Consider the following 72,089-nt stretch of genomic DNA (forward strand, 5'->3'; position numbering starts at 1 on the left):
GCATTCAACCAAGTGTGAGGCCCTTCTGAGCACAGGACATTGTATGACTGTTAAGGTCATTTGTTCATGAAGCCATCCTTGCAAAGAGCGGGAGTTGAGAGTTGCTGGCTCCTGGCCAGAATCCAGCCACATGGCTCTCTACTGGTGAGGAAGGAGGTTTCTAGTGTTTTTCAATTGCCACTGAGTTGTTTGCTACTCAGTTTTCTGGTAAGATTATCTCTTTGGAGCTTATGTTTTCTTGGCCTGGGCCCCTTTATTTTGGTGTATTTGTTCTGATATGTTCCTACTCCAAATTTCTACAGGAGGAAAAGGAACTAAAAAAGTCCCTTTTGTACCAAGCACTTGCTTGTGTATTATCTCTTATATCATCACATCCTTTAGTTGTTGTTCAATGTCCGACTCTTTGTGACTCCATGAACGGCAGCACACCAGGCTCTTCTTTACTTCACTGCCTCCTGGAGTTGGCTCAAATTCAAGTCCATTAAATCCATGATGGTATCTAACCATCTCGTCCTCTGCTGCCCACTTCTTTTGCCTTCAATCTTTCCCAGCATCAGGGTCTTTTCCAATGCGTCAGCTCTTCACACCAGGTGGCCAAAGTATTGGAGCTTCAGCATCAGTCCATCCAATGAATATTCAGGGTTGATTTCCTTTAGAAGTGTCTGGTTTGATCTCCCTGCAGTCCAAGGGACTCTCAAGAGTCTTCTCCAACACTACAGTTCAAAAGCATCAATTCTTCAGTGCTCAGCCTTCCTTATGGTCCAGCTCTCACAGTGTACATGACTACTGGAAAATCCATAGCTTTGACTACACGCACCTTTGTCGGCAAAGTCGGCCAAGTGATATCTCTGCTTTTCAATACGCTGTCTAGGTTTGTCATAGCTTTCCTTCCAAGAAGCAAGTGTCTTTTAATTTCATGGCTGCAGTCACCATCTGAAGTGATTTTGGAGCTCAAGAAAATAAAATCAGTCACTGCTTCCACTTTTCCCCCTTTTGTTTGCCATGAAGTGATGGGACTGGATGCCATGATCACATTTTAGAGGAAAAGTGTTTTACGACCCTGTTTTATAGCTGAACACATCAAGATTCAGAGGTGATGGGAGGTGTGGTTGGGGTTTCAGCCTTAGCTACTTTATTTCCAAAATTTGAACTCTTTCTTTCCTATCAGACTAAATCTTTTTCCTCTCTTGGTTACCCCTTCCTACCCTGTAAAACTCCAATAACACTCTTAGTTTCCATGAGCCAGTCCCCTCCCTCCCAAGTGAAGTAGGATCATTACATCTTGTTCAGCCTTCTCTGTCCACAGCAGGGGATGTTTTAGCAATTACTTTACACTCTGTTTAATCCCATAGGAGTCATTACTGTTGGAGGGTAACAATAAAACAGGCTCATTGGAATTTCCTGAAGGTAAGGCTCTCCTCTAAACAGTTTCATTGTGCTAAACCATAATGGCAGAGGCTGTCCCTCTCCATGACAACTTTGACTGGCAGGGAAATCCAGACTGCAGGCTGGGGCCAAACGGTCTCTTCTTTTGTCACAGGGGTTGGGCCATGTTCTGGGCACCATTCTAGTATGAGAGCCAAAGCTGATAAATGCCCTTGATAATCACCTTCCCACAAATTTCCAATCTATCCCTTTGCGTTTCATAAATATTTCTTGAGTGCCCACTCTAACTGCTGTGCTGCCTTAGGGCTAGAGAGTCAAGACGAATTCTCTGCCTTTACAACGTTCACTATATAGTAAGAGAGAAAGACAAGTTAATACATATAGTACAGTACAACAGTAAAAGTGTGTTGAGGAAGAGGGGCAGATTACTTTTCTGTAGGGAATCCAAGAAAGCTTTCCAGAAAAAGGGATACTCAGATTGGATTTTGAGAGATTAGTAACAGTTTCCAAGTAAGATAAGAGAGGGTAGAGGGTTTCCTAAGCAGAGGGAACAGCATGTACACAGGCATGAAATAGCATATATGTGTAATAGTTAGCTATCACTGTGTAACAAATCACCGCAAAACTCAGTGGTTTCAAATGATAATCATTTCTCATGAGTTTGCCAGTATACTGGAAGATTTAGCCTGGATTTAGAACTGGCTCCATTTCACGTTTCTCTCACTCTCCTTCTGGTACTAAACCTCCAGCATGTTGATCATAGCACCAGAAGAGGTGCAAAAGAACAAGTGGAAACATGTACTCTGTCAATTCTGCTACATTCAGTTGACCAAAGCAGATCACATGACTGAGCTCAGAGTTAAGGGATAGTGAATGAAGCCCTACCCATGATGGGTGAGCATAGTAAACTTAAAGGGCTGAGGGTATAGAGAGAGGGACAGATGAAAATTTGGGGCCATTAATGCAATTTACCAAGGAGGAGTTTCTCAACAATGACAGTATTGACATTTTAGGCTGGATTAATATTTCCTGTGGGCAACTGTCCTGTGTACAGTAGGATGTTTAGCAGCATCCCAGTTTCTACCTGTAGATGCTTAGAATAGCTCGCTTTGCTTGTGACAATCAAAAATGTCATCAGAGTTTCTGAATGTACAGGTGTGTATGTGTGTATGTGTGTGTGTGTATGGCAAAATTGCCCCCATTTGAGAACCACTGTTCAGAAGATTCAAAATATTCTAAAATTGTTGGAGTGTGAGATGTAAAGTAAGGAAATAAGGGGACAGGGAAAGAGGAGTGAAACGGGCTAAAGATGCAGTTGCAGAGGTAGGTAGTGGCTGATTTTGGGGGGATCCTGTGTGCTAAAATTAGGAACTTAGGTTTTATCAAAGGACATCAGATTTGGGTTTTGGGAAGTTGACTCTAGTATGTGGTGACCCCCATCAGTTGACTCCATCATTATCTTTGTCAGTCAGTCTTGGCCAGTCTTGGGGCAGGGCTCTTTTTGGGGTACAGATACTTAGTAGGGGCTTCCCAGGGGGCACAGTGCTAAAGAATCTGCCTGCCAATACAGGAGACTCAGGAGGCAGAAGTTTGATCCCTGAGTCGGGAAAATCCCCTGGAGGAGGAAATGGCAACCCGCTCCAGTATTCTTGCCTGAGAAATCCCATGGACAGAGGAGCCTGGTGGGCTATGGTCCATAGGATCACAAAGAGTTAGACACGACCGAGTGACTGAGCACAGCACAGCACATGCTTAGCACTGGCAGCTCTCTTGGCCCCTGAGGGGTGTCAAGAGGGAAAGCATTCATAGGAAGGCTCACAGCTCTGTGTGCTTCACGTGGCACAGAGCAGTGGTTTATCTCCACAATCGCATAAAGGTTAATGACAGCCTTTTTCTGAAACATTTTGCTCCTGGGTCTCAAGGAATACATTGTTCCAATAATTTCTTTGATTTTTCTCATCAGGGGATGATGCAGCTGAGTAATAGCATTCATATAAATACTTTTTGCCTTTCAGAGAACATACACCCTTCTGAATTACACACTGCAATTTAGAAATTACACTCACATGTGGAATAATATGGTTTGGTATACTTATTAGGGAGGCTGGCATCCGTCCTTCAGCTGTTAAAGATCCCTGGGTATTTCTATTATGGTGTAAATTAGCTAGTATTTTTCTGAGTTCATTATTGCTGTTTTTACATCCATTATTTATTTATAAGGTATTACAGGTACACCCAGGTTCATGGCCTTACAAGACAAATGCCTTCTGGTTAACTTGGCATTGAAGGGCTTAGCCCAGCAGCACAATTTCTGTGGGATCAAAATTCTTTCAAGTTGATTTGATGGTGATGGTTCATAGCACAAACACATAGAGAGTGTGTCTTCTTTCTTTTTGAATTTTTGTTAAAAGGGGCAGAATCCTGTGAGAAGGTAATGCTTCCCAAATGGTATAGATGACTGGTTTCATTTTATAGTGAAGTGAAAGTCGCTCAGTCGTGTCCGACTCTTTGCGGCCCCATGGACTATACAGTCCATGGAATTCTCCAGGTTAGAACACTGGAGTGGGTAGCCTTTCCCTTTTCCAGGGCATCTTCCCAACCCAGGGATCAAACCCAGGTCTCCAACCCAGGTCTCCCACATTGCAGGCAGATTCTTTACCAGCTGAGCCATCAGGGAAGCCTAAGAATACTGGAGTGGGTAGTCTATCCCTTCTCCAGCAGATCTTTGCAACCCAGGAATTGAACTGGGGTCTCTTGCATTGCAGGCAGATTCTTTACCAACTAAGCTATCAGGGAAGCCCTACATTTTATAGTGGGGGCTTCGTAATGCCTTGTAGGACTGTACTGTTTCTGTGTGAAATGATTAGTTCTTGGGAGGTATGAGATTTGGGTTGTGTAGTGTTTCTAAGCCTTCCAGGGCATTGTTTCCCAAACTTGTTGGATCCCATGAAATACCTGACAGACTTGTTCAGCATTCTGATAATAGGGTTCCATCTTAGGATAGAGAGCCCTGGGAATCTGAACATTCACGAAGTCCTGCAGGTACCTCTTCCGACTTTGTCTGCTATTATATCATTTTTTTTTTGTGGCCATGCCTCACTCAGTTCTCCAACCGAGAATTGAACCCATGGCCCCTGCAGTGAAAGTGCAGTTTTAACCACTGGACTGCCAAGGAAGTCCCAAATTTGCCTAGAACCATGCTTGAAGTATAGTAGGTGCTCAATAAATTTTAGTTTAATGAAAGAAGTCTTAATATAGCATGCTTCTGAGAGCTTCTTGTCTATTGCCTTGTTTTCTTCTGCTCTTCCTCAGATGCTGTAAGCATCAGATTGAGCATACTTCCTCCCCTGGGGTTTTTCTTAAGGAAGAAATGTGCATTTTAACTGAGCTAATATGCATTTGTTCAGCTAGGGACTCAGGAGGGTCAACGTTTCCATATATGAGGGGAAAATATTGGACTAGCAATACAGGGTTTCCAAAAACAAAGCAAACCCCAAACAAAGGTTTTCTTCTTTTCTCTTTCATACGCTTGATCTAGAAAGATCTCCTAGGACCTACCCTATTTCTGTTTTTTATCTAATTACTCTGCATGGAAACTGCTCTCAGGGGAAGAAGAGGAACAGACTCTCAGGATCCAGCCAGTAACTTTGGGCAAAACACCTTATTTCACCTCATCTGTGAAATGGAGATGGTACCTACTCCACAGGGTTGTGATGAGAATAAAGGCAAAGGGTTTGAAAGCCGTTAGTAAAGTGTAAAATGTACACAAAGTATGTGTATACTTATTAAAAAATTAATATCATTGCTCTTAGGAGATAGTGTATGATAATAGAGCTCAGGTTTTAGTATCAGACCGTATTCAAATCTGGCTATGCCACCCACTTCCAAGCTCTGAGATGCTCTGAGCCTTGGCTTCCTGTATGGGCAGTTTAAAAGATGAAAAGATTGAATGAGGTAATGCAAGTGGAGAATCAGATTATAGAGGAGATACCCTCATGGGGATATAGGCAATCAGTCTGCTTCTAAGATGCTTAGACACCAGTAACTCCAGACTGCCTGGCTGGGTGTCCTTCCTGTTGTCACTGACTTCCTCATGTCTACATGAGGGGAGAGGGTGGAGGAAGTTATTGTTAATTGCAGTTTAAAGAATTGTGGTAAAATGCACATATGAAATTCACTGTTTTAACGTACTGGGAGTTCCTGGTGGTCCGGCAGTTCGGATATGGCACTTTCACTGCTGAGGGCCTGGGTTCAGTCCCTGGTCAGGGAACTGAGGTTGTGCAAGCTGTGTGGCAGAGCCAAAAACAAACAAACAAACAAAAGTGTACAATTCACTGGAATTTAGTACATTCACAGTGCTGTGCAACCAAGCACCACTATCCAGTTCTGGGACATCTTCATTACCCTTAAAGGAAACCCTGTACCCGTTAAAGCAGTCACTCCCATTCTCCACAGCCCCTGGTACCACTAATCTGCTCTATGCCTCTGTGGATTGCCTACCCTGGACATTCATACAAAAGGAATCATGTAATATGTAGTCTTTTGTGAATGGCTGCTTTCCTTTAATGTTTTCAAGGTTTATCTGTGCTGTGTATTAAACGCTCTTTACTGCTGAGGAAATCAAGGCTCTAAGGAGGTGGGTAGCTTGTCTGAGGTCATGGAGCCCAAGCTCTTTGGTTTGGCCCACTCCTCATTTTTATGCTCTTCTGACTGCTGTATAGACTGCCCTATAGAAAAAGCATCTCATCATGGCCCTACTTCAGTGATCACTGCCATTCAGCGTTCTCAGTTGAATTCAGTTCTATGTACTATGAGATAAGTCAGGCTCTGGGCTTGTCCAAACTTCTAAAAATAATCCATATTTCTGGGTCAGCAGCTGTGAGGGTGACACTGAACAATGACAATGCCTTGGGCACATTTAGCCCCAAAGCTTTCATCCTGTCCTCTATGGCGTCCTTAGTTAAAACACTATTTTCCCTAGGCTCTGATCCTGGGCCCATTTTAGACCTATGATGTATGGACCTGGGGATCTGACTGTTTAAGTGTGCCAGCTGATCGTTAGGAAAGAAGGCATGATCAGGGAATACGAATTCTTTACTGCAGATAGGGAAACCGAGACCCAGCAGAGGGCTGACCTCCCCATGGCTTTTGGATTTGGTCTGTTTGGCTTCTAATGAAGAATAGAGGTCTGAGACATCAGAGTATGAGTCTCAATATATATTTATGTTTTATTACCTACTTGGCTCTTTGAGAAATGGTTCCATCAAAGGTCTATTAATCTATGAGCTCCTGGAGGACAAGGACAGATTGTTGGAGTGCCCTCCTAGCATGTTAAAAATTAGTGACGACGATAATGATGCTGATGACAATGATGATTAGACTCAGTGCTCGGGCCTGGATCCAGTCCCTTAACTTCTCTGGATGAAGTGTCTTCCTTTGTTAAATCAGGATAATGAGACTCTCCTGCTGTTGTTTTGTGAGGCCAATTAACTACTGTCTTGGAAGGACTCAGACCTATAAACACTTTGTAATCTATTCAAATGTAAAAAGCTTGTTGATGAGGACTTTAGTTTGTGAACTTAAGCATACAAAAGCCAGAAAATGCAAATATTCAGGTCTGTCTGGTGAAGTCAGTCTGCCAACCCTATTTGCCGGTAATAGCTTTTCTAGTAATTCAAACCCTAGTAATTCAGAGTATAAAACAAGCAACTAATGGTCTGTACTACAAATAAACAAACAAAACCCTGTATGGAATTAGTATGAATTGGACTTCATCAGGAAATTTTTTCCGGTTATAAATAATGGTTTGAGAGGGGTGTGTGTGTGTGTTTATGTTACGACTGTTACTGTTTTGGAGCTTTTTCCCCCATGATATCAAGGCTAAAATAGTTATACAGCAGATCTGCTTTTGGAAATTATGTAAATTCAAAATAATTTGTAACAAAAAATCCTTTCTTAGTTTATTGGGGCTGCTAAAACAGAATACCGTAGACTGGGTGACTTGTCAACAACAGAAATTTGTTTCTCAGGATTTTGGAGGCTGGCAAGTCCCAAATCAAGGCACTGATAGAATCAGTGTCTTATGCAGGCCCACTTCCTGACTTATAGATGGCTGTCTTCTTGCTACAATCTTGCATGGTGGAGCGCATAAATGAGCTCTCTGGGTCCCCTTCATAAGGACACTAATCCCATTTATGAGGATTCTTCTCTCCTGATCTAATCACCCCCCAAAATCATCACCTCCTACTATCACACTGGAGACTAGAATGTAGTATACAAATTTTTCTTGGGAGTAAAGGGACACAAGACTTCAGTCTATAGCAATTCCCAAAACAGAAGTTCTGTTTTGTTTGTACTTAGCAATAGACCTGTGTGTGTATGTGTGTGTCTGTTAGTTGCTCAGTCATGTCTGACTCTTTGGGACCCCATGGACTGTAACCCACCAGCCTTCTCTATTCATGGGATTCTCCAGGCAAGAATACTGGAGTGGATAGCCATTCCTTCTCTAGGCAATCTTCCTGACCCAGGGATGGAACCCGGGTCTCCTGCATTGTAGGCAGATTCTTTACCATCTGAGCCATCAGGGAAGCCCGATTCTTTGGCCGCCTGATGCAAAGTGCTGACTCATTGGAGAAGATGCTGATGCTGGGAAAAATTGAAGGCAAAAGGAGAAGGGGGATACAGAGGATGAGAAGGTTGGAAGGCATCATGGATTCAGTGGACATGAGTTTGAGCAAACTCTGGGAGATAGTGAAGGACAGGGAAGCCTGGCATGCTGCAGCCTGTGGGATCACAAAGAGTTGGACCTGACTTAACTACTGATCAACAACAATAAGACACACTTACTGCATATCTGTCCCTTGTGCTAAGCTACTGATGTGCTAGTAAAGCCTAGGGGTTGAGTGTGAGGTTTGAAATCCTGTTTTTCCTACTTACCAAGTTATTTAATGGCTCTCATGCCTTAGCTTTCTCTTCTGTTAAAAAAAATAAATAACCACAACAGTGTGTTCCTCATAGAGGGATTGTGAGGATTAAATGAGTTAATACATAGAGAATTCTTACAAGCACTTACACCAGGGGTAGTCCCAAGGTCACACATGTTTGAAATATGCATCCAAGTCCCTCCAGAGCCTGTGCTCTTAAACCACTGACCTTTTCGCCCTTGAGACTACATACTTTTAAGTGCCAGCACACCAAGGCTCTGATATCATCCATCTGTTCCTTCAAACATTTCCGTGTGTGCCAAGCCAAGCAAAATGCCTGGAATAAGGTCTCGCCATAAGTAAGATGCTACCCTGGCTGTGGGGCATGCAGTGTGGGGTTTGATGGCTTCAGTAGGAAAGGGCACTGTGGCAATACCGTGTGATTGGTACCATGATGGCAGGAAGCCTAGGAGGCGGGGGGCCCTGAGAGAGGCCCGAGACCCAGACTTGAGCTGAGTCCTGAGGATGGGCCGAAGGCCAGGAGTGGAGAGAGGCCTCGTGGAGAGAGCAGGGGAAGGAGAGAGGGGAGCAGGGGACGCTGCTGAGAGCAGAGACTGGAGAGGGTACGAAGGCCGGGTTTGGAGGGCCTGGCACCCCATCCTTGGACTGTCAGCCGAAGGCAGTGTGCTTCTGTCAGATAGGCATCTAGGGTGGATTGGTGTCTGTCGCCTGGAGAGCAGAGGAAATGGGCCGAGGGGTGCCAAACAGAAGCAGGGAGACGAGCCGCCTCTGCCTCTTTGTTACAGAAACGGGGCAGCAGGGAAGATAAAGGGGTCTGAGTGGAGGGGATGGTATTGATGGTGGGGGCTGGAGAGAGGGGCTTGGATTCCAGCACCCTCTCGTGTGGCTAGAACACTCCAAGTAACGTGTGTGTGTGTGTGTGTGTGTGTGTGTGTGTGTGCTTAGTCGCTCAGTCGTGTCTGACTCTTTGTGACCCCATGGACTGTAGCCTACCAGGCTCTTCTGTCCATGGGATTCCCCAGGCAAGAATACTGGAGTGGGTTGAAAAGGCCTAGTCAGCTCCCTTTTGGTGACTTCCTCTGTCCTTATATTATATTTAGCCAGGTGTCTCAACAGAAACCTGTTTGATGTGAACTGATGAGGCATGGGGTGGGGATTGTCCGTAGGAGACTGGCAGACCCTGACAACATATCTCTGGGAACTTCATTTAACCCCAAAGCTAACATCTTTGTAGGTGCCTGGGTAACAGCAGAAGATGTACTGCTGCCCTAAAGAAGGCTATTCTTTTTTTTTGTTTGGACTGCAAGGTGTGGCATGGCCTGTGGGATCTTTGTTCCCGGACTAGGGATCGAACCCGTGTCCCCTGCAGTGGATGTGCAGAGTCTTAACCACTGGACCAGCAGGGAAGTCTCAAGAAGACTCCTCAAACAACCAGAGAGAGTTGGATAGAGTTTGGAGATCCTGAGGACACCAAGAGCTTTAATGCAGGGCATTTGAGGTCGAGGTGCCATCCCAGGCCTAGCATCACAAAAGCCAGAGGTGGTAAGGAAGATGGATGGAAGAGACTTTTACGGCCTGAGTATTGCCTTGGTGAGGGAGGCACTTCAAAGTCAAGTGGCCCTACTTGAAGGAGAGAGGCCAGCTCTCAGCCTAGCAGGCGGCTGCTTTCCAGAGTCCTGATCTGATCCATAGAGAGCACTTGCCAGTTTCCATGGCACAAATAATCCCACCATGTATGACTGCAGAGTGCTCATGTGACATGACCAAACCCAGAGTTGGGCGGAGATGTGCAGTAGCCCACCATCCACAGCATCTCTATGCTGTTGGTCTAACACACGTCAGTGACCTCAGGGGCATAAATTGTAGCAACAGCGATGGTGCTCAGTCTTGTCCAACTCTTTGCTACCCCATGGACTGTAGCCAGCCAGGCTCCTCTGTCCATGGGATTTTCCAGGCAAGAATACTGGAGTGGGTTGCTGTTTCCTCCTCCACGGGATCTTCCTGACCCAGGAATTGAACCTACATCTCTTGTATCTCCTGCATTGGCAGGCAGACTCTTTCCACTGCACAATCTGGGAACCCCATAGTAACAGTAAAATGTAGTAAAATAATTAGCATGTGATAAGTTTTAAATAGTCTTCACCTTTGTTTTTAATATAGTTTATCTACTTGTAAGTTTATATAATTTATTTTTTAATAAAGCCTGGGCAACATTCCTGTTAAGAGTTGGCTTCAGGACCCCAATAACTGTAAGGCAAGCCTTGGTCACATTTATCCATTTTTTGTTCTGTCACCTTGTGGGCTGTGTTTATATCCTGGGGTTGGGCTGGATTTGCTGCTCCAGACTTTAGCGTAATACTGTTTTCCCATAGACCTGTGTTCAGAGAGCTTCTGTGCTTCTTTTCTCTCATGTCAGGCTTTAGCCCTTCCATTCGCCTGTTTTCTGGGAGCCTGGATTTGGGCCCCACCACTGTCATCTTTCTTTTTCCTCCGGGGTCACATCTGGCAGTTCTGACTCCGGTTCCAGGGACTTCACCCCCCAGGTTCAGACAATCATCAAATCCCCATCCTCCCTGCAGTTTCTCCTCTGCAGATTCCTGGCCCCACCTGCACCTCTTCCTGCTGTCGCCTGACATCCGTCAGGCTCTGGCCGCTTCTCAGCTGTCGGCGGCAGTGTCTGCCCTGGTTGTCCTTCCTTCTGCTTCGCTCCTTCTCCACTCCGCCAGCCCACGCAGCAGAGTCCCCATCACTATTCTGATCATGTTCCCTCTCTGTTTAAGATTCTGTGGTGGGCCTGGCTCCTTATCAGATCACTTTGGGCTCCCTGTTCTTTTTTCGGCCACTGTACTTTATGCCCTACTGCCATGTGGCGGGGGTGGGGGGGGTGAGGGGAAGAACCAACACCCCCAGGCCCAAGGTCCGCTGTTCTTATTGCACCAAGGCCACCCTGATGTGTTCACTGGCACACGGCATTTTTGGTTGGTCAGACTGCTTGACAGACTCCCCGCCCCGAATCATTTTGGTAACATGTCTTCTCCTACTGATTTGACTTACCTCTTGGGGAAATTTTAAGATTGTAATCAGCAGCACAGAGGGAGAGAGAGTGAGGGAGAGAGAGAGGTGTGGAAACCACGGTTTCAGCCAAGATGAGCCCAGGCGGATTCAAGTTTGAATTGAAGGTCTCTTTTGGGACACACAAGCTGAGTCCTTGTTCTGAGAGGCAGGGGTGGGGTAACCGTCAGGACCACTGGCTGAGAGAAAAACATTGAACCAGGCCGATGGTTTGGGCATTTCTTAGCCAAACGAGTGAGGAGGATCAGCGTTGCTAATGGATGAAGTTAAACACTGTACTATGAAGTGCACATGGGTGGTGCATGGATGTCGTGCAGGAGGTGAGAAAAATTTCTCACTGAAAAAACAACCAACCAACCAAACCACTAACTGTAACTGCTTAAAAAGCTGAAGCAAAATCAGTGAGTTCTAAATTGTTTTAATTTTTCATATTTTTCCCCCTGGGTGTAGATGGTGACCAAACTAGAACAGAAAGCTAAGGAGAAATCAGTTATGTTCATGGGAGGAGCGGAGCCCTTTGAGTGAAGATGTTGAGCTGCTCGTGCCCCCCTCTTCCTCCGCCATCCCCTCCCCCCCCATCCCCCAGGGCCTCCCACCACCTGGCAGAATCCCCATCAGCTGGCTTCCAACAAATCCTTTCTCTTATTGCAGAGGAGGCTGATGTCTCAGATGGGGAACAACTTCCCTGAAGTTGAGCTGATGTAAACAGTTTTTTGGACAGAATGTTTTCCCCAAAACTTCTTTCAAAAAGTGATATATGGAGCATAAGTGTCATAATAATTTTAATTTAAAAAGAGTGAAAATACTTACTATTTACCAGGTCATCGGCATTAGGTTGGGCTTCCCTAGTGACTCAGACAGTAAAGAATCTGCCTGCAATGCAAGAGACCCGAGTTCAACCCCTGGGTCAGCAAGATCCCCTGGAGAAGGGTATGGCTAGCCACTTCAGGATTCTTGCCTGGAGAATCCCATGGACAGAGGAGCCTGATGGGCTACAGTCTGTAGGGTCACAAAGAGTCAGACACAACTGAGCGACTAACACACACACACAGGCATTAGGCGAAGTATTTTATAATGTCTCAGTTAATTATCACAAGTTTTGGGATAGAAGTAGGGTGGATAGGGGAATTCCTTGGTTGGCTAGTGGTTAGGACTCGTTGCTTCTCCTGCAGGGGGCCTGGGTTTGATCCCTGGTCGGGGAGCTAAGATCCCACATCCCACTTGCCATGTGGCACGACCAAAAAAAAAAAAAGAGTAGCGTGGATATTAAAAGTATTTAACAACTAGTCCAGCAATAACCATTTCATTACAAGGTGATGGTAGAGTTCCGAGGGATTGAGGGGCAGGCAGGGCCACTCGGGGGGCTGAGGTAACTTCTATTTATTGATTGGTATAGAAGTATGTTAATGAGTGGTGTGATTACACAGTTACATACTGTCTGATTATCAGCCCTCAGACGTAGGTACCGTGAATGCACTCATCTGAAAAATGAGGTATATTACTAAAGATTTGGTTTGACTTTGATTAATAGAAAATGCAGAATGTCAGTAGCCTAAAACAGATACTTACTTCTCACAGAGATGGTGGATATACTGAGAAAGTTTACTGAGGGCTACAGTGTTGTGGTTATGGGAGAAAGCATTACTTTGGGGACATAAAAATAGGTAGGACTTTATGTCAGTGGATGAACAGATAAATAAAATATGGTGCATACACAGAGCAGAATATTATTCAGTCTTAAAAAGCAAGGAGATTCTGACACATACTACAACATGGACATTATGCTCAGTGAAATATGCCAGATGCAAAGAGACACTACTTATCTTCACCATGAAGCCTCAAAGTTGTGGCTTTCTTGGCTTCTCTGAAGCTAGGGGTAGCCATGTAGCAAGGTCTGGCCAAAGAGTGAGCAAAACCTGCTGAGGGATTTGTGGGGGAAAGATCTTCTTTAAAAAGAGAAGCCAAAATGATGGCATGCTTTACATTCTTTTTGTGCTCTGGTGGTAGAGGTGATGTCTAGAGCTATGGAAACCATCTTGTGACCGTGCAAGAAAGAGTAAGAGAATCACTGAGATGTCATTTCTGAAGTCATTGAGATGCAGGACCAATACCAACTGCCACCTGTCTTGGGATATCTCTTTTTTTTAATTGGAGGATAATTGCTCTACAATGTTGTGTTGGTTTCTGGTGTACAAGGTGGTCAGCCCTAAGTGTACATATATCCCCACCTCTTGAGTCTTCCTCCTGCCTACGCCCCATCCGCTCCTGTAGATCATCAGAGCACTGAGCTGAGCTCCCTGTGCTATACACAAGCTTCCCGCTAACTGTCTATTTTACGCATTTATGTCAATGCTACTCTTTCAGTTCATCCCACCCTCCCCTTCTCCTAGTGTCCACAAGTCCATTTTCAACTTCTGCATCTCTATTCCTGCAAATAGGATTATCAGTACCATTTTTGTAGATTCCATATAAATGCACTAATACACAATATTTGTTTTTCTCTTTCTGACTCACTTCACCCTGTATAACAGACTCTGGGTTCATCCACCTTACTTCAACTGACTCAAATTTGTTCTTTTTTATGGCTGAGTAATATTCTATTATGTACCACAACTTTGGATTTCTTATTATATGAAAAAAAAAATAGACCCCCTAGTTAAGCTATTTAATGTAGGTGAAAGCATTCCTAGCTGATACAAATATGCCTAGGTAATTCTTAATAGGTTTTCAGGGAGTCAGTGTAGAGATACTTTCAGTCAATGTAGAAGACACCTTATTTGATCTAAAAATATTTGTTGAATGCCTATATTGTGCCAGGGTCTGTGCATCTGAGGCTTTGATGACTTTCAGAAAGTCTTCCTGACCTCCTAAGACTGAGTGAGACGTTCCCTCTCTGTGGTTATGTAGCAGCTTGTCCTGATGCCTCTCACAGCATTGACTACCTGTCTTGTCATTGACATGTATAAATGCTCTTTTTGATGGTAATTTCCTCAAGGACCAAGATACCGTGTCTGAGTCATTTCTACATCCCTGGTGCAGAGGGCAGTGTATGACACAAAAGCGCCCGATTAGTTGGGTATATTCCTGAATTTCAGGCCAATCCAGGATCTGAAAAGCACGAGAGCTTCATTTGTTATCAATTGCTTCTTGGTATATTGAGGAATATGTGTCTCTCATACACACAAACACATAAACACACATGCACACTTGCATGCACTGCACATACTTATTCCAGTGGATAGAGCTTTGGCAATGATTACTGTCATGATCTCACCTGAATCAGGCACATGGAATGGGGATGGGGAGCCAAGGCGCTTTATAAAATTAATTATGAACAGGCTCTGAGAAGCCGCTGCAGAGATGCTGGCAGCCGGGTTCTTAGCCTTTTGGCTGCAGGGATTGGACCCTGCTGGGAGGAGCAGCGTAGGTAAAAATAAGCTAATTAGGCCTGGCGTGTGGCTGTGCTTTGAGAGTGTCCCGTGTTCCCTGGGTATGTTTGCTGTCTCTGCAAACTGGAGAGAGGTCATGCCCCTGGACTGGGCAGCCCTGAGCTGTTGCCACACAGGGGAGGGGAATCACGGAGCAGGACAGGAATTTGGGTCGTTCTATTGGAACACATTGGTTGAAGGCACAGACTGGCGGCTCGAGCAAGGAGAAATCCCCCTCTCTGTGAACCGAAGCTTACTTAACAGTTTTTCCATAAGACCCAGCATTTGGGAAACAGGAGGCCCCACTGGACAGACCTCTCCTACTTATGAGTGAGTAAGTGAGTGAAAGTTGCTGAGTTGTGTCTGACTCTTTGTAACCCCATGGACTATACAATCCATGGAATTCTCTAGGCCAGAATACTGGAGTGGGTAGCCTTTCCCTTCTCCAGGGGATCTTCCCAACCCAGGGATTGAACCCAGGTCTCCCACACTGCAGGCAGATTCTTTACCAGCTGAACCATGAGGAAAGCCCAAGAATACTGGAGTGAGTAGCCTATCCTGTTTCCAGTGGATCTTCCCAACCCAGGAATTGAACCGGGGTCTCCTGTATTGCAGGCGGATTCTTCACCAACTGAGCTATCAGGGAAGCCCCAAATGTGAAGTGAAAGTGAAAGTTGCTCAGTCGTGTCCGACTCTTTGTGACCCCATGGACTATACAATCCATAGAATTCTCTAGGCCAGAATACTGGAGTGGGTAGCCTTTCCCTTCTCCAGGGAATCTTCCCAACCTAGGGATCGAACCCAGGTCTCCCATTCCTACTTATACTTAGCAGGTTTTCTCTCTAAGAAGAAAGGTCATACGGCGTAGCGATAAGAACCTGGACATGGGTGTGAGGCAGCCCAGATGGTGAACTCTGGGGTCTGCCAATAACTGCTATGTACTCAGAGGTCAGTTACTTCTCTTCTCAAATCTGAACTAGGACCCTGTCATCCCCTCAAAGGCTGTTGTGAACCTGAAAAGAGTGTAGATAAAATGCTTAGAACAGTGCCTGACATGTAGTAAGGGCTCAATTTGTGGTAGCCGTATTACCATTACCATGGTTGTTGTTCAGTCACTCAGTTTTTTCCGACCCCATGGACTGCACGCCAAGCCTCCCTGTCCTTCACCATCTCCTGGAGTTTGCTCAAACTCATGTCCATTGAGTCAGTGATGTCATCCAACCATCTCATCCTCTGTCTTCCCCCTTCTCTTCCTGCCCTCAGTCTTTCCCAGCATCAGGGTCTTTTCCAATGAGTCAGCTCTTCGCATCAGGTGGCCAAAGTATTGGAGCTTCAGCTTCAGCATCCGTTCTTCTAATGAATATTCAGGATTGATTTCCTTTAGGATTGACTGGTTTGATTATTATGGTAATCTTTGTTTATTCCAAGGAATACAAAAAGAATACAGGCTTTTTGTATACACAGAATACAGAATACTGTGTGTGTGTGTGTGTAGACAACATACGCACACGCATCCCTTTTTGAACATCCAGATTTGAAGTACCTGCAGATGGAGATTTACTCTGGATAATCTTCAGGTCTCCCCTCAGCTGTGTGTTTTAGTTACTAATCTGAGTTTACAGTCACTGAGCCAAGCACATGCCTCCTCTCAAATCTTCACAAACAACCCTATCAAACTGGTACAATCTCTTTGTTCTTGAGGACACCAAGATCTAGGGATTCTCACATTTGTCCAAGGCCCTGCAGGACTCATTTCCCGGCAAGGAGTCATTCCCCCACCCCACCCCACAGGCATCCTGCTTCCCCAAAAGATAGTACGTCTTGTTGACTAGGCAGCCTTCTTCCTTTGTAACTTCATCTGAACTGTTGACTTTGCTGGCTTGTTATGTTGCTCTCTTTCGTTGAGATCAGCTTGTTCTTTTTCCAACGCCACAGACCTATTTGCACAAAAGCACTAAGGAGCCCAAAGATTGCTGAACATTTAACATTTGCAGGCAACGTGCCACAGTAACCAAAAACACTTGAAACGCGACCCGCACTAGGGGATGGGAGAAGGAGAGGGTTGGAAGAAGAGGCCCCACAGATTTCTGGCCAGTGGAGGTGTCATTCAGGCACTTTTCATAATCAGGAGGAATCCACAGATTGGTTAGGTCAGAGAAACACTAGCCAACTCTGCTATCATTCACATCTGCCAACGGTAACTGCCTTTGACAGCAGAGTTTGCAAAACTCCAAACAAAAGAACTATTGATGGAGATCAGCCTCCGGGTAAATGTGTAAATGGCAGTAACGTGTTTGGACAGGTAGTGTCTTGGAGTTAGGGCTCAGGGTTGCAATTCAACTACTTAACTTGTGGCCCTTGAATTTCCCCTTCATAAGAAAGTATGAAATCCCCCAATGTGAGGGGCAAGGGAGAAGGAATACTTGGCTGGGGCAGAAAACACTCAGAGAAGGGCAGCTCTTTCCTTCTGATCTGACTTTTGAATCTTCGCTTGCTGGGAGTTTTGATTTAATCCAGCTACATACATTTTTCTTCCTGCTGTAAGATGTAGGGGGTACATGGACCATATTTCCTTCTTAATTGAGAACTGAGAGGTACAAATGCACTGAATGGAAATGTAATGCTTGGGGATTGAATCGAATTGGGTTGTCAAGTTACATTGAAGAAAGTGTTCTTTAGTGGGGAGCAGGTACAGAAGGCCAGAGTTCTTGGCTGGAAAGGCAAAAACACGGGGGAGTGGAAATGCCAGGTGTATGACACTGCTGAGGCTGGCAGCTGTGTAAGCCAGACAAATAAAATAGCTCGTGTGCTGGGGAGAGAAATGCTATTTAGAAATAGAGCACCATTCAGGTGACAACTCAAACCTATGAGGGAATGAAAAGAATAAAGACCAATCCTGGTATAATTTAATTTTGCATATTTTAATATAGGAAAGAAGAGTACCTTTGATTAACTCTAAGAAACACTTCCATGATTATTTCCTCTAACTAGGAAGCACTCCAGCTCTTTTCTACTTTGGAGTGAGAAGTAGTATATCCAAAATTAACTTAAAGTTAGACTTGAAACCAGTAACCAGATTTGATGAATTAGATTGTAGGGGGGATGGAGTGAGGGCAGAGGGTCAGGAGTCCTCTCTGTGAGACTTCTCAGCTCTGTGTGTGATTCATTCATAAGCTCAGGCTCTGGTTTATGAATGGGATGGGGTCATGGAGCCTCTGAGAAGAGGAGGTGCTTCCACTGTGGGAGGAAGCCTTGAGCTGAACACAATTCACAGTACACTTATCAATGAGGTAGGTCCCATGGCACCTGTATGTGTCACGCATTTTCACCACCATTGATCTGTTTTGCAATGTCACAAGAATTTCGTCGTTGGCTTCTCTTAGGTTTAGGATTTTGGAATGGGTGATGGTGACTTCACAGCTTCTTCAGCTTCTCAAGTGTGACAATGCCAGAGATTATCTTGTACAGAGATTGTACCTCCCAGCTTCCCTGCTTGGAGAGAAACAAGTGTGGAAATGGAGCAGCAGAAGGTAGGCATATGGTCTGGGGCTGGAGAGACCTTGTCATGGAGATACTTTCTCCCCAGATCAGCTTTTGGTCTTTGCACAAGGTCAGACTGGGTAAGATTTTTCTGAGTGGTATTTTAAGACATTCATCTTAAAGAGCATCCTGGAGATACAGGACAGGAGCAGTGGCCATCAGCCTGATCTGATTTCTGCACTGGGTGGAACTGTTTAACCCTATCCACACACAGATTTTGGAGCTCCAGGTTGATAGCTAAGCTCACAAATTGCAAGTTGCCTGAAGGACTGGGGATGGGTGGCAACCTATTGCTGTGTGACATTGCCCCTTGGTATAGGTGAGCGACTGAATGATTGGTCTCTCAGAAATCACCATTGCAAGAGTTTTTAAAATAATGTTGGACCGGCCAGCCATTACTTGTATGAATGAGCTCTGAGTTACCAGGGTTGATGGCTTGTCCACAAGAAACAAGTGCAGAGATGGCTCTATTTCTTTCATTTCTCCAATAAGAAAGAAAGGTTTGAAGGTCAGAATCAAAAGCTCAAGGCCCTGCTTTTAACAGGCATCCCAGTAACTGCTCTCAATTTTTAACCAAATACTTATGCCTGGCAAAGAACCAGTTCATGGGAACATGAGGCAGTGTTTGCATCAACCTGAAGGAAGGTATGGGCAGCTGGAGGACAGGCATCCTTGGTGAGGACCCCTTGTCTTATTTTTCAGTGCCTCTTCGAGGATCTAGAAGAGATCTAAGCAGATGCTTCTGGAGAAATCTCTTAGAGATAGAAGCCAGCAGAGTTGAGACTGTATACCCAGCTGGAGACCAGCTTCGTGCTAGGTAATACATTACATGCATCTCTTTCAGGCCAAGTGAATTGAGTGGTGGGAAGACACACCAGGTAGACAGGTTTGGCCTGTGGACTGAGCCAAGGTGAGGTGCTGGTCTGACTCAGAACTCTTGCTTTTGTCACGGCTGCTCTGCCTTTGTCACGGCTGAACTTCACCTTCTGATGGGCAGATAGACCCTGGACAAGGATGCATGTGGGTGACAGTAATTCCAGACTGTCAAAGGGAAGAGGAGAAACTGCAAGTGTGTTGTGATAGAGGGGAGAACGGGGGGTTGGGGTGGAGAGCACTAGGTAGGGGCCCGAAGGAAGCCTGTCAGCACAGAGTGAAACTTCACATAGATGCTCAAATAAGGGGTGGCTTCAGTTCCACTTGCCTTGGGCATGTGGAGACGGTTCTGCCCTTAATCCCCACCCACCATGGATCTTTAGCTCTGACCTTGTGAAAAACACGTGCACGCATCGGGTGTTGAGTCAGTTCCCCTGATGTTGAGAAGCCACAGTGGGTGTAGACCTGCTCCATCAAGTGGAAAGTGGGGAGAGTGACTGGATGTCAAGCAAAGCTTGAACCTGTTGGAGATTTGGGAAAAGCCCAAAGGAAGGGAGAGATGGGTCAGTGCTGCAGAGAGCGTGTTAGAATCACAGTCAGACACATTGGCTTATATTTCAGCCCCATCACTTGCTGGCCCTTTACCCTTGGGCACCTCACAGCGCTTGCCTAAGCCTCAGTGCCCTCTGCTTTAAAACAGGAATAATACCAACCTCAGAGGGCTGTCTTCATGGTTCAGGGAGAGGACACGTGCAAAGCCCTTGGCACAGCGCCTGGCCTGTGGTAGCTGCCGATTGCATGTGTCCTCCCTGGCTTCCTCCTTCCCTCCCTCCCTCTCCTTCCTTCCTTCTGCCCTCCCTCTTTCCTTCCTTCCCTCCCTCCCTTTCTTCTTTCATTCCTTCCCTCCCTCCCTCCTTCCTTCCTTCCTCCCCAGCCTGCCCAGGAAGCCCTGATGACACTCCTGTTTATCAGATGTAGTTGCTCTAAGCCCATGAGACAAGACCCACCTTCTTCCCTATGTTCTAAGTCCTGTTAGGGGGAAAAAAAAATCGTCTAAAGGTGGGAAAGCCTGGGTAATTTTGCTTGTGGTTGTCTCTGAAAGAGAAAAGGCATTCTTCTAATTCTGTTTTCTCTCCTTTAAAAACACACAGCACCACGCAGCTGGAACGAGCCCCTTCTTTGAGCTCCTCCTTTATCTTCCTCTAGCTTGGCTTTGGGCTGCCTTATTTGGGATCTCCACGGAGGGCAAGAGGAACAGCTCCTGGGGTGGGGGAGGAGGTCCTGGCAAAGCTGCTCCTGCTCTATGAGGCAGAGCTGGAGTGAGCGGTTCTTGGCCTGCCAGCTGCACAGACGAGTGTGCTTAGCTGTTTTTGGCAGCTCATTCCTGGTTTACTCGGCCCCAGCTGGGTCTCTTGATTTCAGCTAAGAAGTGCTGTTACGTCCTCATTTTGGAGGGAGGAGATACATGCATATCAGCCTTAGAGTTTTTATTGAATACCTACTACGTGCTTAGCTCCACACAAAGCAAGCTCTGGGGAGGCTCTAGATGTGTGAAAGTCTGGAATTGTGTGTAGGAGGGAAGGTGGGCAGCTGTGAGGAGGTGGGGCTTTTCTAAATTGCTGGAAGACTGACTGAACCAAACACATACTGAGCATCTATTCCATGAATGAGACGTGGCTGTGGCTCCCATGGAGCTCTTGGTTGAGTGGGAAAGAGAGAGAGAAGAAATCACAGTGCAACAGGGCAGGTTGTATAACAGAAGCACAAAGAAGGCTCCATGGGAAGACAGAGGAGGGACTGACACAGTGAGGCTGAAGGAGTCTCCTGCCTCTCCCCGGGGGTGGGGGATGAGATATCATGGAGAGAGAAGCAGGGGATACCAGGGGTGGGGTTCATAGGGGTCCAGGCAGAGGGTACATGCAGAGGCCCCCAGGCAGGGGTGAGAGCCAAGAGAAGTCCCTTGGTCAGATTTAAAAACACATACTTTGGTCCTGAAGTTCTGAAGTACCAAAGAGTAACATGAGACTTGCAGCCTCTCATTCTGTGTATATTTATCTTGTGCCCTGTATTATGCACCATATAGAACACAAAGCCCAGCCCCTTCTCTAAAGGACCATATGGGTTAGAAACACAGGAGCAGCTACAACTCAAACACTAGTGAAGTGTAGTAAGTGACAATCTAGGTAAAGGGACAGGGGCTCAAGTTAAGGAGATGAGATGTGTCACCTCAAAAACCTGCCAGCCAAGAATGGCTCAAGTAGGGCAGACAGGAAGTTCTAGAATCAGAACTCCCTATGGGGCCCCATGGAGCAGGTAGAACGCTATGGACTCTGAATTTCCAGCTTGTTATAGAAGGAGAAAGAAAGTCCTGGAAGGGAAGGACCAGGAAGGGGGAATTGCTAGCAGGCATCACACGGGGTTCAGTTTGTGAATTGATGAGAAAACAAGAACTAGGAAGAGAATGAGGTTGATGTGTTGAAGACGGTGGGAAGAACAGGATACAAGACTGAAGGCAGGAGGGCAGGGTCGGACCTTGGTGAGCTGGATATACTGGACGAATTACCTTGCTGCCTGGTTCAGTCGCTCGGTCGTATCTGACTTTGCGAACCCATGGACTGCAGCACGCCAGGCTTCCCTGTTTATCACTATCTCCCAGAGGTTGCTCAATCTCATGTCCATTGAGTCAGTGATGTCACTGAACCATCTCATCTTCTTTCATCCCCTTCTCCGGCTGCCTTCAATCTTTCCCAGCATCACAGTCTTTTCCAATGAGTCGGCTCTTCACATCAGGAGGCTAAAGTTTTGGAGCTTCAGCATCAGTCCTTCCAGTGAGTATTCAGGATTGATTTCCTTTAGGATTGGCTGGTTTTATCTTCTTTCTGTCCAAAGGAGAAGACCAGTACTTTGCTGCCTTGGTTTCCCTGATTACAACAAGGGAGTATGCCTGGGTCTCCGAGGCATGCTGCCTTTCTTCTTCCAGAGTCCACAGCAGATGTAAGAAGTTTGATCACAGCCTTTTTTCCCCTCCTTTGGGCTCAGTTATAGCGTCATTTCTCCCCAGCACCCCAGGCAGTCACTCTTCTCAGATGATGCCTATACATGCAGTGAAACCAATCGGTGAGCCCTGGACTAGATAATCCAAAAGAGCGCTTTAATAACTGACATCTTAGGGTTCTGTAACTTTACCAACAGCTGTGAACTTAGGAAGGGTCAGTATGTTCGCTGTGGAGTGCCATTCCCCCTCCCTTGTCACTATGACTGGGAAGAGGTGAAACATCCATCTGAATTTTAAACTTAGGTTCTAGCACAACACAGACCAAAAGCTTTAGGAATCTTTTGAGCTTTGAAGTCATGTTTTATGAGTTTAGCACATTCATCTGCACAGAGAGAGTCAATGAATTGTCTTTCTATTTATGAAACCTCTTGCACTCCCCACCGAAGATTGATTGAGATATAATTGACATTTAATATTGTGTGAATTTAAGGTGTACAGTGTGGTGGCTTGATACATTTATGTGCTATAAAACATTTACCACAATAGGGTCGGTTAACAACTCTGTCATCTCATATAACTATCATTTCTTCTTTGTGTTGAGAACATTTAAGATTTACTCCCTTAGCAACTTTCAAGTATGTAATACAGTATTGTAACTATAGACATGCATGCAGTACATTAGCACCCCAAACTTGTATCTGTTATCAAGTTTATACCCTGTGACAAACATCTCCCCATTTTACCCACCCCTCAGCCCCTGGCAACCACCATTCTATCCTGTTGCTATGGGTTAATTAAATTAATTAATCTTTATGTCTTTTTTTTTGGCTGGACTGCACAGCTTGCAAGATATTAGTTCCCTATCAGAGTCTACCCAGATCCCCTTCAGTGAAAGCACAGTCCTAGCCACATCCAGTAGGTTCTTAGGAATTGTTTCTCAGCAGCATCCTCCCTGTGAGGATGAGCAGGAAGGAGGAGGCACACATCACTGGGGGCATTGTTGTTAACACCTTTGGAAAGAGGTCCTCTGCCAGATGTCTCTCCCAGCTTCCCTCTGTGGCCAAGGAATCTCTTATACATTTTGGATCATGTTACCTTTAAAAATCTTCAGTGGCTCCCTGTTGCCTACAGGATGAATTCTAAATGCCTTTGCATGGCATTCAAGGTCTTTCAGTGTCTGATGCCACACTGCCATATCAACCTTGCCTCCAGCATTCCTTGTCATGGAGTCTGTGCTCCATGCCTGCACTCCACGCACCTGCTCTGCACTTCCAAGCCACTGAAAATGTCCAGTTTCAAGCCTCCTGACCTTTGCACGTGCTGTGTCCTCTGCCTTGCTTGCCTTTCTTCCACTCACCACCTGGAGAATTCTTAGTTTTAAGGACTTGCTGATGTATTGCCCCATTTAAGGTACCAGCCCTGACGCCACTTGGGCAGACACCCCCTAGAGCTGCAGTCCCCAATCTTTTTGGCACCTGGGGCCAGTTTCGTGGGTGATAATTTTCCCATGGACCTGATGGGGAGGGCGGGAAATGGTTTCAGGATGATTCAAGCGCGTTACATTTAGTGTGCTAATGATAATCTATATTTGCAGCTCCTCCCCAGAGCTAGCATCACTGCTTCAGCTCTACCTTAGGTCATTAGGCATTAGATTCTCATAAGGAGTGTGCAAACTGGATCCCTCACTTGCGTTGTTCACAGTTGTGTTTGCGCTCCTAAGAGAATCTAATGCCGCTGCTGATCTGATCAGCTCAGGCCGTAATGTAAATACCGATGAAGCTTCACTGGCTCACCCACCACTCACCTTCTGCTGTGAAGCCTGGTTCCTAATGGGCCACGGACCGTACCAGTCCATGGCCCAGGGATTGGGGACTGCCCTAGAGTGCTCCGTGCAGTCTTTAGATGACTCTGTTGGAACATTGATCACACTACGTAATAATGTTACATAAATGTCTATTTGTGAGTTCCTTGAGGGGACAAGGAACAGTTCATATTTGTTTTGTCCCTCTCACCCAGCGCTCTGCCTGGCACATAGTAGGTGCTCAACAAACACACATTAAATGGCTAACCAGAGAGACAGTTGTACTTTGTCTCTTTCCACTTACTGTTTGTGATTCAGCTGCATAATTAGGAATTGGCAGCACTTTCAATTCTTCCCTCCCCACCTGGGCTTAAACCAACACTAAACAGTTTTATTTGTTTGACTGTTGTCCTTCTAGGCCGATGAAAGTGGCAATTCAACTCTTTCTTTCTTATCAAACCCTGCATGTGTCTGAGCATTTGAAGATGGCGTGTGTGGGAGCTCTGGCTCTCTGGTGACTTCTCTCGATTTAATTAGTCTGACCTTCTGTGATAATCCCCCTCGGATGTCCCTGGCTCCCCCCTCTACTTCTGTATCATATTCAGGCTTCTGCCATCATCAGCAAAAGACCAACTGCTCAGCTCAGCCTGTAGCATAATTCACAGCTTGGCTCTCAAAAATGAACTTTTACTCTGATGGAGCTGCTCTTAGCATTAAAATTGGCCTGAGAGAACTAGGAAAGTTTATCTTGGAGCCAGCATGGGGTCCATCCCTCCAAGTCAAATATTTCTCTTCAAAACTAGAATGAGTTTTAGTGTGGCACTACCAATGGCTTCCTGAAATATTGGTATATCTTTAAACATTAACGTTTAGTTACAGTGCTGAAGGCTTTCTGGAGAGTTTTTAAGTCTTTCCCTGCCCTCCTTGGAATAACATGGGCTTTCATACCTGCTTTCCTTTCATTCAGGGCATGGGGGAATGCATTGAAATAGCTCAATATGGGACTAATCAAACAGCTATTCATTCTCAGCCCATCCTTATAGGATTTCCCAAATGAAGTACAGAGGCCACTTTAGAACAATCCAGAAAGTCAAAGTGGTACCCCTGGAGCTTCTGGTCTTGAGGAGGCTGGAATTCCTGGGAGTTTAATGCTCTCCTTTCAAACCTCTAACCCAGGCAGTCAGCTAGAAAATTGTTATTTTCTCCATTTCCTATTTTGGAATAAAAATATAGCAGTATATGAAGGGATAACTTCTTTCTCAGCAGTATTAGATAGAATGCAGCAATTTGTAGCATGAGCTTACTCAGCATTGGCTGATGCATACCCTGGGCCAGGAAACATTCTATCCTCTGGATATACAGGGATGAACAAGGCATGGCTACTGCCAATAAGAAATCTACCAGGTAGAAGAGAGGAACATACCAATGGAGAAGTATAATTGAGGCACATTAACAGGATATCTGGAACTCAGGGTAGGGAGTAGCTGGCTCTGCTGGGAAGAACTGGAGATGTTGCGTAGAGGGTGGGCTACTTGAGCTGGGTATTGTAGGGTCCATAGCACTTTAGCTCTGCTGACTCAGACAGTAAAGAATGTGCCTCCAATGCAGGAGACCTGAGTTCCATCCCTGGGTCAGGAAGATCCTTTGGAGAAGGGAAAGGCTACTCACTCCAGTGTTCTTGCCTGGAGAATTCCATGACAGGCTACAGTCCATGGGATTGCAAAGAGTTGGACACAACTGAGTGACTAACACATAGAACTTCTTCAGCTGCTTCAGATTGGAAGGGGCATTTGGACCATGCTGTGGCACCTAGGAGAGTGGGCGTGAGTTTGGGGTGGCTTGAACATAGGGAACACAGGAGTGAGACACTGGGTGCTGAGGCTGAAAGAGTCCTTGGGACCAGTCTATGCAAGTTTGTTTTCATTCAGTTCTTGGGAAATTGGATATATCCTGTTGGCACAGTGGCTATGATAAGATTTGAAGCAGAATAAAGGTATACTCAGATTAGAATTTTAAAAAAGATAATGGAGAGTGGTTTGGCAGAGGAGGAATGGAAAGCAGTTAACAGCCCTATGATGATGGGTTCAGAGAAGAATTGATGAGGGCCTCAAGGAATTCAGTGGCAGCAGAGAGAGATGAGAGGGAGTTGTCTGTAGCTGCCAATTAAAATCAGCATGCAGTGGCTCAGAGGGAGACACTGGTGACAGCAGCCATCAAACACCATGGCTGCCGAGGAGCCTGTGAGTCATCAGGGAGGGATGTGGGAAAGCTCGGTGTACGATGATTCACCCTGGTGTGGGGGAGATGTTTCAGGGTCACAGGACCACTAAGACAGTGTGGCAGGATACTTAACTGCTCCTTGAACATCCATGTGCCCACCCACATTTCCCAGTTCCCTTGCAGTTGGGTTGAGCCATGCGACTAGTTCTGGCCCATGGGCTATAAGCAGAAGTGATCTATGCTGGTTCTGGCTGATCAGTAGCTAAGCTATGTCTTAACTCTTTGAGACTCCATGCACTGCAGCACCCCAGGGTCCTCTGACCTCCACTATCTCCCAGAGTTTGCTCTAATTCATGTCCCTTGAGTTGGTGAGGCTATCTAACCATCCTATCCTCTGCCATCCCCTTCTCCTTTTGCCTTCAATCTTTCCCAGCATCAGAGTCTTTTCCAATGAGTGGGCTCCTCCCTTGCTGGTTTTAGGTTGAAGCAATTACGAGCTGGCTGTTCCCTTATCACAGTGTCCTGAAAGCCATGTCTTCCAGATGTGCAGCTATAAAATGCAAACCTTCTGGATCCATGAGTCACTGCTTAAAAGGAAACTGCTTTGGGGTGTTACCAGATCCACAGTGAACTTTGCCTGAGTAAAAATAGATTTTTATTGCTTAAGCCACAGAGATTTTAGGGCTCTTTGTTACTGTAGCATAACCTAGCCTATCCTGACAAAGATGCTTTCCTTCTCTCTAAGGCTGTTGAGGCCTTGGGAGCTGGGATGAGGTGAGTATCTATGACTGCAGGTTACTGTAGATCTTTTACCACAAACTGATGTATCAGAAAAGTGTTTGGAAGAAACCCCATGGCAGAGGTGTGCTTATCTGCCTCAGAACACTTTGGCTCCTCTTGGCTGAAGAATATGACAGTTTTCTCAAGCAGGCAGCCCCTTAGGAGGAAAAAAAAAAAAGATTATATGGTGAAATGCCAGAATCCTTCACGATGCCAGAGAGATTGACAGCAATTCTTAGCACTCCTAGAGTATGTGTCATCCTGAGAAAGCATAAATGTATTACAAGCCTCGAGGGGCAGGATGAAAGCTTCTCCATCATCAATAGTATATGCCTCTTGTCAGGCCTGAGGCAGAGAAGGAGGCCCTGGTGGGAAGGGGATTTGTCATCATGTGCTGGAGGAGGAATGGCTAAAGAACCTGAGGATGTTGGGCTGGAGAAAGAGAATTTGGTGGGAGTTACAATATTGAATCTTTGGAAATTCAAGGGCTGTTATGTGAAAGAGCAGATTTGATCCTGGTAGCCCTTCAGGGCAGAGTTAGACCAATGGATGGATATGCATGCAGATAGATTCCAGCTCAATAGGATAAACATGCTACAGCTGTTGGAAGGTGGATTATTAGGGCTGCCTCAGTGGGTAGTGAGTTCTCCACCATTGAAAGTGCTTAGTCATAGGCTGGAAAGACACCAGCCTGGCAGAGGGATTGCTGTGGTGAAAGGGAGAAGTGAACTGGGAGACAGTCCCCGAGCTGTGTGATCTTGGGCAAATCAAGTGACCTTTCGGAACGGACTTCTTCAATTATGAAAAATAAGAAGTCCTCATTCTCAGGATTATGGCAGGTATATGATGTGAAGTGTATTTACAGGCTGCTTTTGAAAAGTACCTTGATGATAATAATGTCTCCATCAACCATCACAATAATGGGCCCTCACATTTGTTGGACACTTATTCTGTGCTGGGTACCATGCTTAGCACACGCCATCTCATTTGACACTTATAATGACTACATAAGTACTATTTTTAACCCATTTTACACATGAGAAAACAGAGAAGTGACTTGGAGTGAATGTGGAGTGAGTTGACCACATTCACACAGCTAAAAAGTAGCAAAGTTGGGACTTCAATCCAGGTCTGTCTGGCTTTGGGGTCTAAACTCTTAATTATTATACTTGTTATAACTCTTCAAGATAAAAACAGAAGATGCATATGTGGTTTGTACTACCAAGGACCAGGGTCTTATTTGAAAAGTCTCATTATTGAATGGACAACTGGTCTTGATAAAACTAAATTTTCTTCTAATACTGTCATTGCGCTGCTAAGTCGCTTCAGTCATGTCCGACTCTGTGCGACCCCATAGACGGCAGCCCACCAGGCTCCCCCATCCCTGGGATTCTCCAGGCAAGAACACTGGAGTGGGTTGCCATTGCCTTCTCCAATGCATGAAAGTGAAAAGTGAAAGTGAAGTCGCTCAGTCGTGTCGGACTCTTTGAGACCCCATGGACTGCAGCCTACCAGGCTCCTCTGTCCATGGGATTTTCCAGGCAAGAGTACTGGAGTGGGGTGCCATCGCCTTCTCCAAATACTGTCATTGTGTGCATACTATTCAGTTGTGTTATGGCTGATGTTTTATAAGATATGTTACAGTTTTCTACTGCTACACGATAAACTACCTGAAAACTTAGTGACTTAAAAGACAAGGATTATTTTATTATCATCTCTCATACTGCTGGAGGTTGGCTGGGCTCAGGTAGGTGGTTTTTGCTCAGGGTCTTCCCTGTGGACTCAGCTGGGGCTGTAGTCATCTCAAAGGCTCCTTCATGACATGTCTGTGTCCTGGAACACCCACATGTGACCTCTGCATGTGGCCTGGGCTTCCCCCCAGCATGGGGACTCAGTTTCAAGAGTTAGATTATTGGGACTCACCTGGCGGTCCAGTGGTTAAAACTTTGCCTTCCGTTGTAGGAGGTGGTGGTTTGATCCCTGGTCAAGGAGCTAAGATCCTTTTTGGCCAAAAAACCAAAGCATAAATCACAGGCATTACTGTAACAAATTTAATAAAGACTTTTAAAGTGGTCCACATAAAAAAAATCTTTAAAAAAATTAGCATGTTAAGAGAGCTATGTCTTTTGACCTAGACTTGGAAGTTGTAATACATTATTTATTTCATAGTCACAAGTCCTCCCAGATTCAAGAGGAGAAACCACAGACCCCCACATCTCAGTGAGAGGAGCATTGAAGTCCTACTGTAAGAAGTGTGTGAGAGATAAGCATTATTGTCAAGGCAATTTTTAGACAAAACAATTTGCCACAGGCTGATGGGAGGCATTAATTCAAAAGCATCCTCTTGAGAGAGTAGTAAATAAAGAGAAAGACAGAACTGAGAATTTCCACTTTGTTTTCATTTTAAAGAAAACTATCTCAGTTGGTATTTTCTATAATTTTTCTTAACTCAGATATTAGTCAACCCCTCATATAATTTTTTATCAGCTTAAACTTTGGCCTTTAACCAAGCCAGTGGTGTATATCTACCCTTCACGGAATAAATTGTTATGTATTTGTATATAAAAATGGTCATCCGTAGCTTATAACTTCAACGTTTATAGTTATATCTTTTCCTGCTAGAAAGATTTTGCTAGAAATTATTTTATGAGAGTTTGTTGACTAATTAAAATATTTATTTGGCTGCACCAGGTCTTAGTTGCAGACATGGGATCTTCAGTCTTTGTGCGGCATGTGGGATCTTTAATTGCAGCATGCAGGATCTAGCTCCCTGACCAGGGATTGAACCCAGGGCCCTGCATTGGGAGCATGGAGACTTAGCCACTGGACCAACCAGGGAAGTCCTTGTTGTCTGATTTCTTTTTTTTTTTTTTTTTTAAAGTTTCCTTATTTTGATATTGAAGAATGGGAGGAAGGATGTGATGATACCAGTCATGATAATATTTGGTGGAAAGGAGAAATGTGAAGAAAAAGACTAAGGACTGTGGCAAGTTCACACGCTATTTGGAAAACCAGCAGTGTCTCCTTTGAATGGTGTGCAAGCAGCGAAAGAGCCCTGGATTCCCTTTGAAGTGTATTCTGAGGAAAATATGTTTAGGGGCCAAAGATTTAGCATCGCCTTTGGTTCACGCTCTTGATGGAAAGAATTCCTGTCACAGGAACCAAGATGAGGACTTGGGGAATCATGTCGTCTGCAGTTGAAGTTTGATGACGGGGCTTTTAAGTCTCTGCCAGGCTACGTGCAGCAGAGAGAAAGAAAGAAATAAAAATATAACTGCAGGGGTGAGATGTTACCTGGGCCCTTAAGATTGTTCTCTGTGGCTTCCCGAGGCTCCGTCTTGCCCTAGTTTCTGACACTGCGCATGCTCCTCCTTCTGGGGCTGTATTCACCAAACCATCTTTGAGCTTCTAATGGCTTCTCCCTGTTGTCCATCAAATCCCTTAGAATCCATGTGGCTGAGTGCCTCGTAAGCACTTTGATCTGCAAACCAGTGCTTTTCAGAGTTCGTGTCAGTGAATGGGGCATCGAGGAAGACTTGATGAACTCTGTGTCATGGACTGGAGTGGGACTAGGAATTTAGAGAGGAACAACTCAGGCAGATGAAAGGGCAGGTGGGAGAAGTGATTGCAGGCTGCATGGAATGTCACTCTGTCCACTAAAGAGTGACTTGTCTTACAGTGTATGAAAAAAAGCTGAAAGTCTTAGTCACTCAGTCTAATCTGACTTTTTGTGATCCCATGGACTGTAGCTCGCCAGGCTCCTCTGTCCATGGAATTCCCCAGGCAAGAATACTGGAGCGGGTAGTCATTCCCTTTTCCAGGGGCTCTTCCTGACCCAGGGATCGAACCTGGGTCTCCTGCATTGCAGGCAGATTCTTTACCGTCTAACCCTATGCTATGCTATGCTAAGTCACTTCAGTCGTGTCCGACTATGTGCGACCCCATAGACGGCAGCCCACCAGGCTCCCCCGTCCCTGGGATTCTCCAGGCAAGAACACTGGAGTGGGTTGCCATTGCCTTCTCCAATGCATGAAAGTGAAAAGTGAAAGTGAAGTCGCTCAGTCGTGTCGGACTCTTCAAGACCCCATGGACTGCAGCCTACCAGGCTCTTTTGTCCATGGGATTTTCCAGGCAAGAGTACTGGAGTGGGGTGCCATTGCCTTCTCTGGTCTAACCCTATACGCATATATAAAGCAGATAGAACTCTTGTAAGCCAGAATGGTTGTGAGTCTCTCACTTGCCCAGTAATGAGACCTAAATAGAGTGAGAGAAAAAAGGAGACTGATGGAAATGAATACTTGAAATGAATAATTATTTTAGGACTCCTCTGGTGGTCCACTGGTTAAGAATTTGCTTGCCAATGCAAGAGACACAGGTTCGATCTCTGGTCAGGGAAGAGCCCACATGCCATGGAGCAACTAAGCCTGTGCACTGCAACTGCTGAGCCCGTGCTCTAGAGCCTGTGCTCTGCACCAGGGGAAGCCACAGAAATGAGAAGCTTGTACAGCGCAACCAGAGAGTAGTTCCATGCATGCCGCAGCAAGAGAAAGCCCTGAGGGCAGTGACAAAGCCCCAGAACAGCTAGGGAAAAAAAAAAAAAAAAAATATATATATATATATATATAATTATTTTAGGTTTTAGACTAGAGAAATTTGAATTTATAAAACATACATGATATATACTATATATATCAGTCATATGTATGTCTTATATATGTTGATATATAAAACTTGAAGACACACATTTACCTACACACAGAAGTAATAAATACAGGGTTTTTTTTTGGTTTGTTTCTTTGGGCAGAGAGGGTGTTATTTGCATTATCTTGCACAGAAATTTGTTTGCTTCCGCAGAGAATCCCCAGAGGTTGACCAGCCCTCCTCCCTCCCTCTCTAACTCCCTTTTTCCCTTCCTCTCTCTCTCTCCCTTCCTTTTTAATCTTCTTATGGAAAATTTCAAGCAAACACAAAATTAGAGATAGTGGTATAATGATCCTTGATAAAGAGTTCCTTTAAATGCCTCTTCTTTGGAACATTTACAATATGGTTCAATTTACAAAAAAGAATTGCCTGGGAAGTTTAGCAGGTTCATCTTTGTGTAAAGTGAAGAGTAAATATATTTTATGAAATTATTCTCAGGAGATATGTACACATGATAAAACTGTAGAGATTGTGTCCTGACCTAGTATAAATCAGTAAATCCAGAAGAATTGCAGTATCAGAAAGGCTCTTTCTCCACTGGTGTGTTCTTTTAAAATTCAGCCTCATGAGAATCTAAGTCTGAAAAGAAACACTGAAAATATTTGTTTAGGCCAATGCTTCTGGCCAGTTTGTTATAATGCATGACATATGATGCAACTGGCCAATTATTTCAGTGAAATATTCAAGCTGATAGTTTTTGTTTCCCAGCAAATTGACCAGTGGTTTGACAGAATCAACCTTTTAAAGGATGATTTAGGCAGCACTTTTACTGCAGTGCTATATGGCTCAATAGGAGGAAGGAAGGCATGTTTGAAGCTGGAAGGGGCTCCAAATATGGGCTTTGTGGTCATCCAGGGGGCAGGGTGGATTGAGCAGGAGAACCTGGCCTTTGGGTCACGACTATTGGGTCCCAAAGGTAGAACTGAATTCCTAGAGTTGACAGATCATAGCCAAGAGGTGGGCTTCCCTGGTGGCTCAGTGGTAAAAAATCCACCTGCAATACGGGAGACTTGGGTTCGATCCCTGGGCTGGGAAGATCCCGTGGAGGAGGCCATGGCAACCCACTCCAGTATTCTTGCCTGGAGAATCCCCATGGACTGAGGAGCCTGGTGGCCTGCTGTCCAGGTTGTCGCAAAGAGTTGGACGTGACTGAAGGACTAAGCACAGCACAGCCAAGAGGTGGACTTGACTCATGTTGAAAAGTTGAGTGTTAAAGAAGGCTGGTTTCTGAGGGGCATCTGGGAGGTGAGCAAGGGAAGGGGCCAAGGAGAAGCATCTCAAAAATGAGAATGGTTCAGGATGAAGCCTGTGATCCAGGTGAAGGTGTCAGAAATCTGCTCTTAGGAGGGCTTGTCCCTGTGGCAGGCTAGGACCTCTGCGAATGCTGAGCCATGATGAAACAGTGGCCCTTGTCACCTGCACAGAACCATCTTGGGTGTACAGAGTGTGACTCTCACACTGCTGCACATTACAGATCCTTGGGGAGCTTTTTACACATTTCCATCGGAAAAGGCAATGGCACCCCACTCCAGTACTCTTGCCTGGAAAATCCCATGGGCAGAGGAGCCTGGTAGGCTGCAGTCCATGGGGTCACTAAGAGTTGGACACGACTGAGAGACTTCACTTTCACTTTTCACTTTCATGCATTGGAGAAGGCAATGGCAACCCACTCCAGTGTTCTTGCCTGGAGAATCCCTGGGACAGCAGAGCCTGGTGGGTTGCCATCTATGGGGTCGCACAGAGTTGGACACAACTGAAGCGACTTAGCAGCAGCAGCAGCAGCATACCTTCCAAATAAGTTGTACTTCAAACAAATTAGGAGCTTTGTAGTTGAGACCTAGGCATGAGCATTTCTAAAAGTACCCCAGGTGACTCCAAGGTGCAGCCAGATGAGAAGCAGTGGCCTAGAGTAGGAGATAAGGCACAAGGCCCTAGGGTCCTGTCTGCCACTCGCACTTATAGGTTATGTGGTCTTGGACACATCACCTAACTTCTCTGACCTTCAACTCTTCAGCCTGAACTTGAACAGGTTGGACTAATGATCTCACTGATAGTTAAAAAAAAACAAAACACTCCATGATTCTTTGAGGGCTGGGGTCTGTGTCCCCTCCCCTTCAACATGGACTTTGTGACTTCCTGTCCAATAGAGTATGGTGGAATTGAAATGGTGCTAGTTTTGGGGTCTTGGTCTTAAAAAGCAGACAGCTCTACTTTCTCTCCTAGCCATCATGCTGATAGGAAGCCCAGGCTGCATGGAAAGGCCGCATGTAGGTGCTGAGAGACTCATCTGAGGTCCCAGAGGATCTCAAGCATTACCTGTCAGACGTGAAGATGCCTTCAGATGATACTGATCCCCAGCTGTTGATCACTCTTAGCTTCAGATCTCTTTAGCTGATGCCCAGAGAGACTTTGTGGATGGAGACACGCTGTCCATACCCATGCTCCCAACTGCCCCACTGCCCCACCCCCTGCAATTTCCTATGCAAATTCCTGACTCACATAATAAAATGGATGTTTTACTTTGTGAAGTTTGGGGTGTTTGTTGTGTAGTAATGATAGCTAGAACAATTAGCATCACCATTTAGGCAATATTGGAGATTGATAGTACAGCCAAATGTTTAAGGAGATGGATTCTGGAGGCAGACTGTCTGGGTTCAAATCCTGGCTTTCCCTTTCTCACACTATGTAAATTAGGGTAGATTACTTACCTTTTCTATGTCTGCATTTTCTCATCTGAAATGGAATACTAATAGTACCTACCTCATTGTGTTGTTGTGACCATTAAATAACTCAATACATTTAAAAAGTGAGTCCCAGAGTGTAATACGAGTATTACAAATACTTGTAAATGCAAGTATTCACAAAGATTATAATGATGATGGTGATAAAGGGCGTGGCTACATGTCATCTGCAGTTTGTAAAATTCTGGGATGGGAAGGGTATGTTGCATAAGCTGGATGTGACCTGCCTTTGCCCAGCACACTTCCCGTGTTTCTAAGTACATCTGGGGACACACATTGTTCTTAGCTATTCAGCAGGTGTTCAAAGGCACCTTGGAATTGTGTGTCATGTCTCTGGACCTGTCACTGTCACATTGCTCAGAAATTGGATTCTGCAGAGTGGAAACATGTGGCTTGTTGGCAAGGCAACTGGTTCAGAGCAGGGACATTTCCAGGCTGAGAGAGCTCGCCTTTGTCAATTGGGTTATAGCCCTCATAGAAACCTGTTTGTTTGTGTTCTTTTCTGGATGCTCAGAGGTGTCAGGCCACCTTGAGCGGTGAGGGGAAGATGCCATCTTCGCATGGGTGGCTCCAGCTGCACCTCTTTGTACATCCTGGCTGCTAAACCAAACCCCAGACCTCCCAAGTGTGCAGAGTACCTGGGCCGGTGATGGGGGATAAGCTCTCCAGTGGGGAGGGCTTGCAGCTCTAAGTACTTCTGCCTTTTCTATTTTTGCTTCCAGGTAGATGGCGAGTGTGGGGCTCCTGTGCTCCTGCATATGGTGTCATCAATTTCCATTTAAAAACCAGAAGGGTAGCCTTCTAAAATATTGAGTTTTGGAGGTGACAAATAGAAATTTATGGCACTAAGGTTAACTGCTGAACTAGGATCTGTCAGCAATGCCATTATGAATGAAATGAAAGGATATGAAAGTTGAAAAAAATTTAGGTGCTCAGGGTGGCATGGTGAGACTTGGTAGCTGATGACAAATTCTTGGTTTAAATGCTGGCTCTGGGATTTCTCTGATGGTCCAGTGGTTAAGACTCTGTGCTTCCAACGCAGGGGTCACAGGTTTGATCTCTGGTCAGGGAACTAAGATCCCATATGCTGAGGGAAGCGACCCCACCCCCAAAATACTGGCTCTGCCATTCATGGCCCATGTGATCTTGAGCCTCCCCTGATAATGTTAGAAAGGGAATGCTGTTGGCATCGTATCAGAACACTTTGAAGGAAAATCTTGATAGACAACGTGACTATACAGACTGGATTGGAGTATCTTCATAAAGGATCCCTCTGGGTGTCACGGTCACATAATGTTCTTTCCTTATTCATTCACTCACTCATTCATTTATTCAACAAATATTTATCAAGCACCTCCTATCTTCCAGGCACTGTACCTGTTGCTGGGGATATAATTAATGAACAAAACAATAAGATTCCTGTATTTCTGAGTTTAATTCTAGTGGTTACAAACACAGACAAATAATAAAATGTGGTATATTCAGTTCAGTTCAGTCGCTCAGTCATGTCCGACTCTTTGAGACCCCATGAATCACAGCACGCCAGGCCTCCCTGTCCATCACCAACTCCCGGAGTTTACCCAAACTCATGTCCATTGAGTTGGTGATGCCATCCAGCCATCTTATCCTCTCTCATCCCCTTCTGCCCCCAATCCCTCCCAGCATCAGGGTCTTTTCCAATGAGTTAACTCTTCGCATGAGGTGGCCAAAGTATTGGAGTTTCAGCTTCACCATCAGTCCTTCCAAAAAACACCGAGGACTATCTCCTTTAGGAAGGACTGGTTGCATCTCCTTGCAGTCCAAGGGACTCTCAAGAGTCTTCTCCAACACCACAGTTCAAAAGCTTAGACCATGATAAATGGTATATAGGTAAAAAAGCAGGTGAGGGAGGGACTCATAAAGTGGGAAAGCATTTCAGGTTTAAATCCCACATCAGGAACGGCCCCTTTGAGACGGTGACATTTGTGTAAAGATTTGGAAGAGTCAAGGAAGTGAGCCACAGAATTACCTGGGGGATAAGCTTTCTAGGCAAAGCAGAAAGGATGTGCAAATGCCCCCAGAGGCCATCTGATGTGTTTGAGAAACAGCGAATAGGCCAGTGAGGCTGGAGTGGGGTGAGTGGGAGAGAAATGGCAAGGAGGGCATGCTGGTTTCAGAATCAGACCATGTAGGGCCTCATAGGGCATTCCAAGAACTTTGGCTTTTTCTCTGAAAAAGATGGGAAGCCCATGGAGCCTATGTATGTAGCTGAGGAGGGATGTGATTCTACTTGAATGTGAAAGTGCAAGCTACTCAGTTGTGTCTGACTCTTTGTGACCCCATGGTCTGTATGGTTCTTGGAATTCTCCAGGCCAGGACACTGGAGTGGGGAGCCTTTCCTTTCTTCAGTGGATCTTCCTGCCCCAGGAATTGAACCCGGGTCTCCTGCATTGCAGGCAGATTCTTTACCAACTGAGCTATCAGGGAACCTCTGAGTTTTTAAAAATGTAATTAAAAAATTTTAAAACAACTTTGTTGAGTTGTAACAGTAAACTGCACATATTTAAAATGTGCAATTTGAGAATTAAATTATGGTGAAAGACATAACGTAAAATTTACCATCTTAACCATTTTTATTTATTTTTACCATTTTTAAGTGTACAGTTCATTAATATTAAGACTATTCTCATTGTTGAGTGACCAGTTTTGCCATGCAAAACAAAAACTTTCTACCCATTAAGCAAAAACTCTGCATTCTCCTCTCCTCTCCAGCCCCTGGCAACCAGCATTCTATTTTCTGACGACTGTAGGTATCTCATAGCAGTGGAATAATGCAGTATTTTGTCTTTTTGTGATGGGCTTATTTCACTTAGCAAGGTTCATTCATGTTGTAGTACTCTTCTGAAGAGAATTGTTAATTTTGATGAAAACCAATTTATTAGTTCTTTTATGGTCTTGTTCTTTAAGGTTATCTTCCACCTTTGATTTTAAGAGGATTCCTCTGGCTGCTGTGTTGAGAAGACGGTGAATGGTAGGCAAAGGTGGAAGTGGGGAGACCAGTTAAGAGGCTGCAACAAGAAGACCAACAAAAGATGATGATGGTTTGAACTGGGCAGGGGTGATGAGAAGAGGAGGGATTTGGCCATGTCTTTTTAAAAATTTAATTACTTTATTTTTGGCTGCATTCGGTCTTCGCTGCCTCACATTGGCTTTCTCTAGTTGCAGTGCAAATGCTTCTTATGGTGGTGGCTTCCCTTCTTGCTGAGCATGGGCTCTACAGCACAGGCTCAGTGGTGTGGCTCTTGGGCTTAGTTGCTCCATGGCACGTGGGATCTTCCCAGACCAGGGATCGAACCCATGTCTCCTGCATTGGCAGGCAGATTCTTTACCACCGAGCCACCAGGGAAGCCTGGATAATGTCTAAAAGACATTAAAGCCCTTGGGATCTTCTGATGGGTTGGATGTGAGATATGAAAGAGAGGATTTAGTGAGTCTCCAGCTGAGGACTTGGGAGGTTGGTATTGCTGTTACCTGAGACAGGAAGGGTGTGGGCAGAGCAGGTGAGGGTGAAGACTTGGAGCTTGGTGTCTGACATACTAAATTTGAGATGCCTGTTAATGTTAATCTGAGATCCCAAGTAGGGGAGTGTTTGGACCTGAGTCTGAGCTCAGTGTGATTCAGTCTCTGGTCGTGCTGGGTTCTGTGTCATCCCCTGACATTTCTCTTCTGAATTCATATCCTTTGCTGAACTTGTCACTTCCTTTATTGGAGCTCAAATACCAACTGCCTAAGTTCTGACTCATGTAGGCAGTTGCTCATGATTCAAGCTTGAGACTTCAGCCTGGATCAACTTCATTTCTATGCCTCATCTCTACCGATTCCCACTTGTCCTTCACAAGCTTGTCACAGTGCAGGCACCGAGACTGGAGTTACTTTCTACCTACGCCTTTGTAGTGGAGATTTTTCAGGCCTTGCTGACTCTGGGGAGGGAAAGCCAAGGAATCCTCTAACTTCTCCCCTTGTTACTCTGAAGCCTGTATCTCCCATGGTTTGAGTTGTTCCCAGTTTGTAGGTTTAAAAACCTGGGGAGCTAACACCTGCTAAGTCTTTGCTGAACACAGATGGTAGATTCTAGTCACATGACCAAAGGGAGAAGTAACCATGCTTTCCTTGGTTCTGCAGATGAACTTCTTCACTGCAGAGTGTCTCACCTGGAATGTTGCTGTTCATTGGGAGCAGACTTGGATCTATTTATTTACCAACTACCTGGAGATTTGCTTGAGAAGCTTCTGAGTCTCAGTTTTAAGATGGAGGAAAAAAGAAAAGAAATAATCTTTAAGGAAGACTGAGCAGCAAGCACTAGAATATCATTGCTGTACTGTGCTTTGTCGCTCAGTTATGTTTGACTCTTTGCAATGCCAAAGGACTATAGCCTGCCAGGCTCCTCTGTCCATGTGATTCTCCAGGCAAGAATACTGGAGTGGGTTGCCATTTCCTTCTCCAGAGGATCTTTCCATCCCAGGGGCTGAACCCAGGTCTCCTGCATTGCAGGTGGATTCTTTACCGTCTGAGCCATCAGGGAAGCCCAAGAGTACTGGAGTGGGTAGCCTATCCCTTCTCCAGGTGAACTTCCCCACACAGGAATCGAACCAGGATCTCCTGAATTGAAGGTGGATTCTTTTACCAGCTGAGCTACTGGGGGAAGCCCAGTATGATATTGAGGCCAATAAATGCCTTCTCGGTCCCTTGGGCAAGTGAAATAGCACCATCCACTGGCCGGTTCCCCACAACATAAAATGTCTCCAGGGGGCGCATATGCTGAGTTTATTATTTCAAAGTATCCCTGAAGCAGTGATCCCAGATTTAATATGAGGCTCCCCCAGGGAAACCAGTTCCTTTTAGAAGAATTTTGCATATTCTAATTTTGTTTCCCCCCAGATTTCTACTTACTGTACTAAAGCCAAATTAATTCCAAAAAGGGAGAAGGTTCTTTTGCTCTTGCCTTACTCATGCAGCATACATTTTCATTATTCCTTCCTCTTTCTGGTCCTCATTGACTTGCAGACATGTTTGTATTGCTGAAGGTGTATTGAATTGGTAAAACTTTGTATGATCATTATTCTTAAAACACAGATTGCTACTGTGAACCATACCCTGTTTAAGAGCTGACAGCCACTTAAAAGTTTCATTGGATTCTCATAACCACTATTTAGGTATTCTGATTAGTCTTGTTTTCTAGATGAGGAAACTGAGGCTCAGAGCAGATATTCACAACCACTTACTTTAACATCAAGAAAGTCTGGAATTTGGTAGCAGGTGTTTGAGAGCCACAAAATTTGTGAGATTTTTGTGCAAATCACTTAATGTTTCTGAGTCTCGGATAGTGATTCCTTGCTATATCCTGGGATCGTTGAGAACTGAAAGGAGTTGTGTATGTGAAGGTGCTTGATAAACTGTAGGCTGTATTATAGTTCTAAACAATAATTTATATCCCTTCATTAATAATCTTCCTGTTGTTGGATTTAAATGGCCTTTTATTTATTTGTTTGTTTTGGTTGCTAGACCTAACATTGCAGTGAATATCTCATATAGTTGTTTTTTTTTTTTTTTGTCACGTGGTACATGGATATTAACCCCCTGACCAGGGGTGGAACCTATGTCCCCTGCCTTGGAAGCATGGAGTTTTAACCACTGGACTCCTAGGAAAGTCCCTCGTATAGTTTTAATTTTTATTCTTTGAAAGTTCCTTAGGATAAAGGGATATTATGGAACTTTAAGATGGTTCGTGATATGTATTGCCAAGAGGTGATACCAGTTTGTATGAATACCCGCAGTGTGTGGGGACTGCTGTACCACTGTGCTGTAATACTGGGTAGTTTCTGAAGTTCCTCTAAGGATATGAGTATAAGACACATTGTTTGAGAGGGCATTTCTTTGATTACAAGCAAAATTGGATGTTTTCCCACATGCTTGTATACTAGCAGTATCTCTGTTTTTATGAATTGTCTTATCCACTTCTCTGTTAGTTTACTGTGGACTTCATGTTTTGGTATCAATATGTATAAGCAAGCATATTGATAATAATAAGCACAACATAGGCATGAAAATTTGCTGCAAAGATTTTCTCTAGATGATATTTGCCCTTTGATTTTAGTTATACTAATTCTGTCCGATGGTTGTTTTTTTCTATGATGTACAAAGTGACCATCTATCATAATTTCTTTCAACATAACTTATAAAGTGATCATCCCCTGTGCTCTCTTCATTAGGACATCTGCTAAAATGGGAACAACATAGAGAAGAGCGGCCCCTGTGCAAGGATAAATTCATAAAGTATTTTATATTTTTTGTGGCAAAGATTCAGACACAACTTAAGAGACTGAATAACAACAACAAATGGCATAAGAATTATATCTCAGTGAAGCTGTTACCAAAAACCTCCACAAAAACCAAAACCAAAAAACCAAACATGTTTTTCCCTCTAAAGCATTATGGTAAAACAAGTTTCATAGGGAGAATTTTATTTAAGCTTTTCATATCCATATTTACCTGTGATGTGTGATTGTGTGCTCAGTTTAACTCTGCAATCCCGTGGACTGTAGCCCTGCTAGGCTCCTTTGTCCATAGAATTTCCCAGGCAAGAATACTGGAGTGGGTTGCCATTTGCTTCTCCAGGGGATCTTCTCTAACCAGGGACTGAACCCGTGTCTCTTGCATTGGCAGACAGATTCTTTACCACTGAGCCACCAGGGAAGCCCCTCATTTGTGATATGTGCTTATAATTTTCTTTTTGTGTGTTTTATTATTATCAGACTTTAGGAAGAAGATAATGCTTGCTTAATGGACCTTAACGTAGTCTTACCTCTTTTTGCATTCTGGATGTTTTATACAATATCGAAACCATCTGTTTCTTAAAAGGATGAAAATTGTTCTGGTGGAAAAATTGGGACAAGCTGCATTTTTTTATTGTTATCAAATAATTTCTTCAATTTCTTCCTTGCTTATTATTCTTTTCTGATGTATATTTCTTGAGTTATTTTTAGTAATCTGTATCTTTCTAGAAATTATTCATTTTATGGAACATTTCCGCTTGTTTGCCTACAAGTGTGCATAACATTCTCTTTGGGTTTAGAGAAAAAAAATCTATTTTCTGTATTTTGTCCTATCTCCTTTCTCATTTCTAATTAAAAATGTTCCCCTTAATTATATTTGTCAGAGGTTTGTTTATTTTAGTAGACTTATCAAAAAACCAACATTTGAACTAATTTATCATTCTACAGCTTTATGTTTTACAATGTATTTATTTCAGCTTTTATCTTCATCTATTGCCTCTTTTGAAATTACTTTCCCCTGTAATTTTTAAATTGAAGGCTTTGTTAACATCAGTTTGGATAATCCCAGCCTGAATAGGATTCTGAAGCCCAAAATAAGTTATGGGGAGAGAAAATGATGTATTATCAGTACGTGTTTATCAATCAGGGATCCGCAAGAAGCGAAGAGCCTGCACCAGTGATTTCAATAGCGGGAATCCATTCGGGAACTAGTTAGGAGGTGCTGAAAGCACTGAAAACCCAAGTGGGCTGGTGAGATGACATAGAGATGAGCAACAGCAGCAAGCTGCTCCTCCCCACCCACACACAGCTGGAGGGACCGAAGAAATAGGAGGGAACGTTCCCAGACTTGAGGGAACCAGCAGCACAGATCTGCTGAAAAGCCCCAGAAGGCAGAGCTGGGGTCTGGGGTGGACAAGAAAAATGAAGAGGACAACCTGAAGTTTACTGTCCTCTTCTTCCCAGTCTCCGCCTGGGTGCCTCTCTTTGCCGGAAATTAGCAGGAAGCCAGCTGGCAAAGGAGCCTGGGAAATGTAATTTGCCAGGGTCAGGCTGAACTGGGAAGGGCAGCCCATGGACCCAGGAGTGGATGGTGACCGGCACAGCCACATTCTCTTCAGTGCAGGTGAGGTCAGACGGGTTTGTGATGCCAGCGCCAGGGCGGTGTCATATCTGTGAGGTCCTTTCTCATGCTCCCTGTCTCTCCTCTTGCTTTTGATCACTGAGCCCATATTAAAAAGTTAAGGCAACTTCTGTCCCAGCTCTTTCCCTAGTCGGGTCTCTCTCCTTTGGCCACCTTACTACCTACAGCCTTGATTCTAACCTGGACCTGCGTGCAGGGGTACCCACCCTGTTCTTTATCTCCGTTTGTGATTTTGCTGCTCAACGCTGGACCTGGGCTTCTAGCTGCCTGTTGGAGGAGGAAATGGCAACCCACTCCAGTATTCTTGCCTGGAGAATTTGAGGGATAGAGGGGCCTGTGGGCTACCGTCCCCAGGGAAACAGAGTCTACACGACTGCACAACTCAAACACACACTCTCAGTCACACACACTGGGTATTTTGGATGCCTCCGAATCCTTGTAAATGGGATTTATTATGTTCTCCTCCCCGCAGATCTCTTCTGTCCCCTGCATTCCTCTCTCAGTTGATAGCACCTCCTCCATCCGGCATCAGAGCTGGCCAGCTGGGAGTAACCCCTTAAGCCTTCCGTCTTTCTCCCATCCCAAACAGGCCTTCACTCGTCTGCTCAATCCTGCGCCCTGAGATTGCTGTTTCTTTCCTCTTATCTCGTTGCACCTGCACCAGCTCTGGCCTCATTATTTCTCCTCTGGCTTCTTCCAGTTGTTGTCCCTTCCTCTATTCTCCTCTTGCTCCAGTCCATTCTTCATATTAATGTGAAAATGATGGTTTTGGGAGTACAGACTGGCTGCATTACTCAAGCTGTAAACTGCTGAAGGGCCTCCAGGTGTGCGAGATTGGCCCCGGGTGTCTCTGCTCTGGGATTGGCTCCTGCCTCCTCGGCCCACCCCATCTTTTACCATTTTTCATCACTGCTGTCTAAACTATTCTATGTCTTTGAATTCTATGCCTTGAATCTTACTCAGTTTCAAATTCCAGCTTTGGGTAGCCTTTCCTGTTGGGCCCCCCCAACACAGTCAGTCACCCCCTCCTCCGTGTTTCCCAGCACTTTGCTAATATCTCTCCTAGAGCTGTTAAATTTATTCAATAAACTGAGTTTCACAAAAGGAAGGCCTGAGTTCTGTTCATCTTTGTCTTCCCAGTTCCTAGAAATTTCCTAGAAATGCTCAATGCGCATACATATGTACACACATAAATAAGTACAATTAAAAATTATTGAACAAACACTTGCTTAATGTTTACAACCAGGCATTGTTCTGAACACTGTAGCAAGTTAAAACCTTTTAATGCTTATAACCACCAGAAGACTCAGAGGCTGTTATAGGTACCACTTGCCAGATGAGGAAACAGAGGCACAGATTGGGTAAAGCAGCTCAAAGCCACACAGGGAGTGAGCAGCCGAGCTGGGGTTTGGATTCTGGGGGTCTGGCTGCTGACTCTGGCTCTCTGTCCCAGTCTCTACTGCATCTCAGCAGTGTTAGCTGTATGACGAGGATATGCCAAGAAGCTGCTTGATGGGCAAACCAGTCTGCTCTACATTGTAGAGTTCCCAGTGGTTCCGCATGTGGCCATTCTTCATCTTAGTGTGTGTGCTCAGTTGCTTCAGTCGTGTCCGACTCTTTGCAGCCCTTTGGACTGTAGCCCGCCGGCTCCTCTGTCCATGGGATTCTCCAGGCAAGAATGCTGGAGTGGGTTGCTGTGCCCTTCTCCAGGGGAGCTTCCCGACCCAGGGGTTGAACCACGTCTCTTAGGTCTCCTGTGTTGGCAGGTGGGTTCTTCACCACTAGCGCCACCTGGGAAGCCCTCTTCATCTTGGGGAATCCCCCAAAGCCACGGACAGTGGGTTCAGTGCAGGGTAACTTCTCTGCAGGCTCACAGGTCTGCTTAAAGTTTTTCTCTCTCTAGCTGGGGAGGCCCTGGGCTAATGATCTGAAGGAGCCCATATCTTTTGAGAGCCAGGTACCTCAGCTGGCCCAGGAGGCCTGAGGCTCAGGTTACTGTTGGGTTTTTTAATCTTGAATACATCAGACTGTTTCTTAAAATATTTTGGAGACCTTTTAGAAGCTAATACGTGACTGTATTCTCCCCAGGATAGCATAGGTCCTGCCCAGAGAAAAGTTGGTTTAACTAGAGATTTATATGTCAGTTCCAGTTCTGAAGCTTGTTTCCACTTCTGTTTGGGTCCTCAATGCACAGGATTTCTAGAGTTCTCCCGCTGAAAGGATCCTAGTACTTAGGGCATCTTTATTGTGTGTCCAGCACCACCCTCTCCACTGTGAAGATATGAGACAAGTATAAATTGGCATATGGGGAGTGTCTCCCAGTATATATAGTTGCAGAGAAGAGTTAAGGCACATGCAAGAAGAATTAGGACAAGGCATGATTTTATATATTAGCATACAGTAATTAGTGTGGATTCAAGTGCCAGATTGAGTGATACCAACAATTAGAGAACAGAACGGCATGTTGTAAGATGCAGATCATATTAGTAAATAAAAAACAAGTTCGAGAAAGTAGACGAAGGCTGGGGTATGGAGGAGAGGTTTTAGGGGAGAGTGAGTTTTGACCTGAATAAGGCAGGAAGATGATAAACAATAACATGTAATTGAGAGCTTTCCTGGAGGAAGGCCCGGCAACCCACTCCAGTGTTCTTGCCTGGAGAATTCCATGGATGGGAGTAGCCTGGTGGGCTACAGTCCACGGGGTCGCAAAGAGTCAGACACAACTGAGCAACTAACAACACAACAGGTAGTGCTGGTAAAGAACCCGCCTGCCAGTGCAGGAGACATAAGAAATGTGGGTTTGATCCCTGAGTCGAGAAGATCCCCTGGAAGAGGGCATGGCAGCTTACTCCAGCATTCTTGCTGGGAGAATCCCATGAACGAGGAGCCTGGAGGGCTGTAGTCCACAGGGCCACAAAGAGTCAGACATGAATGAAGTGACTTAGCATGCAATCTTATTTTACGTGAGGGAAACTAGACCTCTGATTTGCTTCAGTTGGTATTATTTGGGTTTTCTGCTATGCTCAGCCAAACCTATTCCTAACAAACTTACTTATAATCTTCTTTGACTAGAGTATAACCTTCATGAGTCCAAGGACTTTACTTGGTCCTTTACTGCTGGTAACTTTACTGTTACTACTAAATCCTGGGTACCTATAATATTATCTGGTACATAGTAGGTGCTCAATAAATATTTACTTAATAATGAATATATGGTAATAGAGAAAGTCAGATGAGATTTCCTGAGGTGCTATTTGTGGAGTATGGATCAACCAGGGTAGGCTAGGTTTTGTTGAAATAATAACACCAGAATATCAGTGGTTTATACAATAGGAACTTATTCCTACTTAATTATAGTCATCTTCAGGTCTCAGCAGGTAGCTGTCTTCTGTGTCCACCATTCTTGGCTGCTTTGACCCTGTAGCATCTTTCCTCAAGTTCACTGTGCTTCAGAGTTCACCTTGGCAAGAGAAGGGATCATGGGAAAACCATGCTTCAGTTTTGAAATGCTCCTGCCTGGAAGTGACACATACCATTTTTGCTTATGTTTCATTGACCACAGTGGGTCATATGGCTGTGACGAACTTCACGGGGGCCAGATGAGGGAGAAATGGAAGTATTGGTGAGCACAGGGAGCATCTGTCATAGGCTTTATCCAGCCTCTGAAACCACTGGGGAGGGAGTGGGTAGGAGGCCTGAGCACACTCAGACAGGGAAGAAATGATAAGGAAATCCAACCAAGAATGCCAGTCCAAGCAGGGAGAAGTGAAGCCATATGCACATTGATGCTTCTTCATTTTTAAATTGGGGTATAGTTGCTTTTTCCAACAAAGGTCTGTCTAGTTAAGGCTATAGTTTTTCCAGTGGTGATGTATGGATGTGAGAGTTGGACTATGAAGAAAGCTCAGCACTGAAGATGCTTTTGAACTGTGGTGTTGGAGAAGACTCTTGAGAGTCCCATGGACTGCAAGGAGATCCAACCAGTCCATCCTAAAGGAGGTCAGTCCTGAGTGTTCATTGGAAGGACTGATGTTGAAGCTGAAACACCAATACTTTGGCCACCTGATGCAAAGAACTGACTCACTGGAGAAGACCCTGATGCTGGGAAAGATTGAGGGCGGGAGAAGAAGGGGATGACAGAGGATGAGATGGTTGGATGGCATCACCAACTCAATGGACATGAGTTCGAGTGAACTCTGGGAGTTGATGATGGACAGGGAGGCCTGGCGTGTTGTGGTCCATGGGGTCGCAAAGAGTCAGACACGACTGAGCGACTGAACTGAACTGATAGTTGCTTTATAATGTGTTGGTTTCTGCACAACAGAGTGAATCAGCTATATGTATAATACATCCCCTCCCTCGGGGACCTCCCTCCCCCAGTCCCCTCATCCCACCCCTCTGGGTTCTCGGCGCCGAGCTGAGCTCCCTGTGTCATCCAGCAGGTTCTCACTAGCTCTCTGTCTCACACATGGTAGTGCATATATGTCGATCCCAATCTCCCGACCTGTCTTGCCCAACTTTACCCCCACTCCCCTTGTCACCTAGCTGTCCATCCTTTCTCTCTGAAAGTGACTCTTGTGTTTATCGTTTTGAAGTTTGAGGCCATCAGCTTCTTGCCCACATGGGAATGCTGAAAGCGCCCGCCCGTGTGTGCTCACGCCCGTGTGTGCTCACGCGGGGCCTCACCATTGGTGCCTTCAGATTACTCTGCCCCCCTGCTTTGTGCCGCTGGCCCGGGCTTGCTCCCTGGGCCACACATTATAAATCCTGAACTCCCATAGCGTCTTTGCTCTCATCCAAACTGTGTCCCATCCCTTCAGGATTTTGAATTAAGCCATAAACTAATTCAAGCTAAGATGTGATAGTTTGATAAAATAACTCACCTAACATATTTGCATTTTAATGGAGGCTCTCAGTGCCTTAAAGCAGAAGGGTTGTAATTTCAGGCACCCTGGTAAGCAGGTTGGGAAAATATTTTTCTCCAGAGGAGCCTTTTAGTGCTCCTTAAATCTTATCACACTGCTCTGTAGACAGAACAGGACTGAGTTTTCTCAGCTGATTTCTGTCGTGTTCCAAGCCAGATACCACCTGGGGAGAGGGTGCGGTGCTGACCACACAGGCCCTATTTCATTAAGTATATTGGCAAGAGAAGAAAGGGAACCTATTCAGAGGGGATGGACTCAGGTGTGCAGAGAAAGACAAATACAGCATCCCGCTACTCTGTCCCCTGATAAAACATCCGTCGCCATTTGAATTATGCTGCTTTTCCATAAAAGACAACTCGCGCTTTTTGTGCGGTTGTGGAAACAGCTAGGTTTCTTCCCCACTGTTTGACATTTTCCATGCTTGTTGCTAAATCTTTGACAGAAGCATTAGCTGGGCTGAAGAATAATAGTGTTGTAAGAAAGCTGATAATGGCCTAGGAAAAAAAAAGTATGTATAATACATACCTTGACATCGAATCGCTGAATACTTTAATAAGTAATGCACACAAACGGAGGCCTTTTGTGTTGACATAAAATGTAAGCTCTACCTTTCTTCTCATCGAGAAGCATAAAGAACAGGAGAGGAAAATAGATGGAAGAAATTCAAATATTTTCCTTTGGGGACTTTGATGTGCCAATGTACTATACACCAACAGGTTCTTTTAATTTCCTCAAGTGTTAGCGAGAGAATGAGAGTGGAGAGAGAAAGGATATAGTGTGTGTCTTGCATTTAAAAAAAAAAAATTATTTATTTATTTGGCTGCACTGGGTCTTTAGTTGTGGCACTCAGGATCTTTAGCTACAGCATGCAAACTCTTACTGGGGCGTGTGGGATCCGGTTCCCTGACCAGGGATGGAAGCCCTGCATTGGGAACACAAAGTCGCAGCCACTGGACCCCCAAGGAAGTCCCTGTCTCCTGCATTTCTTGATACTTCCCAGAAACCAGTTCCAGATGTGAGGACTTACACTGAAGTGGTTTTCAGAATCCCAAGGGACTCGAAAGACTGACTAGCAGCAAGCACCACTGAAGTCAAAGGGAGCCAGCCTCGGTGCCAGAATGAGTGCATATAATCTGAGATGAAGCATCTTCTAGGCTAGAGCAACTGGCAGGACACGCGATCACAGAGAGAGCCCTCAGGAAAGGGAGTGAGTGAGAACAATGAATGTTGTTGAATGTGTAAAGCAGGTTCTGGTGACTCCTGCAATTTTTTGACTTAGATTATTTTCTTTTTTTGAAAAAAGAATTCTCATACATTTTCAGCTTCAAGACTAGCCTGCTATAGTACCAGATGATAAATGTGAAACCTTCTCATTCTTTTCTCTCATTTTCAAGATTTCTCCTCAAAAACTACAACTGCCTTCACCTTTCCCTCCCATCTTTTGGCCAACCTTAGGCAGTTATTGAAATACCTGTTTTTTGGTAACAGCTATTTCCCTACACTGTGATGGCATGGAATTCAGATTCCAAATATGCCTGGTAGCCTCCTGTAGATTATCCTTAACTCTGCCTAGAAACTGATTGAGTTAAGACGTATGTTGCAAGTACTCAAAACTGAGGCTCACAGTGGCTTGAACAACAAAGACAGTTGTCTCACATCACAAGAAGTCTGCTGTTAGGAGTTCTGTGGTTAGAGTTGCTACTGTTGTTATTAGTCACTAAGTCATGGCTGACTCTTTGGGACACCATGGACTGTGCCACGTTCCTCTGTCCATGGGATTTCCCAGGCAAGAATACTGGAGTGGGTTGCCATTTCCTTCTCCAGGGGATCTTCCCAACCCAGAGATGAAGCCCACATCTCCTGCATTAGCAGGAGGATTCTTTACCACTGAGCCACCAGGGAAGCCCATGCTTAGAGTGGTGGCTTTCAAATGACATCAAGGCTCTTTCTGATTTTCCATTCTGCCATCTCTGGGTATAGACACTGGGGCCTCATGCTTAATGCCTCATGGTCACCATATGGCTGTTGTAGCCCGTAGGGATTTGATTGACGAAAAGGATCATCTTTTTATAGAGGAGCAAAATAATTTTTCTGTGAAGTCCACGAACTCACTGGCTCTCAAATCTCATTGTGTAGTCTAGATCACATAGCTGTTCCTAGCTGAAAGAGGGGCTGCAAAAATCAGTATCTTGACAAGGCAAATAATAGGATTGTCCACAACTGACCTAGACTCATCCTGATTTACTGCCTGGAAATGGATAGGTTCTGCTAATGAGAAAATTGTGAGGGTTGGCAGGCAACTAGAGTGTGTGTCTGTGGGTAGATGGTACTTCCCCCCCCCCTTATTTATTGTTAATTGAAGGATAATTACAATATTGTGTTGGTTTCTGCTATACTTCAACATGGATCAGTCATAGGTACATGTATGTCCCCTCCTTCTCGAGCCTCCCTTCCACCTCCCACCCCACCTGGGTTGTCACAGAGCCCCAATTTGAGTTTTCTGAGTCAAAAAGCAGATTACCGATGGCTGGCTATTCTCCATATGTTAGTGTATATGTTTCCATGCTACTCTCTCAATTCGTCCCACCCTCTCTTTTTTACCTCCACCCCAACCCCTGTCCATAAGTCTGTTCTCTGTGTCTCCTTCGCTGCCCTGCAAATAGTTTCATCAGTATAGATGGTACATTTTATCCAGCTCTTGGTTTGTGCCACAGAGGTATATCTTACCCTGCAGTTCTGTACAGGTATTTCCCTGGGTAGTGGCTGTAAATATTTTTACATGAAATAATTATTTTTTCACTGATTTCCATTAAAAAAAAAACTAAAGTTTCTATGGAAAGCATTTTTTGCCAAGATTATACCAAATTGCATGCTTAAAATTGTGGTACTATGAGATACTGAAATAAGAAACTCTGTAGATAATTTCCATATTTGAGCAATAGATGTGCTCCAGCAAAGTGCCCCTAAGGTGACTTTATGTAAAATAAACCCTCAATCCCCGTTAACCATTTTTATGAAGTTGGAGACGTATTCCCATTGGAAAATATGTTTCTGTAGGTGGTATATGAAACTAAATAGCAGATGAAGTTTCTGTAGGGTAGCTCAGCTCCCAAATGGGGCTTTGCATCAGATCTACCTTTTGGGGTTTTCTAAAACTATAACATTCCTAGATTTCTCTTCAGATTTGTGGGAAGGAGGCCTGGGAGCTGTGGATTTATAAAGCTTCCCAAGTGACACTGATGCATAGGCAGGTTTAGGAGTTATATGTAATAGACATAGAGTTACAGAACTTAATAGGATTTTGAAATAAGGTGGTCCAATTCCCTCATTTTACAGATGAGGAAAGAAGTCATGGGCCTTGCTAGTAGACATAGAAGGACTTAAGGACAGGAAGGGACTTGGATTCAACCCTTGTGACTCTAATGTTTATGCCTTTGCCAGGACATCACCCTACTGGGGAAGGGATTTAGGATATTCCATATATGTGTGATGAAATTTGCATAGGCAAGAGAGACCTTCAGAGTTTGATGCTATTTTCCTTAATCAAGAATCTATTACTGGGACTGCCCTGGTGGTCCAGTGGTTAAGACTCTGCACTTCCACTGCAGGGGGCATGGGTTTGAGACCTGGTTGGGGAACTAAGACCTCAATTCTGTGAGACTCGGCCAAAAGAAAATGATAAATAAAAGGAGAATGCTTTAAAAATAGGCTACTGCTTGCCTTCATGTCTTTTTCTCATTTCTTTGATTAGAACCTCCCTCTGAATGTAAGATTTTCTTTAGAGGTCATCAAACTCTTTATTCTTAGAACTTCTTTCTTTGGGCCAAAGGTGTACATTGCCTTAGAGAGCCAGGGTACCTAATTATAATTCACCAGGACTACTAATGAATTCATTCATGATGTGAATGTATGCATTTCCTAGGTTGAGTAAGGAGACATATAAGATCATAAACCAGGAGCTCCTAACACTTAGGGGATGCATTTGTCAGCTTTTTTTGGTGTACCAAACCACTCCAAAGGCAAAGATGTAGGACCACCAGCATGTGTTACTTCTCACGATTCGTGGTTTGACTGAGTGGGGCTTCTGAAGGGGGGCTGGCCTGGCTGAGGCTGGAAGGTCTGTGATGGCCGTTCCCACGTTTGGTGGTCGGCTCATTGTCAGCTGAGATAACAAGATGATTTGGCCACACATCTCTCACCATTTCCAGGACCCAGACTTGATCTCCGTGCTCCATTGCTTCAGTCATGTCTAACTCTTTTGGGACCCTGTGAACTGTAACCCACCAGGCTCCTCTGTCCATGGGATTCTTCAGGCAAGAATACTGGAGTGGGTTGCCATTTCATTCTTCAGGGGGTCTTTCCCACACAGGGATCGGACCTGCATCTCCTACAGCATCTGCATTGGCAGGTGGATTCTTTACCAGTGAGCCACCTGGGAAGCCTGCTTGTCCATATGGTGGTGGTTAGAAGACCCCAGGAGAAAAGGGGAAACTCCAATGCACAACCTGGCAAACCCTGAGTTCATGTGGGAAGGGATATAGACTCAGAAAGGGGGATTACTGTGGCTATTTTGGCCAACAGTCTCCTTCAGGGGCATGGCAGGTGACAAGGGAGCCCATGAAGACCTGAGCACTTACTTTGTGCCTGGCAGTGTGCTCAGCAAGTTAGAGAGGCTTATCAGCTCAAAGTCATCCTTACTAAGTGAATGAGCTGTCATTCAACCCTTGCTCCAATGTAGATCCAAAGTTCGTGCTTGACTGTACTTGAACTCTATCTAATTACTCTAAGTTTCTTACATCTACAGACCTTCACAGAGCACCGAGAACTCCCTTTCCTGCTGCTGAAACATACAAACAAAAAAGAATGACCCTTTGAGATTAGAGGTTATATGCTTTTACTTGACCATTTGTTCTTGATTATGTCTAAGGCTAATTGTTTATCTTATGGATGGTTAAGGCTATTAGGACCTCAAATGCTGCTAGCACATTCTGAGGTTTGGCACATCTGGCTTGGATGACTCATGGGGAGTGTTCAGATTGCCTTTGAAAGGTGTTTATTTTTCCTCATTAAGTCTGCATGCAATCTATTCTTTCTGAACATGATGATTTCTTCCTTCAGGCTTGCTTTCAAGAGGAATGCCCTGGAGCAGGTGCCTTGTTGCCTCCTTACTCCCCACATGCCACTGAGTCTGTTTTACATCATTATCTCTTAGCAGAGACTCCGTGCGGGGAGTTTTTATTGCATGAGAAGGTGTAATGTGCAAGACATCTGAAGGCCCTGAGCAAGTTGCATTCTCTGCCTGTAAATCCCTTCCTGGCTTAAGAATTGAGTGGACCGAGGAGATGATGTGTAAGTCCATATCCACATCTAATTGTTTGCAGTTTGTACTTTTTGCTTCTTGGGTTGCAGGAGAAGGGCAAGAGTCTGGATTAGCTTGATGTGAAAGTTTGGCATGATCATGATCCCAAATGCCTCTCTGGCATAATTTCCTGCCACTGCTCTTCACAGCCAGGCTGTAACACTATTTCCTAAGAACCCATGTTTCCTCCTGCCCTCACAACTCTGACCCTGTGGTTTCTCTTCCTGGAAGGACCCTTCTAACTTAAAGCACTTTTTCCTTATCTTTATCCTAGACCCCAGCTCAAGTAGCACCCTCTGTGAAGTCTTCTACAATATCAACCATTTCACACAAACTCCCAACAGTGTTGAGAGTTCTTTTCTCTGCCATCCAGTGTCCCATGTATATCTCTAATGAAGCAAGATCACTCTGTGTTGCAATTTTATGTCTCTCCTTTGGGCTGGGAATTCCTTGAAAGATCATGGCTTGGTTCTCAGCGTGTCTAGCTCCCTAGTATAGTCCTTGGCATGTAAATGATGCCATATGTGATGAGACTGAATAGCTGCCCCTTTCCTATCTTGGAAAGTCTACAATTCCTCCCTCTTTCTCTTTCTTTCTTTTTTTTTGGCTGCACTGAAATATTAGTTCCCTGACCAGGAATTGAACCTAGGCCCTTGGCAGTGAAAGCCCAGAACCCTTACCCCAGGACTGCTAGGGAATTCTGTCTTCCAGCTTTTTTCTGTTACTAGCACTGACTTCCATCTCATAATGCTGGAAGTATGTATTGTGATTGCCACTCTCCTTACAAGTCATAGGGGTAATGACTTCAGGTTTGGCAGAAAAGTGGGGTGTCTGCAGCTTCTGGGTCCCCATTATTGAATTCTGGGAAATTCCCAGCTTCTTGTATTAGTGTTTTCACTAACCTCTGGCTTGCAGTGATTTCAGATCCTTGAAACTGTCTGGTACTTGCAGAGACTGATCAACTATCACTTTGGGTTCTGATACTTTAGATGAGTCAAGGGGTGATTTTATCAGGGAATGTGCCAGATGGATTGAAGGAAGGGAAACCAGAGGTGGGAGGAAACTTAGAGGGAATCATAGAAGTCAGGGAGATTCTGTGCTTGGGTTAGTAGGAGGAGGATGGTGGTGCATTTGTAGACTTGTCTGGGATGGAAAGAGGATCAGATTTAGGAGATAAGACAGTACATGTTTGATCATGCTGAGTTTGATGTGTTTGTGGGACATCATTGCAGAACTGTCCAGCAGGCAGTCAAAAGCTTAAGGTTATAGGGAAATAAAGGTCAGAATCACAGCGAGAAAGACTAGGCTCACTGAAGTTGAGGGGCAGATAGAGTTGCCAAAAGAAAATATACAGAGACAAGGAGATGCTGGCAAATGGGTACTTGCAAAACATCTAGTCTAACAATGAGCCAGAGGGATGGAAGAGCCCCAGAAGAATATAAAACCATTGAAATTTATGGGGAAGAATTTGTTGAGAAATTGTTTGGAGACTCTCAAAGGGAACTCTTACTTATATATCCTAAATGAAAAATGGAATTCATCTTTATGTAATGATACCCTCTTGAGCTATGTGCCGGGTGTTTTCAAGTTTGCATTTGAAGACTGGTGGTTTCACCCAGACAACCTGATCAGCTGAGTCAGACTGGACAATAGACAACGAGAAAGACTTTGATGTAGGAGGGGGTGTGGATTTCAATAAGATGGGATGGTTAGGAGTGTCAAATGACACAGAGAATCCTAAGGTTTTAATAGAAACCTTGTAGGTAGAATTCCTGACTGCTTTTTAAAAATAGCATAGTTTTTATTTCCTAGTCCTTCTCTATGAGCAAAAGGTATATTTCTAGTTTTCATGTATGATAACTGGATCCAAGTGGGATAACCGTTATGCTTTAATTATCTAATTTATTTTTGGTGTTCATCCAGCCTCAGAAAGAGGCTGCTTTATTGACAGCTCTTCTGTTTTTGTTTTTTTTTTTAAAACAAGCAATTAGTGCTTAGAAAATACATTGGGAAATCTTATTTATTATGGTAAAATATATAAAAATTCATAATTTTTACCTTTTTAAAGTACACAATCCAGTGGTATTAAGTACATTCACAATGTCATGCCGTTATCACCACCATCCATTTCCAGAACTTTTTCATCATCCCAAACAGAAAGTCTTTCTCCATTAAATATTAACTCCCCATCTCCTCTTCCTCTGACCCCTGGCAACCATTCTACTTTTCTATCCCTATGAGTTTACCTAGTCTTAGGTACCTCATATAAGTGGGATCACACATATTTATCCTTTTGTGTCTGGCTTATTTCACTTAGCATATCCTTAGGAATTCTTGACAGCTCCCTGGAATTTGGCAATCCCGATGTCTTGGCTACAGATTTCTGGAGTATGTGATGTAATTCTTCAAATATTTTCTCAGAGGTTTTTGCTCTACCCGCTCTTGAAATGGTAAGTAGAAGTTTCTCTCCAAAGAAGCCACCTTACACACTTTTAATACAACTTTGGATTACAGCAGTTGTGCGATGGTGATCCTGGTGATGGTTTCACCTTTTGAATTGTGGTACACAGCTATGCTGATCCACCATGAAGGCACCCTATGTCATGTACTCCTGGCCAGAGAGGGGCTTCTGAGAATCCTTCATTATGTGATGGAATGCCTGGGCTTCCTTATCCTGAGTAATTGTGACCTGGTCCTGTGAACACATGTCACATGTTGAAACACTTCTTCATTTTAATGGCTTTAATAAAATTTTGTTACAAGCCCCAGTTTCGTATTATTAGATTCACAGACATAAAACTGCTCTGCCAAACTGCCTTAAAAAGTTTCTGAATGCTTATTCCCGATTTCCATAATTATCTCCTTGGGGCCCAGGAATACATGGTCCCCAGACCACCCTGAGTAACACCCCTGTAGGAGACATCACATGTGGGGGCAGGTTTCTTGGAAACACACTGAAATAGAGTTTTTTGAAAGGTATTTTCTCTCAAGGAAACTTTCCTTCTTACTGACTTTTGACTGTGGGAGAGGATGAGATTGCTTGAATTAATCTCCAGCTATTACCCAGCTTCTGGATAAGAGGCTGCCTTCCTATTGTTCTGAATCATGTTTGTGTTAAGAACACTGCTATGGAGACTTCCCTGGTGGTCCAGTGGCTAAGCCTTCATGCTCCCTATGCAGGGGGCCTGGGTTTGATCCTTGGTCAGGGAATTAGATCCCACATGTTGCACTGAAAATTGACGATCCCAAGTGCCTCATCTAAGACCTGGCACAGCCAAATAAATAAAAGTAAATATTAAAAAAAGAGCTCTGTGAAGTAATAAAATATTTCACAATTCAATTGGCTAGAATAATCATTGGAGCTTTGCAGTTGTCAAATTTGTATATCTCAATATACTGTGAGTTTTGTTGTATCAATTCCCAAGACGGGTCATGCTACCTAAAAAATATCCTCTGGACCATGTAGCTGAACTAAATGGTGCAGTTTTATAATATATATGCCAGTTTCCAGCCCACTTTTGGGGTCTTATTTATAATATTTAAATCTTTGCATGATTCCTGGTGCTGATGGCTGGATATCTTCAATAACTCTACAAGTTAATTCAATGCTGAGTCTTAAGTTGCAGGTAAATAACCTCCGATATGCAGCTAACACCACCTTTAGGGCAGAAAGCAAAGAACTAAAGAGCCTCTTGATGAAGATGAAAGAGGAGAGTGAAAAAGGTAGCTTAAAACTCAGTATTCCAAAAACTAAGATCATGGCATCCGGCTCCATCACTTTATGGCAAATAGATGGGGAAATAATGAAAATAGTGACAGACTTCATTTTCTTCAGCTTCAAAATCACTGCAGATAAGCAGAGACATTACTTTGCTGACAAAGGTCCATCTAGTCAAAGCTATGGTTTTTCCGGTAGTCATATATGAATGTGAGAGTTGGACTATAAAGAAAGCTGAGTGCTGAAGAATTGATGCTTTGAGCTGTGGTGTTGGAGAAGATTCTTGTGAGTGCCTCTGACTGCAAGGAGATCAAACCAGTCAATCCTAAAGGAAATCAATCCTGAATATTCATTAGAAGGACTGATGCTAAAGCTGAAGCTCTAATTCTTCGGCCACCTGATGCAAAGTGCTGACTCATTAGAAAAGACTGTGATGCTGGGAAAGATTGAAGGCAGGAGGAGAAGGGGACAGACAGAGGATGAGATGGTTGGATGGCATCACCGACTCAATGGATATGAGTTTGAGCAAGCTCTGGGAGATGATGCAGGACAGGGAAGCCTGGCATGCTGCAGTCCATGGGTTGCAAAGAGTTGGACATGACTGAGCAACTGAACAACAACAACAACAAATCTTAAGTCCAAGCTGTGGTTTTTCCAGTGGTCATGTACAGATGTGAGAGTTGGATTGTAAAGAAAGCTGAGGGTGGAAGAATGGATGCTTTTGAATTGTAGTGTTGGAGAAGACTCTTGAGAATCCCTGGGGCTGCAAGGAGATCAAATCAGTCAATCCTAAAGGAAATCAACCCTGATATTCATTGGAAGGACTCATGCTGAAGCTTCAGGACTTTGGCCATCTGACATGAAGAGCCGACTCATTGGAAAATACCCTGATGCTGGGAAGGATTGAGGGCAGGAGAAGGGGGCAACAGAGGATGAGATGGTTGGATGGCATCACTGACTCAATGGACATGAGTTTGAGCAAACTCCAGGAGATACTGAAGGACAGGGAAGCCTGGCATGCTGCAGTCCATGGGGTTGCAAAGAGTCTTACACAACTTAGTGACTGAACAACAAAGTCTTAAGGGAAGCTGGGATCATGAGAAATATTATCAAGACCTTTATTGGGACACCACAGCTAGGTAACACTATAGTATATTCCTGCTTACAGGGTCATGATTAAAATCAGAAGACAGCCTCTTAGCATATGAATCTTAGGATTCAGGCCCATGGGCTTCAGACACCTCAACATAGCAGGAAGCCATGTGGTGTAGTGTGTAAAATATGGATGTTGGAATTTAGATTTGGGTTCAGTTTCTCTTCTGCCATTTATAATCTATGTGAATTTGAGCAGGTACTTAACCTCTCAGAGCCTCATGGATTAAGAATGGTAGGAGGATTAAATGAGAGTATATAAAGATTGGTGCCTGTGTATAGCAAGCACTCACATGTTGATTTCTCTGCTGTGGTCTCGAAAGCAGCTTTTGAACGCTCAGGTTATAAGGTGGAAAGCACAGTCAATTGCTTCACAGTAGTGGTTGAGAACAGATTTATACTGCCTGCTGTTGCTTCCCCCCCCACCCCCCAGAGAGTCTGTAGTCCTTGTCTCTTAAAGAGATTGTGTTTGGTAGCAATAAATAGGCTTTTAGCAAAATGGCTCTTTAATCCTGTTCAACCATATTCTGCACTCACAATAGAAATGCAGATGAAAACTAAAATGAAATATGATTTCTTATCTCTCTGTTGGGCAAAGATCAAGCATTTGATACCATACTGGGTTCAGGAGGATGCTGGACAGCACTGTGGAGGATGGGGTGGGGAGAGTAAATTGGAACAGTGTTTATGGAGAGGAAATTAGTCATATCTATCAAAATTCTGAATGTACATTTTACTTTTAGGAATACATTTATGCTTGCTTATATGCAAAATAAAGTGTTTACTGATATCATGTCATTTCCAAGATACATTTTTAAGTAAAAAATGCAAGTGGAGAGGAATGTGTATAAGTTGCATGGTATGCATAGTATTTTTCTTAAATAAAAAATCATTCACATATATGTTAAAGAGTATTTTGGGCAACCCAGATATACTTAACTGTGGAAACACAAAGGGAGAAAAATGGGACCACAGGGACCTCCCTGGTGCGCCAGTCACTAAGGCTCTGAGCTCTCAATGCAGGGGGCCCAGGATCCATCCCTGGTCAGGGAACTAGATCCCACATACTGCAACTAAGAGTTCTCATAGCACAGCCAAAGATCCCTTATGCCACAATGAAGACCTGGTATGGCCAAACAAAGAAATAAAAATAAATATTTAAAGAAATGGGACCACAGTGTTAGCAGATATGTGTAATAATATGTAGCCTTCACAGTAGATGTGAACCATGGGTCTTCCATAGCTCTCTTCTCCAGTAAGTTATATGAGGTCAGGTTGAGTCTGTTGCTGTTGGACTCTCAGCACCTAGGACAGGGCCTATCTCTGTAAACACTGTTGAATGAATACATGAATGAATGAATGAAGCTTGACTTTTTTCCTGAGCTTGCAGCTGGATAAATACTGCCAGTGGGAACCAGGGAGTTACTGTGTCACTGAGTTCACCTAATGTTCACTGCAAATGTTTTCAAAGATCACAGTTGGGTGGAGGAGAAGTAGAACTAGGACCCATATGGGACTTCCCTGGTGGTTCAGTGGCTAAGACTCCATGCTCCCAATGCAAGGGGCCCAGGTTCTATCCCCAGTCAAGGAACTAGATCCCTCATGCTCCAACTAAGGGTCTGCATAATGCAAATTAAAAGATCCCTCAGCCACAGGAAAGTTCGAAGATCCCACATGCTGCAGCTAAGACCTGGTTCACAAAGCAAAACAGAACTAGGACCCGTATAACCTGGTGCTATTGGCTTGATTATTGATTGCTGGAAAAAGCCAACAGTATTATACAAGAGAACTTATTACTTGGCACCACTTGAAAGGGTCATATACATAGAAAACCTCGTGACCATGTCAGCATTTTTAGTTATTTCAGAAAAAAATAGGTAAATGTTTATAATAAAGAATACAGATAAGCAGTAATAATTAGTACTCCCACTAGCCAGATAGAGCCACTGTTGACATTTTGAGATACATCCTTCCAGTTTTTATATACACACGCAAACACACACTCACTGCTTTTTAAAATAACCCCCTTTCTGTTTCACTTAAAATAGAAAATTTCTCTTCTTGTTTGGTCTTACTTCTGCTTTTGTCCTTTGCCACATGTGAGCAGCGATTGACTGTTCACCTTCTCTGATTTATTCCCGCACTCTGGATATTCTCCCCCTGACGCTCTGCCGTGTTGTTTTAGGCTGTGATGCTCTCCTCTGATTATCCTCCATAACACTGAGACGAGTTCTTCTATACAACACAGAATGACTTCCAGTTCTTCTCTGAACTGTCCCATCCTTTTCTTTTGTGCCATCTTCTGGACTTCTGTCTGCCTTGAAGGTCACCCCAAACCCTGATTTCTGTTATCATTTAGTTCTTTTGTGTTCTTCAAACCTCAGCTGTCACATATCATTTCTGCAAAGAAGGCTTACATAGCCATTCGTCCAGTTAGATGTCCCTGCTCTGATTCGTTAGACCTTGTCCAGACTTCAGTATCTTCATGTGTTCATTGTATACTGTAATCGTTTGCTTCCTTATCTGTTTCTCCTACTTAGACTGTAAACTAAAGTAAGGGAACAGTGTCTTATTCAACCTAAATTTCCTGGAAGCAAGCTGCAGGACTGACCACACAGTGGGTGTTCAGCAAATGCAGGTGGATGGAACATAAGCATGACATGCATACAACCCTTCATAGTGTCCCCAAGGGCTTTCAGATGCTTTATCGTGTTCAACTGGCTTTTCCTGGTATTTCCATCTAGGTGGAGAGAGCACATCTTATGAGCCACCTTTGGCTATTCTCTCCCCATTCATAACTCCCCCTCATGGGAGCAGGGGAGGGGACATCTGTCTGGTTAGTAGTTTGAAAAGAGTAATCTGGACATGCTCAGCTCAACATAGCTCTCCTGTGTTCTTCTGGGAGTGAGCTATCCACCCAGAGTCTGGGGTCTCCTTTACTCCTTAAGCCCTAAGACTTTATCTGACATCGTCTTCTGGCACTTGGCTGCCTGTCCCAGCCCAGCCTGGCCTGGAACTGAATGAGTCATCTGCCTCATTCTGAGCTTCAGGTGGCAGACTTGTTTATTTCTCATTTTACTCTGTCTTCCAAGCTGCCCTCTCTCAGAAGTAAAGGTAACAATTCTGGTCTCTACCTTTTATTTTGTCTTTTTTTTCCCTTCTTATTTAGGGATTGGGTGGTGAAGAGACATAATGTTTATTGAGGTGCCCTTGGCAACCTCGATAGGCAGTTTAATTATTGTTCTCATTTAACTGATGAGGAAACAGATTCTCAGGGGTCCAAGGACAGGCCTACAGTCATGGCCTTGCAGAGACTGGATATTAGGTCCTCTGACTCTCCAAATTGTTCTCGCTTGCTTTGAGCTCAGTATTTTTTGTTTCCCTTCCACTATCTGGACCACAAACTATAGCCAGAATTCTCACACAGGATGAAAGGGGAAGCTCAGGAATCTTAAAGCCCCTTCCAAGTCTGAGTCTATAACTCATCTCTTCGGCTGGTATATGACTGTCTACTGCTTTACTGCCCATCCCCAGGGGGCACATGTGACGTATTTGGTACATGTACGCTTACCACCAGCCTGATGGTTTAGCATGGGAGGCCCTAGGAACAGAAACAGGCTGTGTAAACATTCACTAGAAGCGGCTGCAGAGGAGCAGTGAAGTCACGTCTTCAGTATGGGAAGCACTGAGCAGTGGTTTTCTCAAGTCGCACCCATCGGCACAGGTCGGGGCACCGTCAGTCACATCATCCTCAGAAACGAGGACTGTTGACCTAAGCACGAGGGTAGGGGCTGGTGGGCTGCCTGACCACTGGCTCCATCCCCTGCTTCTGGGGGAGCCGAGCCAGGCTTTCTGTTATAGTGTGCAGTTTCTCAAACAAACTCAGCTTCAGAAAACAGTTTCCCTTTACTTTTTATGTGTTTTCTGGGCTTTCAAGCCCATGGGTATTTTGAGGGAAACATAGTCCATATGCTTCTGATTTACTTACATTAAACTTGCCAGAAGTTTCTTTTGTAAAATCTATCTCACGTCTGGGAAACCTTTGCAGCCTGTTTTTTTAAAAAGCCTTTTAGCCTGGATCTTCACACTCAAAAGGAAGCAGAGAATTGAAACAATTATTAGGATATAATTGAGACCAGAAAAGCCTCCTTGCCTTTGTTACCTGGGCATTTCTGTGTAAAGGTAAAGCTGGAAAGCGTCTGCCATAGAGGTAATTGCCCTAGTTATCCACTTCACATTTCACGTGTGGACACAATCTTTAAAGACTAACATCTTTCTTCAAAGCACCACGTGCAAGGTTTTGGTTTTCTAGTTAAGTTAATCTTGGCAAAGTGTCTCTGGTCTGTTTCCTGTTCAGAAATCTCTGAATTTGAGTAGGTTATAAATTTGATAAAGCACTTTTATTTATTTATTCTTTGCTTGGAGAAAAGAGTGACATAAATTTAAGGACAAATAACTGTACATAAAACTTTCAAACGATACCACTAACTTTCAGATGATAAGTATTATTATTTTTATTAGCAATAAACGTCAAAACACTGAATAGTGGTTGGGAGAGTTGAAGAGGTGGGAGAAAGAATATATTAAGAGAGAAACAGGGACAATCTACTTAAGAAACAGGAAAAGCCAATTAGAGCCAACCCGCCCAAAATACACATCAGTTTAAGAAGCAAAAATTCTGTTTTTATAGTCATCTAAATTCCTAACCTAGGAGACCGAATGGAAGTCAAATGCTGGTGTGAAGTGCTGGGACCCCCTAAAAAACGCAACAGAGTCTCCCCTTCCCCTCTCCCAGCAGGGCTGGCATTATCACATCGTTTAGGTATACCTTTTGGCAACTTTGAGCTGAATTATCAGTTTTTCCTTTAAACTTTATAACATTTTGATAAGGTTTTGATTTTGGAGTCTAATTTCATACTTTTTTCCTCCCTTTGCAACACTGAATGTGTGTTTTCACTGAATGGTGTTTATGCTGAAATGTTCCAGAAATTATGACTAGTAAAAGTAGAATGACCCTGTGATAGTAAAGGTGCGACATGAAATGTTTTCCTGGGACAGGTGTTTTGACATAGTGAACTAACATGTTCTTGAATATCTGACGTAGGCACTTCCTATGCATTGCTAAACTCAAATCCTCTCTAAAGAATAATTCCAGGAAAAGGAGAAATGAAACATCTTGGGAAAGAGCACAGACTTTAAAAAAAGTTTTTTATTGAGGTATAGTTGATTTACGATGTTGTGTGAGTTTCAGGTGTACAATAAATTGAGTCTGTTACACATGAATCCACTCTTTTTTACATTTTCTTCCCCATATAGGCCATTACAGAGTATTGAGTAGAGTTCACTCTGATGTACTGCTGCTGCTGCTAAGTCACTCCAGTCGTGTCCGACTCTGTGTGACCCCATAGACAGCAGCCCACCAGGCTCCCCCGTCCCTGGGATTCTCCAGGCAAGAACACTGGAGTGGGTTGCCATTGCCTCCTCCAATGCATGAAAGTGAAAAGTGAAAGTGAAGTTGCTCAGTCGTGTCCGACTCTTAGCAACCCCATGGACTGCAGCCCACCAGGGTCCTCCATCCATGGGATTTTCCAGGCAAGAACACTGGAGTGGGTTGCCATTTCCTTCTCCAATGCATCAAAGTGGAAAGTGAAAGTGAAGTCAGTTGTGTCTGACTCTTAGGGACCGCATGGACTGCAGCCTACCAGACTCCTCCGTCCATGGGATTTGCCAGGCAAGAGTACTGGAGTGGGGTGCCATTGCCTTCTCTGACTCTGATGTACAGTAGGTCCTTATTAGTTGTCTATTTTATATAGTTGTGAAGAGTGCAGACTTTTCAAGTGGGAGCATAGGTTTCCAATCAGACCCTGCCTTTTAACTACCACAGTGCACAGAATTCCCTAAAACAGTGGAGATATTGGGAATGATGAGGGGAGGAGAATGATAAAGAAGTTGGATTCCAGAATGTCTTTGTTCCCAGTGGAACTCCTTGCTGTTGGTTTCCTCCTTTGAGCAAGGACTTCTAGCGGCCTTAAGGCTATGGTCATATCCATCATTGTCCCTATTCTTCTAAGTCTTCTGAGAAAAAATAATCCTGCGCTTTGGATCAACAAAGGGCCATGGTGATTATCTAGTCGAACATTCTTATTTTACAGTTGAAGGCACTGAGGTCTAGAACTATGAAGTGGCCTCAATACCTGTAACGGTCTATATGGGTTTAATGGCCCAGGGTCCCCCAGCTGGTTAGTGGCTAATCCCAGACTCAAACCAAAGTTTGTTGACTTCAATTCCAGAACCTTTTCCATTGCAGCAAGTGTCAAGATGTAATTTGTCCTCAGAATGTACATAAGGTGCTCAGAATCATACAATATTCATGTGCTTTTTAATTTATTATTTAGACATTTAAAATCTTACAAATGTGAAAGTTGAGGTAACTCTGAATCACTAGATATTGCTTCATAATATTTCGATCTGAAATTTTGTATGTTGAGCTGGTATAAAATCAGAGATTACTCTCCTGTTCCCAAGAGCATACTAACTTTTCTTGCCTACTTAAAAGGGTTTATTTTTAAATAAGAGAAACTTTTTCCCCCACCCTAATTAAACCAGATAGAAACCAGATGAAATCTCAACTTTAATATTTTCCCCTGGAATTATGCCCTGCCTTATCTGAATACTTGCCTCACCAAAACAATCTGTGAGTCAGCAGGTTCTAAACTTGGTTCAGTTACTCCCTATCTAGGTGAATTTGTACATGTGGCTTACACTCCCTGGGCATCCATGTCATTATGCAAGGAAAGCTACTCTAGGGTTAAATAGACACATTTCTTTCTGGCATTATATGATCATACGTGAAGCAGATATTTTTTGTTTTGTTTGTTTCTTGGGGAAAGTACTGAAAAAAAAAGTTTTAGTAGCTAATCCAGAATACTGGTGACTCCCATTTTTTACATAGGAGAAGAAAAACAATTGCTACAGAAAAGTTGACCACAACATTTTCTGAAAAACTTTACCATGTGGTACATGCTTACATTCATGTCAGACCATTGTTCTCTGATGGTGCAACATGAAATATTTTCCTGGGACAGCTGTTTTAACATAGTGAACTAACATCTTCTTGAATTCCTGACACAGGCACTTCCTATGCATTACTAAACTCAAATCCTCTTTAAAGAATGATTCCAGGTTGATTCCATAGCCAGGGCTGGATGAAGAGTGTGCACAGACATTGTCACCAGGCGTCTTAGGTATAAGAGACGAGATATTCAGCTGCATGCCATCAGACAAACCACAGTTCTGAACATAGTACAGAACAATGTCACTTTCTTGAAACAAAAAATCACCACTGGCTTCTTAGCGTGGTGGTAAAGGCATCATGGTTTTAGGTCACTTCTGCATCATCACTGTGACCTGGTTTTCCTTGTTCAGTGGTTACATTAGTGTACATTTTATTGTGTGTGAGTTAGATCTGGAAGAGCAATCTGTGGTTGTGTTCCCTATTTGTTAGAATCTCTTGCACAATTGCCAACCCTCTTCCTTCAACGACCAAGATCTCTGTTTTGGGTACTTTCTTATGAGCACAAACTGCTTAAACTAAGGTCAAACAGTTTCCTAATGTGCTCGAATAGGAGTTGAAAATTAAAACTACAGAGGAAGGAAATGCCGAAGGTCAGTAAAGTACAAATTCAAAATCAGGTCCTAAGGTTTCTGATTTTTCTAGCAAGAAATGACAACTGGAATCAGACAATGAAGTTTCAGAGGAAAAAATAAGCAGAAGGTGATACTTCACTTGTGGCTGAGAACCTTTGGACAACTTTCCTCTGCTTCCTCACTGTAGAGGAGTTTGTCATCTTTCAAAGCCTTTCAACACACTCTGGTCTTCTCTGAAGCTTTTTTGGAAGAGAGAGTGAAAAAAATGCCAGTTTCAGAGTCAGATGGGCTTCAACTCCCAGCTCATCTGCGTCCTAACTCCACGACTTTGAGTATGTTAACCTCTCTGAGCCTTGGTTTCTTTGTTACTGCTTGTGTTATTCAGTCGCTAAGTCATGTCCGACTCTTTGCAACCCTAGGGACTGCAGCACACCAGGCTTCCCTGTCCTTCACTGTCTCCTGGAATTTGCTCAAGCTCGTGTCCATCGAGTTAGTGATGCCATCCAACTATCTCATCTTCTGATACCCTCTTCTCCTCCTGCCCTCAATGTTTCCCAACATCAGGGTCTTTGGTTTCTTTACCTTTCAAAAAATAAAGGCAAGGATTCCAATTCTTCAGCATAATATGAAGAATCAATGATACAGTGTATGTAGAAGTGACTATTGTTCTTCCCACATAGTAGATGTTCAGCAAATGTTATTTCTTCTTAATTTCTGTATCTGCCTATATAAGGACATCAGATATTGTTTCACCTTACTAGTCTTCTTTTAAATTGAAGTATAGTTGCTTTGCAATGTTGTGTTGGTTTTTTGCTGTGCAGCAAAGTAAATCAGCCGCACATACATGTATATTCTCTCTTTGGATTTCCTTCCCATTCAGATCACTGCAGAGCATTGAGTAGAGTTCCCTGTGCTATACAGTTCTCATTGGTTATCGATTTTATACATAGTAGCGTGTAGACACCGGTCCTAATCTCCCACGAGTCTCCCTTTCTGTATTTGGATGTTGGGCTGCACAATGTTTCAGAGTATTGTTTAAAGAGAGACAAGGGTCTCTGGCACAGTATAAGATGATCTTTGCCTGTGACATGGTTCCTGTGGACTGTAATCTTCCAAACATCCTGCATGGTTTCTGCATTTTCTTTCCCTTAGTTTATCTCCTGGGATTTGTCTCCTTTCTTGCCTAAGCTGATGTACCTATGAAGCCTTTCTGAAGCCTGGCTGGTCCCCTTCCCTTCCAATCTGAGTTTCAGTATCTTCTCAAAGCTCTCTAGTTATTTCTGACATCGCAATTATAGCTAGTAGTAGTTTGAGGCTTACCAGGTGTGAGGCATTGTGCTAAGTGCATGATGCCACTTCGTCTCGCTGAACGTGATCTCATAACAACTCAAATGAAGAAGATGCTTCTATTATCTCTCTGATAGCTACATACCTGAGGCTTAAAGAGGTTGAGAGATGGGCTGACTCAATGGCAGAACTAGGATTTGAATCCAGGACTAGAAGACGTCAAAACCAGTGCTTAGCTACTGCGCTGGAGAGTTTTTCTAGTACCACCTGGCCACTGGACTTGCTGGATGCAGTTGGAACAAAACTGGAGGGCGTGAACACTTCTTCCTCAGGGGAAAATGTTGATAACAGAAGTCACTCAGCTGAAACATTCAGTGGTGATGAACAGGATGTAATTAAGCCTGTAACCTGTTATGATCACCCGAAGGATCATTTGGAAACGGAAACTCTTCCCAATGAGCTGTTCAGATGGTGTAGGTGTCCATGTTTGATACCCATAATGTCTGTGTTTATCATTACAGATGGGTGAGCGGGAAGTATCTCTGAGTGTCTTCAGAATGAACAATTGGGGGAGTATGAGTGACCGTGCAGCCTCTTACTCTGTAGGCTTCTTGCACACACTAGAGCTTTTTTTTTTTTTTGCCACTTTATTTTTTTTAATTGAAGGATAATTGCTTTACGAAATTTTGTGGTTTTTGTCATATATCAACAGAGGATGTCATACATCCTGTACAGAGGCATGTCTATAGATCCAGCCATAGGTATACCCGTGTCCCCTCCCTCCTGAACCTCCTCCTTGAACCTTCCCCCATCTCCCTCCCCATCCCACCCTTCTAGATTGTCACAGAGCCCCTGTTTGAGTTCCCTGGGTCATACAGCAAATTCCTGTTGGCTATCTACATATGGTACTGTAAATTTCCATGTTGCTCTCTCCATACATCTCACCCTCTCCCTTCTCCCCTCCCCCTGTGCCCACAGGTCTGTTCTCTATGTCTATTTCTCCATTGCTGCCCTGAAAATAAATTCATCAGTACCATCTTTCTAGATTGCATATATATGCGTCAGTATATGATGTTTATACTTCTCTTTCTGACTTACTTCACTCTGTATAATAGGCGCACTGGAGCTCTTACCTCAATGGCTGTGTCCATCCTTTCAGAGCAAGAAAGCCTTTAGGAAGAGACTATCAGCTGGTAGAGTTGGTGACAAGTTGGAGAGCTCCTTTCCATTCTGGCGCTCTGCATGGTGACAGCACCTCCTTATATTCTGCAGCTCTGGGGGAAGGGGTGCAACATGGAGGTGGGGTTAGTAGATTTTGAGTGCCAGCTTAGAAATAACTCAGGGAGGCAAGGCACCTCCGTAACAGCCTGTGCTTACAAAAAAGCAAAACTAGGAGTTTATACAGTTTCTATGGATAGCAGGCACTTACAGTCCCCTCTCCCATTTTGATCCCCAGTTTACTGGGCAGTTTTGACCTAGCCAAAGACACAGCCAAAGGGCTGCTTGGGCTTCTCTGGTGGCTCAGCTGGTAAAGAATCTGTCTGCAATGTGGGAGACCCAGGTTTGATCCCTGGGTTGGGAAGATTCCCCTGGAGAAGGGAATGGCTTCCCACTCCAGTATTCTTGCCTGGAGAATTCTATGGACAGAGAAGGCTGGTGGGCTACAGTCATGGGATTGCAAAGAGTTGGACTTGGCTGAGTGACTGACACTTTCAAAGGGCTGTTTAATTTGGAATTAGACAACGCTGAGTTTAAATTCCCATCCAGTTAATTTTTAGGAATATGATCTTTGACAATTTAGTAACCTCTTTGTGTTCCCCCAACTTTACAGTGGGGATAGTCACATGGCAGGAGTTGAAAATTGGCCCCAAATTCATTGCAACTCCTCCTGCTGAAAGGTGGATGTCTGTGTCTCTTCTTCTCAGATCTGAGTGGATCCTGTGGCTGTTCCAGTCAACAGAATATGGCAGAAGTGATGCTAAATGGTTCTGAGGCTCTTCCCACTCAATCTCTGCCCGGTGTCCTGGGACATTTATTCTGGTGGGGAGACACTTCCAGTATGAGGTCCAGCTACCCTGGAGGATCACATCTATAGATCCTGTTGAGCAACCAGCTGACACCAGCATCCAGTGGCAGCCATCTGTGTGAGCCATCTAGGATGTCCAGTCTAGTTGGGCACATAGATGATCACAGCATAGGCAACATCTGACCACAGCTATGTGAAAAGCCCCGTAGGAAAATTATCCAGCCAAGCCCTTTGCAGATTCCTGACTCATAAAACTATGAGAAAAGTCAAATTGTTGTTTTACTCCACTAAGTTTTGGAATGATTTGTAATGCAGGATCATTAACCAGGGCATGTAGCAGCACTGAAGGGTCACTGCAAGGACTGAGTGGGAGAACGTATCTGGAGATGCATTGTGCTTAACAACTGATGACCAAGTGTTTCTTCCACACTGGTCCTTTACCCATCAAGGGTTGTCCTTGATGCCCAGGGTGACCTTGTGTCCTCGGAATAGTGGGTTTTTGTGGGTTTTTTTTTTTTTTTTGCAGAAGGTGAAAGCATATAATGAGGTCATCCCCTAAGTGATGCCCTCTCTTGTGTCTTGAGCTCAAGTCATGGTCTTGGAGCCACGTGTGTGAAGTGGAGGCTGTGTAGCTGGACTTGCAAACTGGAGTCACACGTGGAAAGGTGGATACCACCCTTGACTTAACTGCCACTCTCAGAGCTCAATGGACTTTTCTCCTTGCCCTTGCTGTAAGGAATTCCCACAGGAATGATTCAGACCACCTGCTCGACTTCAAGTTGGCTGATTTTCTTTTTCTGGTAATTTACTTTTGTTCATTTTGATCCTGATCTACCAGGGAGTCAAGGAATACGGAAGTACCGATGCCAGGAGAATACTGAGGTCAGGCCCTTGAGAAAGAGGCGTCATAGGACATCAGTCTTTACGGGCTGCCAATCCTACACACGTCCTAGAGGGGGAGGTGGGTTTCCCCGGTTAACAGGAGAGGTTGGTGACAGAACTAATTCTACCTGGCCTGGGTGGTGGCGGGATCCTGACATTTACCTGGGGATTACTTATTTGCCGGGAACAGAAGCCACCACACATGCTGATTTAAGGAAGAAGGTCACTGGGGACTTCCCTGGCGGTCCAGGGGCTAAGACTCCATGCTCCCAATGCAGGGGGCCTGGGTTTGATCCCTGGTTGGGGAACTAGACCCCACATGCCTCATCTAAAAGTTTGCGTGTTGCAATGAATATCTAAAGATCCTGCATGCCAACGAAGACCTGGTGCAGCCAAATAAATAGGATAAATATATTCTTTTAAAAGAAAGAAGGTCTTTATAGTCATGATATGGAGGAAGTTTCAAGGCATCTAATTGTGGACTCAGAGTGGGTGTCAAGGAACTGAAAAAACATCCTTTCTACCTTCATTTTTCCTTCCCTTCTTCTGGGGCCACATGGTTTCTTGTCCTGGCTTCTCTTGGCAGACCAATTTCATCTTCAGTACTCTTAATTTTTACTTTGATATGACTTCTGGTGGCCCATGGCTTTGTGTTACTATAGTAATGGAAATGGTTGTTGTTGTTCAGTGACTAAGTTGTGTCCAGCTCTTTGTGACCCCAAGGACTGTAGCCCGCCAGTCTCCTCTGTCCATGGGATTTCCTTGGCAAGAATACTGGAGTGGGTTACCATTTCCTTCTAGCAGGAGGATTCTTTACCTTTAGCCACAATAATAGCTAATATCTTTGGAGAGCTTTCCATAGTCCAGGACCTAAAGTAATTCTTGAAAGACCCCTAAAGGTGTATTACTATCAAGGTACCCATTATAGGTGAGGAAACTGAAGCATAGAGTCGTTAAAGTAATTGTCTCTCTAGGCAGAGCTAATGTGTAGCTAAATTGAAACTCAGGTCCATGTCAGCTGTCTTAGAGCCCAGTATCAGCTGCCTAGCCATAAACGTGGATCTCTAAAATAAAGCTTTTTTTTTTTTTTTTTTTTTGACTGTGCCATGTGGCTTAAGGGATATTCATTTCCTGACCAGGGATTGAACCCAGGCCCTGGCAGTGAAAGCGCTGAGTCCTAATCCCTGGACCACCAGGGAATTTCCAAGATAAAATTTCTTGGAGAGTAGAATTTATTGGAGAGTAGAATCTTGGCCAAAGAGTTCATCTGGGCTTTCCATAAAAAATCTGAACGAAATTTTTGGCAAACCCAGTAGCTAGCTGTGGCCCAGAGAGTGAGTTATAGTCAGATATCCAGTCGGGGTTGTGGCAATGAGACCTTTATAGGCTCTGGGTCTGGGTGGGGTAAGGGTGTGTTCTCTAAAAAGGGAATGTGAGTAGAAAGGAAATACTGAGCATCTTTAGCAAGGTAAGGATTGAGGAGGGGTCACAGCAGAGAGCAGAGTTGTCCCTGTGGTTCTTCTGCCCAGGTAATGACCTCTAACCAGAGCTGGAACTGGCTCAAGGCTCCCCTGGCAAAGGAGGCCAGTCTGATAGCCAAGGACTTCTTCCCCCTGTATTCAGTCAAGTCTGCTCCTAGCCAAGCTTCTGTCTTTTCCAGCTAGTCTGTCCCATCCTCTCTTATCTAAGGGACCCAAACCTCGTGCGTTTGTGCTAAGTGGCTTCAGTCGTGCCCAACTCTTTGTGACCTTGTGGATTGTAGCCCACCAGGCTCCTCTATCCATGGGGATTCTCCAGGCAAAAATGCTGGAGTGGGTTGTCATGCCCTCCTCCAGGGGATCTTCCAACCCAGGTATCTAACCCATTTCTCTTAGGTCTCCTGCAATGGCAGGCGGGTTCTTTCCCACTAGTACCACCAGAGCAGAGACCCATGATTTTAAAAAAACAACAGCGAGTTTTCGTGTTGAGATAGAAACCACAGCAGCATTGAAAGATTTATTTCCTGCCTTTATAACCTCAAGGCCAGGCCCATCTCTGCCCAGTAGCCCAGTTGCATGCATGCATTAGCGTCTGCACGAATGCCAGGTTGTTCTATGATCTCCTCCCCTTCAGCTCATGTAACTTGTTTAAACTCAGTGATGAGGGGGCTGAAGTTGGGCTCCTTTTTAGCAGTGACTTTGGGAGGTAGGGAGGACTTTGGTAAGACACGATGCTGGGCTCAGCTCCCCTCGTGAGTGAACTGAGATAAGAAATCCAATAGAACCAGACATTAGACTGTCACTGTTTGTGTCTGGGAGCAAAGGGTTTTATTTGGAGACTTGAGAAGGAGTCTCTGCTCTTTATAAAACAACAGAGGGAAGTTTAGCCTTTGCGTGGGCAGCTTTCATCAGGGAGCAGATGGGGCTTTCAAGACCCAGGAAAGTTGCCAGATGCCACATGTGCCTTTGGAAGGCAAAGGCCATGTTCCGTAAGGAGCTGAACGGAACACGGTTGCCCCTGGGCCTTGGGAGTCATGATCCTTCCCAAGAAGGCATAAAGCTCCCCTGTGTCCCCCCTGCCCAGGACCACCCTCAGCCAACACTGCCGACAAGAGCAAATCAGGTAGGACTGATGTCTCAGAAGGACAGCTGGCAGGGAGATAGGGAAGAATCCAGATCAG

General features: G+C 44.3%; 2 long non-coding RNA genes and 1 pseudogene across 3 annotated transcripts; 2 read left to right on the forward strand and 1 right to left on the reverse strand.

Moving 5' to 3' along the window:
- Positions 1-18,239: 18,239 nt before the first annotated feature.
- Positions 18,240-20,745, reverse strand: LOC133238578 (uncharacterized). Its single transcript, XR_009733570.1, has 3 exons — positions 20,251-20,745; positions 19,634-19,764; positions 18,240-18,319 (listed from the first exon to the last, which is right to left on the reverse strand). It is a non-coding gene; the product is annotated as an uncharacterized LOC133238578 (long non-coding RNA).
- On the forward strand, positions 18,278-39,472 carry LOC133238577 (uncharacterized). 2 transcript variants are annotated; one of them, XR_009733569.1, is made up of 3 exons: positions 18,278-18,360; positions 19,073-19,187; positions 38,643-39,472. It is a non-coding gene; the product is annotated as an uncharacterized LOC133238577 (long non-coding RNA). The 2 variants fall into 2 exon arrangements; XR_009733568.1 differs by lacking the exon at positions 38,643-39,472 and adding an exon at positions 21,995-22,211.
- A 1,243-nt stretch (positions 39,473-40,715) lies between these two features.
- Positions 40,716-40,808, forward strand: LOC133238971 (U6 spliceosomal RNA; annotated as a pseudogene).
- The last annotated feature ends 31,281 nt before the right edge of the window (positions 40,809-72,089 follow it).

This window comes from Bos javanicus, chromosome 25 (assembly GCF_032452875.1).
Source record: "Bos javanicus breed banteng chromosome 25, ARS-OSU_banteng_1.0, whole genome shotgun sequence".
NCBI lineage: Eukaryota > Metazoa > Chordata > Mammalia > Artiodactyla > Bovidae > Bos > Bos javanicus.